Source organism: Myodes glareolus, chromosome 18 (assembly GCF_982192425.1).
Source record: "Myodes glareolus chromosome 18, mMyoGla1.1, whole genome shotgun sequence".
Lineage (NCBI taxonomy): Eukaryota > Metazoa > Chordata > Mammalia > Rodentia > Cricetidae > Myodes > Myodes glareolus.
The window spans coordinates 14895738-14966293 of record NC_142043.1 but is presented as its reverse complement, the minus strand read 5'-3'; the positions used below and the strand labels follow the sequence as shown (position 1 = coordinate 14966293).

At 45.6% G+C, this 70556-nt stretch overlaps 1 protein-coding gene across 4 annotated transcripts; it reads left to right on the top strand.

Annotated features, from left to right (window-relative positions):
• Nucleotides 1–21615: 21615 nt before the first annotated feature.
• On the top strand, nucleotides 21616–70267 carry Adgrf1 (adhesion G protein-coupled receptor F1). 4 transcript variants are annotated; one of them, XM_087897995.1, is made up of 16 exons: nucleotides 21616–21744; nucleotides 21849–22030; nucleotides 35380–35521; nucleotides 37752–37812; nucleotides 39577–39720; nucleotides 41338–41511; nucleotides 43474–43574; nucleotides 45182–45240; nucleotides 49891–50042; nucleotides 52575–52738; nucleotides 54339–54527; nucleotides 56972–58345; nucleotides 60518–60559; nucleotides 62413–62472; nucleotides 67440–67506; nucleotides 69857–70267. In XM_087897995.1, exons 3-16 carry the CDS (start codon nucleotides 35453–35455, stop codon nucleotides 69928–69930), a joined length of 2730 nt encoding a protein of 909 aa, XP_087754121.1. In that variant the 5' UTR covers nucleotides 21616–21744; nucleotides 21849–22030; nucleotides 35380–35452; the 3' UTR covers nucleotides 69931–70267. The 4 variants fall into 4 exon arrangements, with proteins under 4 accessions (XP_087754121.1, XP_087754120.1, XP_087754119.1 ...); XM_087897994.1 differs by adding an exon at nucleotides 33756–33821 and having other exon boundaries at nucleotides 21662–22030; XM_087897993.1 differs by having other exon boundaries at nucleotides 21663–22030.
• The last annotated feature ends 289 nt before the right edge of the window (nucleotides 70268–70556 follow it).

Sequence of the window (70556 nt, the reverse complement as noted above, 5' to 3'; positions counted from 1 at the left end):
CTTAACCAGTGAGTCATCTTGTCAGCCCTACCCTGACTTCTTATCTTTCTCAGTTTCCTCAGAAACCTTGATCCTGTAATCTTAAAGATTAATGACAACCGGTTTCATTTTCCAAACTTCTTCATACTGAACAGAAGGGTAGACCCTACCTGGTCAAGGACTGAGAGTCTCCACCTGTCTGATCTAAGGGGATTCAGTGAACTGTGAGCTCAGTGACCACAGGGTCACCTTTTTATGGGAATTGTCATTACCCTGAAGGTCATGACACAGAAACTATAAAACACACAGCATATTTCCATTTCTGACCCCAAGATGAGCACCCCACACGGAAGGGGGTTTCTCTATCCCTCGCTTTGTCTATGTAAACCACAGTACTAGTAAATCATCAGAACCCAAGGCAGTGCTGGCTGCGGTGGTTCTAGAGGCTTCAGCACAAGATTCTCTCACGCCTAGCCTGGGCTACAGAGTGAGTCTCAGGCTAGCCAGAGATACTGTTCAAAAACCATTCTCAATAAAACCAACCAACCACAGAAACACACTTAAAAATCCAAACAAACAAAGGCAAACTTAAGGGAAATCTGACACAGGTTTCCACTCCACTTTGACAGCGGCATGGCTTCCTCTCTCTACTCTCAGAATGCCGAGGGCTGTATGCTTCTGCGGATTGGCTGAGGTCATCCTCTTCATGCCTGTGTTGAAGAGCAAGACCCTTTAGCTGTAATGACAAAGCACATGCTGATGGTTAAATAGTGCAGCTATGACAGAACACCAGGAAGGAATAGACTAAAAGAGAAATGGGTTACAACCACAGTCACAGAAAGAAATCAAAGAAGACATGAGAAAATGGAAAGATCTCCAATGCTCTTTGATAGGTAAGATCAACATACTAAAAATGGCAATCTTACCAAAATCATCTACAGATTCAATGCAATCCCCATCAAAATCCCATCACAATTATTCACAGACCTCAAAAGAACAATACTCAACTTCATATGGAAAATAAAAAAATCCAGGATAGTCAAAATAATCCTGTACAAGAAAGGAACCTTTGGCGGCATCAGCATCCCTGACTTCAAGCTCTACTATAGAGCTATAGTAATAAAAAAAAGCTTGGTACTTGCATAAAAACAGACGCATGGATCAATGGAATTGAATCAAAGACTCTGACGTTAATCCACACACACCTATGAACACCCGATTTTTGACAAAGAAGTCAAAATTGTACAATGGAATAAAGAGAGCATCTTAAACAAGCGGTGCTGGCATAACTAGAGGTCAACATGTAGGAGAATGCAAATAGATCCAAATCTATCACCATGCACAAAACTCAAGTCCTAATGGATTAAAGATCTCAATATCAATCTGAGCACACTGAACCTGATAGAAGAGAGAGTGGGAAATAGTCTACAACATATGGACACAGGAGACCACTTCCTATGTATAACCCCTGTAGTACAGACAATAAGGGCAACATCGAATAAATGGGACCTCCTAAATCGGAGAAGCTTCTGTAAAGCAAAGGACACTGTCATTAAGACAAAAGGGCAACCTACTGATTGAGAGAAGATCTTCACCAACCCTGCAACAGACAAAGGTCTGATCTCCAAAATATATACAGAACTCAAAAAACTAGACATCAAAATACCAAATAATGTAATTTAAAAATGGGGTGAAGATTTAAACAGAAAAGTCTCAACAGAAGAATCTCAAATGGCTGAAATACACTTAAGGAATTGTTCGATATCCTTAGTCATCAGGGAAATGCAAATCAAAGCAACTCTGAGATACCATCTTACACCTGTCAAAATGACTAAGATTAAAAACATTGGGGACAGCTTATGTGGAGTAAGGGGAACACTCCTGCATTGCTGGTGGGAGTGCAAACTTGTACAGCCACTTTGGAAATCAGTATGGCAGTGTCTCAGAAAATTGGGAATCAACCTACCACAAGACCCAGCAATGCCACTCTTGGGTATATACCCAAAGGATGCTCACTCACACCACAAGGACATTTGTTCAACTATATTTATAGCAGCATTATTCATAATAGCCAGAAATTGGAAACAACCTAGATGTTTCTCAACCAAAGAATGGACAGAAAATGGAGTATTGCTCAGTGGTAAAAAGCAGTGACATCTTGAAATTTGCAGGCAAATGGAGGGAACTAGAAAAAACATCCTGAGTGAGATAACCCAGACCCAGAAAGACAAACATGGTATGTATATGCACTCACTCATCAGTGGATATTAAATGTAAAGAAAAGGATAAGCAGGCTACAATCCAGAACCCTGAGAAGCTAGGGGGACCCTAAGAAGCTTAAGAGGACCCCAAGAAAGACACGCATGGATGCTCCTGGGAAGCATAAGACATATCATAAACAGATAAGATCTCCTGAGTAATTGTGAGTGTGTGGGGTCGGGGAGAAGGGAGGGTGGAAGGAGAGGCAAAGGGGAGAACAGGGGGAGGAGACCATGAGGGAAGGAGATGGTTGAACTTGGGGAGGGAGAGAGAAGGGGAGCAAGAAAAGAGATATCTTAATAGAGGGATCCATTATGTGCTTAGGAAGAAATGCGGTGCTATGGAAATTCCCAGGAATTCACAAGGAAGACCCCAGCTAAGACTCCAAGCAATAGTGGAAAGGGTACCTGAACTGGCCTTCCCCTGTAATCAGGTTGATGACTGCCCTAATTGTCATCATAGAACCTTCATCCAGTAACTGATGGAAGCAGATGCAGAGATCCACAGCTAAGCACTGGAACTAACTCTTGGAGTCCAGTCGAATAGCGGGAGGAGGGATTATATGAACAAAGGGATCAAGGTCATGATGGGGAAACCCAAAAAGACAGCTGACTCAAGCTAGTGCGAGCTCACTGACTCTGGACTAACAGTGGGGGAACCTGCATAGGATCGAACTAGACCCTCAGAATGTGAGTGACAGTTGTGTGGCTTGGGAAGTCTCTGGGTCCTCTGGCAATGGAACCGGGATTTATCCGTAGTGCCTGAAGTGGCCTTTTGGAGCCTATTCCCTAGGGAAGGATATCTTGCTCAGCCTCAAAACAAGGGGAAAGGGCTTGGTCCTGTCTCAACTTGATATGCCATGATGTGGGATTCCCCTCTGCATGCTGTGTACACTGTGAATATCTTTTATTGCCATTGGTTAATAAATAATCTGTTTTGGGCCTATGGCAGAGCAGAATAAAGTCAGGCAAGAAATCTGAACAGAACTATAGAGAAAGTAGGCGGAAAGACGCCATATAGCAGCTGAAGGAGAAAGACACCTACTGTTAGTTCACAGCATTGTGGTGATACATAGATTAATAGAAGTGAGTTAATTTGAGATATAAGAGTTAGCCAGGAATATGTCTAAGTCATTGGCCAAGGAGTGTTGTAATTAATGTAGTTTCAGTGTGATTATTTCGGGTCTGGGTAGCCGGAAAATGGATGAGTGGCTCTCACTACAATGCCAGACTTTGTTGACTCCCCATGGAAAGCCTTACCCTTTCTGAGGAGTAGATGGGGGTTGGTTGGGGGGACAGTGAGGGGGAGGAGAGTGGGAGGTGTGGAGGGAGGGGGAATTGTAGTTGGTATGCAAAATAAATTTTAAAAAAAATGTTGAGATTGTCCAGTATCATCCTTCCAAGTAGCTGGCATGACAAGTCTGAACCACCAGGTTCCAGCTAAAGTTCTTTGTCTTGAGATACTGGGAATTGAAACAATGGCCATGAACAACCCAGGCAAGTACTCTCTACCACTGACCTATATCCCCCCCCTCTGTCCCCCTCCCTCCCTCCCTCCCTCCCTCCCTCTCTCTCTCTCTCTCTCTCTCTCTCTCTCTCTCTCTCTCTCTCTGTGTGTGTGTGTGTGTGTGTGTGTGTGTGTGAGAGAGAGAGAGAGAGAGAGAGAGAGAGAGAGAGAGAGAGACCCTCAGTTATCACGGTTGGTCTTGAACTCAGCCGGTGGCTCAAGCAGCGCTTGCATTTCCAGATGCCCTCCTTCAACCTTCCGAGTTGCTGGGATTACAGACATGCGCCACCAATCTGGTTGCACTATTGGATTCTGAGTTAAGGGGCATATTTGGAGTTATGAGTGACATTATGGTGCCGACTGCAGGAAGCATCTGGAAAGAAAACAAGAGCACTGATCTCCCAGCTTTCAGAACAGTGCCTACGAATCTCTGTAAGCTGGAGATCAGTCACCTCTTCAAACTTCTCAGACAGAGGAGCTTCCCAGAGCTTCTCTGACACATCCTGGGATGACGGGCTGTACTTCTCAAGTCACGTTTTAGAAAGAAGGATGAGTTGTGAATAACTGAGATGTTCTTTTCTGTAGCTCCTTCCCATTGGTGCCTATCCCTTAGGAACGATTAGGGATTAATTAGCCATCTGTGATTTGGATGGAAGTGTCCACCGCAGGCTCATGTCTTTGAACACTGGTCTTCAGCCCTTGGTGTCTTTTTGGAACCTTTCGGAGGCAGAGTTTTGCTGGAGGAAGTGATTCTCTGAGGGTGACCCCTCAGTTCTTCCCACACCAAGGCTTCCCTACGGTACCCCTTGAACTGCAAGCCAAAACAAACCCTCCTAGCTTGAGATGGCTTCTTGTCAGGTATCTGTCGCAGCAACACGAAAAGCAATGTGGTAATGGTTTAGGGGGAAGGAGAAAGAAGGGAAAGAGTAAAGGGGGCAGGAAGGATGAGGGAGGAAGAAAAGGCTGAGCAAAGCAGAAACGAGGAAAGAGAAGGAAGAATAGGAATAAATAGGCCCGAGTGTCAGGCAGTGAGACCGCTGGGAAGCAGGCTGGAGTGATGCTTCCTGTCTACACAGCATGCCCTTCTGCTGCTTCCTGTCTACACAGCATGCCCTTCTGCAGCACAGGCAGAGCACAGGTTAGCTCCATGGAAGATTTGTGAGAAGCAGGAAATATACCTCCTGGGGGAAGACGCTATCCTTGGTGAGGTAGAGACTGGCTCCGTTTCAGACAGAACCCGTGTTCTGTGCACAAGCACCCTACTAACGGTTCCATGGACAGCTGCCTTCGGGCTGGTGTTGGATGCAGGGCTGGATGCATTGGCAGTCGCTCCATCCAGGACCTTCTATAGTGTCTGCATGGGAGTCCGGCTATTGATAGGACTTTGACTGGTTACAGATTGGATTTGGGGCTTTTTGACCAAAATCTCTTTTTCTTCAGCCAAGAGAAGTCTCTGGTTCCTTCTGTCTGTTTCCCAATCTCCCCTGGGATTAGTTAATGGACCCATGCTGAAGGATCTAGAGAAACTGGCGATGTCTGCCCTCACCCTCCCCTGGAACAGGAAGTACAAACGGCAGGGCAATCCAGGCCTTGCTAGCTCGTTCCTTTAAGTCAGTGGCCAGAGGGAGGGGTGGGAGGCGAAGCAGGAAGGAGGATCAACTAATGTTGTTTAAGACTGCTTGGCACAGTGGGTAAAAGCCTCCGGGCCTCTGACTGAAGACAGCACAGAAAGGGACGGACAGACAGAGCCAAGCTTCAATCATTTCTCATCAGTGTTTACATCAGTGCGCCCTGGATACTGCCTGGTTGGCAGCCTGGGTGCTGGTAGCATTTGGCTCACAGCCCAGTTGGAGAGAGGTTCCAGATTTTGGAGGGGGCGGAGGAAAGCAAGAACAACACGTTCTGTTTATGCCAAGGGTATGGAGGCCTCCGTTGTGGCCAAGTGTGCAGGTCACCTGGTTTCAGGGTGATACACCCGCCCACACCAGGCCACAGCGGCCTGTGGGGTTCTGAGCGTGCAGCTGGAAAAGACCTTCCATAGGGATCCGGTGAGCTTTCCACCCAAGTTAGGCAAACACATCCACCCACGTTACAGAAAACTGCCCTCCAAGCCTAGCAGACATTACTATCAACACCAGAGTAGCTGTGATTAATTGCTAACGCCCCTCAAGGCAGGGCCTGGTCAAATTCCATAAAAGCGGATATGGATGTTCATTTGCCCTCGCCTGACCACTGCTTCGTATACTTCCGTCAAAGCTGTGTATAATTCTGTCCGAGTTTCATGGGGTCTCCTGATCTTGTGGTCTTGGGAGGTAATGGGGTGCACAGAACGCGAGGGTATTTGAAAAGGACGGCTTCTGCTTCCGCAGCTGTGAGTCCTCATTCCTGCCTGAGCGGGGCTTCCTGGGGCTGGGACTGCACTGGGGTCACCCACGCTCCTGTGAGTAACCTCTCATGCACACTCGGTAACCAAGTCCACAAACTCATCGGTTTGCTAAGCTGGACTTTGGTGGTGTTGGGTTTTTAATTTGCTTTCGGTACCCTTTTCTGGGGTGGTTAGATGCTTATTCAGAAGTCCCCAGGAAATAGCTCATTTTATAGACCAAACAATCAAGGCCTGGCCTCACCTCGGGTTGTGTCGTTAGAAACTGAGATGCTGGGGAGGGAAGAGGAGGAGATGGAATTACAGCATGGGGTCCTTCGCGGGGCACTCTGGCAGCCGTGTCTACCCAGGCCAGCATGAGCAGCATCATGCTCTTTGCCTCCTCACCCGCTCAGCCCGCAGCACCACCTTCAGGTGTCACTGGAGGCAGTCTAGTAGTCTGGATCCAAAGTCAAAGTCGATGTCCCCAGGAGTGGGAGCAATTAGGGAAAGTTCACAGAGGAAGAAGACTCTTCAGGCTCAAGTCTTTGCAGTTTAATATCTCAGAAGAAATGGACAGAGAGTGTTAGACATTCTAGGAAATAATTTTTTTTGGCTTGTAAATGTTTATTTGTGTGTGTGTGTGTGTGTATGTGTGTGTGTGTGGTGTGTACACCCGTGCACATGTGGATGGAGGCCAGAAGTGGGTGTCATGTCCCTCAGAACTGGGGTGACTGAAAGGCTGGAGATATGGATGCTGGATGCTTCTTATGATTAAGTAGCCATCTTAGCCACTGACCATCGCTCCATTCCCAGAAACGATGATTTATTGTACGCTGGTTGGTGGAAAGCACTGCCCATATCATCTCAATCGTGTGTGTGTGTGTGTGTGTGTGTGTGTGTGTGTGTGTGTGTGTGTGTGATAATGTGCATGCTTGTGAAGGTCAAAACCTGAGGGTGGGTGCCTTCTTGAGTCACTCCCCACCCTATCTTTTTAGGATCTGAGCCTGGAACTCAGCATTTTCACTGCGTTGCCCGCATAGCAAGCCCGCGTGACCATCTGTCTTTCCTTCCCAGCATCGTGACAGACTTCTGACATGGGACCTGGTGATGCCAACTTAGGTCTCCATGCTTGAGCCGTCTCCCTAGCGCTCACCCATCTACTCTTTACAATGACTCAGCTTCATGGGGATGACATGCCATGCTTAGTGGTATGAGCTTGTGGGTGAGATGGCACTCAAACCATTGTCACTGGTCTTAGCCCTGTATGACAAATCTCTACACCTTATCGCAAGTGACGTCATGCTAGAGTCACTGAGGCACCATGCTAACCTGAGAGCCCAGAATGTAGACCTTTGCATCTGCCAAAATAAGAATAATGGCCTAATTCATTGACGTCTATAGATCTTGGAAAGTCCCTAAATGTACTGACCTTGCTTTTTGGCTTCTGGAGTTCTGTTTCTGGTTAACTGTTCATGCTAACTGAGGTGTCAACCCAGGGTCTGGCTTCTGTGCTTAAAGTTCATTATGAGTAAGTAAAGCTTGGGACTGCATATGGGTTACAAAGATCCAGTTTTAGTAACTAGCCAACTCATAAGTGACTTTCTATTGGCTTGAACCCATGTCTGAATGGTCTTCTGCAGTGGATACCTCAAAGCACCTGCCGGGCATTGCTTCTCGTGGTGGCACAGGAGAGAAAAGAGAGCGCTCTGAGAAGAAATGGGGAATGGAATTGGATTGGCTGAATGGGTCTGATTTACGGGACTGTCCTGTGGATAGGTGCTCAGTATTCCTTGGGCATCGGCTGTAGCCATTCCTCACTGTAGAAACTAAAGCTGTAACACTAGACATGGGACCTCCTGATGCAGTTTCATAGGAGATGCTGCCAGAGCACTGTTGGGCTAATGAGATGGCTATACAGCTATGCTTTGCCAGACGTTCCTAAGACGGTAGGAAAGGCTCCTATCCCAGTATGGCTTTCATGCCCATGCCTCTCATGACTCTGTGTGCTCCTGAGACTGGGAATCACCTTTGTTTAGCCTAGCTTAGCTGAAATTTCTCCAGTTCCACCCTCTTCTCCACCAGCTGTCAAGTGAAATGAACTAAATTACATCCAATCTTTTTCCAGCCTTCTGATTTTTAAGAGTGTTATGAAGAACTTAGGCTTAAGAACTCCATTGCCTTCTCAAGGGGTTGAATGCTCTCATTTTAGAAAAAGATATTCATATCTTTTATGAATTTGAATGTTTTGTCTGCATGTATGCATGTGCACCACATATATGCAGTACCTGTGAAGGACAGAAGAGGGCATCAAATCCCATGGAGCTGGTACGGCAGTAGGTTGTGAATTGCCATGTGGGTGCTGAGAATGGAACCCAGGTCCTCTGCAGGAGCAGCAAATACCCTGAACCACTGAGCCATCTCTCCAGCACTCTGAACTCATATTAAGACTCTAAAACAATGGTTTAGATTTGTATCTTGAGATCCCCAACAAAAGTTATGTAGGTGTATTTCTTTAATCAGAACACCCAGAAATACTATTTTTATGGTGTTACATGGCGAACTGTCATCTTTTGAAATATCCTAAGATTTACTGTAACGTTTGCTTTATTCATACTTATGACTTGCAATTTCTAATTTTAAACATACATATTACACCATGATTTGAGGATAAATGAATTCAGGAGGCCAAGTGGACAGATTTTTTTTCTTTTCATTCCTGTTGTGACTGTGGGTGAGCTGGCCAACATTCCAAAGCTTTACTCTCATCATTTGTAACGTGGGAGCAAAATTAGAACCCACCAGAGGTGTTTTCTTGTGAGGTTTAATGAAGACTATACATGCAAAGTTCCTGGCACTGGTGAATGTTCCATGAACATTAAGTTTGGAGGTGAAATAAATATTAGTGGATTGACCTGAGTTATTTCAAAGGCGATGTGTGTTTCTAAGGAAGGAGTGGTTAGCAAAGAGGAATGGGGAGGAAGTGTGGTGTTTGTTGTGGGATAGCAGCTGAAAGACTGCTCAAAAGGTCCCATGAGTCAGACCCTGGGGTGGGGCGGGGTGGGGACATGTGCAGGCATTTTTATACATAGAGGGCACTGAACACGCTTCTTACCACAGAGAAGGGGAACCTCCAGAAATGTCACATTTTCTACAAAGAGCAGTTTTCCTTGGTTTTTTTCCTAAGAATAGAAACCTGTTTTTTAAAATCATTATACTCTTTCTCAAAGATCATTAGAAACACATAAAAAATCAAATGTTTCTATAAAAATCAAACATTTTGTAAAATAAAATGTTTCTATAAAAATAAAGTGTTTTTATAAAAATAAAATGTTTCTATATATGTATATTTAATCCCCTTGAATTTTGGGCTTCTTTTTTTGTGTTTTTGATAGCTTCTTTTTTCTTTTCATTCTTTCTTTACTTCCATTTGTTTATTTTACACACACACACACATACACACACACACACATCATTTGTGCACAGAGAAGGACATTGGGCATTCTGCCCTATCACACTGAAATATTCCCTTAAGACAGGGTTTCTTACTGGACCTGAAGCTCACCATTTTGGCTAGACTAGCCAGCCAGTGACCTCCTAGAACCCACTTGTTTCTGCTCCACAAAGCTGAAGCTACAGGCATGTTAAGGTATACCTTGCTTTTACATGGAAGTTGGGGAACTTAGGTCCTCATAATTGCACACAATTGCTCTTTCTCACTGGGTCCTCTCCCCAGCCCCTTTCCTTTAAGAGACAGGCTCTTGCTGTGCAGATTGCCCTGGACCAGAACTCTCTAAGTAGCCTAGGCTAGCTTTCAAATTCAGTTCTCTTGCTTCCGTCTCTAGACGTCTGGGATTGTAGGCTTGTGCCATCACACCCAATTATACATAATCATTACAGTGTCCCAAGGACAAGAAGATATTAATAACTCTCGGTGTATGCCAGTGGTGGTTCAAAAGAAATGACCTCTAAAGTGAGTGTCACTATTTGGAGGTGTGGTCTTGTTGGAGGAAGTGTGTCACTGTGGAGGCAGACTTTGAGGTCTCACATATGCTCAAGCCACACCCAGTGTCTCAGACCACTTCCTGTTGCCGGTAGCTTAAGATGTAATGATGCTAAGTTCCTTCCCCAGCACCATGTCTGCCTGCACAGTGACATGTCACACTATGGTGACAATGGACTAAACCTCTGAAACTGTGAAGCTACCCCAATTAAATGTTTTCCTTTTTCAGAGTTGCTGTGCTCATGGTGTCTCGTCACAGCAATCAAAACCCTAACTTAGACAATTCCCCATTCTAAGTGGCTAACCTCGAAGGAGACTTTGGAGACCTCGGGAATACCAATTCACAGTAAACAAGTGACGGCATGTGTTGATTGAGCCTGAAGGATCTGGCGATGGTGACTGCTTCAGCTAGCCAGAATTGCTCTAGACAAAAGGACCCAGCATTGGCTTTCCATGTCTTGAGGTAAATCATCTGGCATCTGACAAGGTCATGGGAGACATGGAGTCATGTACAGCTGCCATGGTTAAAGACCGTTGACAAAGAGCAGTTGACTCTTCACCCATTGGTGACCTCTGGGATTTCCTAATTCTTAGCTGACTTTCTTCTATTTCTGGCTGGTTAAACTGATGGGTCTCCACAAATCAGCACAATATCACCATTTTTGACATGCAACTTCACAAGAGATGCATGAACAATCTAGAACCTCAGACTGCATAGCTTTGAGCTGGCAGGTTGGTGGGTACTTAGCTAGGTGAAATGCCTAATTCTGTATACAATGTAACTGTGCCACGAAGTGTCTAGATCTTCAGCCAAATATCATTCAATATATCTTTGGGAAGGACTTTGGAATGACATTTCAGTGATGGATTCAGCATTTGAATTGGGAGATTGAGTAAACTGTACTTTGATTTTGGTGTAGACAGGCCTCATCTAATCAGTAGGCCTTGACAGACCAAAAAGTCCAAGCCTTCTCTCAAAGAAAACCTCTGCCCTCTGATGCTTGAGTGGAGACATCATTCTTTTTCAGCCTGAAGCACTGGCTTTCCTTGCCAACTCTTGGAGTCACAGTGGCATCATTAGCTCCCTTGAGTTCTCAGGCCTTCTTACTTGGACTGGAATGACATATCGTGGGTCTCCAGTGTGCTGGCTATAGGCCATGAAACTTCTTAACTTCATAAGTGCTCAAGCTGACTCCTTATAATAAATATAACCTCCTCCCTGCCCTGCTCTGCTTCCAAGGAGCCCTAATGTGCTTGCAAAATTAGCCATGCTTTTATCTGGCCAAGATAGCATGCCTAAGCATTTGATGGACCACTGCAGTCCTCTTTCCCACAGTTAATTACATGCACCCTCATCCCTGGCCTGCTGCCTAATGGTGAACAGATGTGCAAGGGCACCAAGAGAAAGGATATGGATTCCTGAAAGATACGATTTTGCCTCTACAAAAGACCTCCAACTTTTTATGGCTTTTAGTTTAAAGGTTTGTTAAAGAGCTCAATCCATGACAAACTCCAGCTAGATCTTTAGCTCCCTAGTGCAGATGTGAGAGTATGTGCGGCCAAACCTGGCCAACGAGGGTCTATGAACTATGCAAATAAAGCCCTGAGATTGAGAGTAGCCTATACCAGAGTCTGCTCTGAAGGGTGAGAATTGATGTTGAGTCAAATTAAAGAATGTGCTTTAAGAGAAGTACCTTACATGAGACACTGCTGTGAGCTGAAGGCAATGTATGTCTGGCTAAAGGTGAAAATGGACATGTGACCTGGTCATGCTGCTGTAGCCAGAGCCAAAGGAGAATCCTAAGCAGTCCTGCAGTCTCTGGGAGTGATGTGATCAGGTTGATTGGCTGTCTTGCCACGTCTCATGCCAGCTGTGACCAAGACAAGCCCAGCAAACGTGGCACACAGTAAGGCTTTGGTTAAGCTCCTGTGTTTTTGTGTCTCCTCTGCTCAGTGTGTTCGTTCAGTATAAATAGGCAACAGGCATTAGAAATGTTGGTTGTCATGTCTCTTACTGTTCTCATTTTCATGCATGTTTACTCTGCTAAATGATCAGCTCCTTACATCCTGGGGCCTGGTTAGGTCCTAGGATTTGTGTGTAGGGTTGCTTATTGTGTGTGGTGGCTTGAATGAGAAAAGTACCTCTTCATCTTGTTAGTGTTGTTCGAGGCATCTGGGTGGTGTAGCCTTGCTGGGTGAAGTATATCACTGGGGGCGGACTTTGAGATTCCATATACAGCCTAGCCCTGTTTGTAGACTGCTCTTTCTGCTTCAAGCTTGCAGCGGAAGATTTGATCTCTCAGCTTCCCCCTGTTCCTGCTGCTATGTCTGTCTCTTGCTGATACACCCCCATGAGGGACTCTTGTCCCTCTGGAACCAGAAGTCAAACTTTCTTCTGTAAGTTGATTTTGGTCATGGTGTTTACTACAGCAACAGAAAAGCAACTGATGCAATATATTAGACAATCTGGAATACAGCTGAGGCACTATAAGCATAGTTGGCAACTTTAGTTAACAGGAACCAAAATAGGTGGTGGGTGTTGCAGACCCTGGAGGAATCCAGGCTAGAACCAGGGGGATGTAACCCTGTGCATTTACACAGCTCTGTTTTTCCACATGGCTTATGATCTCCTACAGGCTCAAGCATTTGCTAAGGAACCAAGGGCTTCCTGGATAGCATTCCATTGTGTGTCTCTATCTGAATTTGTTTATTCCTTGGCCTGCTGTCCTGGTTTCATTCTCACTGCTGTGAGAAAACACTCTGACAAAAGAAACTGAAGGAAGAAGGTTTAGTCAGGCTCACAGGGCAAGGGTGCTGTCCACCCTGGTGAAGAAGTCAAGGCAGCAGGAGATTGGAGCAGCTGGTCCCATTGGATCACAACCCCCACAGTCAGGCAGCAGAGAGAGGTGAACACACACTGGCGCTCAGCTCTCTTTCTCACTTAGAGAGCACAGGATCCCAGTCAGAGAATGGTGTCACCCATTTCTCCTGGCGGATCTTCCCACATTAACTCACACAATAAAGATAGCCCCTGCCTCCCAGGTGATTTTAGATTTGACAGCACCAACCATCACTCCCACGGATGGACACTCGTGTTTCTTCTGTATTTTGGCTGCTAACAATCAAGGCATGAATATGGCATATCAATCTTTGTGAATGTATAGTTTTCTTTTTTCTTGGGTAAACATTTTCATAGGATTAGTGAATCACATGACATGTATCTATCTAATGTATTTTTTAAGATTGCCAACTTCCAAATGCTTTTCTAAAGTGGTTGTACTGCTTGACAGTGTTTCCAACACTGTTGTGAGTATTCTAAATGTCGGTGTCAGTGCTTCCCATCAGTTCAGAAACTCGGCTGCATAGTAGATGAGCATGCTGCATGGTTAAGCATTTGTTACATACACATACATATACACACGCGCGCACACACACACACACACATACATGCGAGCACATGCAAGCACATCAGGGGAAAGCTCCTCAGCTTGCAATGTGATTGAATTATACCCATCAAAATTTGTCACTATCAGTAAGTTGGAAATGTATTTAGCACACCTACCAAAGCCCGTAGCTGAGTGTAGTCTATCTCAACATTTTACCAGCCCAGAACTGGCCAACGTCATCCAACGCGAAGCTTATTTTATAGTAAAGAACTGACTTTCTCCTGTAACGTGTTGAATATTGGTGAAATGTCTCTGAGGGCATGCTTTTCTTCCAGCGTAAAGCCACAGAAGCCCTACCTTCATGACCGGATCCATCCCAAGGTCTTAAGCCTACTCTTTAACCTCTTGCTCCCCTCTCCTCCAGGTGATACTTTCATTATAGTACAGTAAGAGGGACCTCAACAGATAGGGGTCTCTCAACTTAAGACTTCCCAGCCTAATAAATATATAATAAATTTATTTATTTATTTATTTATTTATTTATTTATTTATTTGATACTGGCCCTCCTCTGTTCTGGTTCCAAGAACTAATGTCTACGTCTTTTGTTGACCAGATCAGAAAGAAATGTCAAAAGTCAGGTTTTCCTTGTGGCAGCTCATGCTCTGCTTCTGGTCCCATTGTTTCTCATTCGTCTGCTTAAGTTGGGTTACATTATAATAACAATTCATAATGCTAATTGATTAAAACAGGTAAGCAAGTGACAAAGGTTTCCACCTTCCATGTATTACATATTTTAAGGGGGAGCAGCCCACCATGTTTACCAATAGGCTTCTAGGTTGCTAGTCTTCACGTATTATGTATACCTTCTTACACAGATATCATTTTAAAGATATGCAAGTGATCCAGGAGGTGGTGATGCACTCCTTTAATCCCAGCACTTGGGAGGCAGAGACAGGCGGATCTCTGTGAGTTCAAGGCCAGCCTGATCTACAAGAGCTAGTTCCAGTACAGGCTTCAAAGCTACAGAGAAACCCTGTCTTGAAAAAAAAAAGAAAGAAAGAAGAAGAGAAAAGAAAAGAAAAGAAAGGAACAATATTAGCAACTGGGCTAAAGGATAGTCATATGCTAATTCTGCCAAGTATCTGGCTGCCTTCTGCCCAAGTCTTGATAAATTGCATGCAGCAAAATTAAAATGTAATGGACCAGTCTCTCTGGCTAAAGAGATGTCAAGATTACATAATGTTCACTTGACGGCACAGTTATTACTGGTATGTGGGGGCAAACCTACAGTAAAAAGCAAACGGGCAGAAAGAAGTATAAAATGTGCCACTCGGAGAGGGAAAAAGAGCACTAGGAAGCAAAATGTTGTGGCCAAGGCATGTGCTGTTAGAGAGGCTGTAGTTGTTAGGAGGATTGCCCCTTAAGGAAAGGCCTCCAGCCCTCCACCGTGAGAAAGGGAAGGGTATCCCAGGGATCAGACCTCACCCAGCTAAGTTTCCAACCTGGGGAAGAGCCTAAGGTGTTTTCTGCTCTTAGAAAACATCTGGATGAAATCACTGCTGCTGATGTGGTTCAGGGAGGCAGGGTCCATTCCCTGCTGGCAGCATCATCTAGGTAGAACTAGCTGTAGAGGCACGCAAGCTGGAAGAGTGAAGGGGCTGTGGATTCTTCCTCTGGAGTTTCAGAGGGCTGCTAAGGCCGGGCACTCTGTGTCAGGAGATTCCTGCGTGATGGCCCTGTGAAGGCAGAAGGCCCTGCTAGTCCGTTGTGTGAACTTGTGGAAGTGAAGCCTGGATTTCGTTAGACACCCCTAGATGGTAGAGATGCCAGAGCCATGAGGTATCTTCCAAGGAGATCCTCACACAGAGAGTAGATCCACCCTAAGAGACAAGTGTGTGCTGCAGGCGATAAACCTGGTGCAGTCATCTAAACCTATACACAGCCCTGCAGGCTTTGGAGTTTGGCCTTCTGAGTTCTGTATTTCTTCTCTATACCTCCAGTTTTCTCTTTGGGAACGACATCGTATATTCTGGGTCATTATCTGATAGAAGTGTGTAATTTCCTTTTTGATTTTACAGGGGGTTGTATGTCAGAGACTGCCACACGTCTCAGCAGAGACTTTGGACTTTGAAGCAGTGTTCAGACTGTGAGGGATTATGGGGACTTTTGAAACTGTGCTAAATTCATTTTGCATTACGATACGGCTATGGGCCTAGTTGGGGGCAGGGAGCAGTGGAATGTGGAAGTAAGGATGAGAAATGGCCCCCATAGATCAGGCATTTGAACACTTGGTTCTCAATTGGGAGTGCAGTTTGGAGCTGGAGGAATTATGTCACTGGTTTGGGCTTTGGGAGCTTAAGGTCTCGGCCACATCCATTTTGTTCTCTGCCTGTGTTTGTGGCTGAGCACGTGATCTCTCAGTGTCCCACGCTTGCACTCATGCCTGTCACTTGCTACTGTGCCTCCCCTCCATGAGGACTTTATTCCCCTGGAGGCACAAGACCAAATAAACTTCTTCTCTATTTTGGGGGGCGGGGGTTCGAGACAGGGTTTCCCTGTAGCTTGGGAGCCTGTCCTGTAACTCACTCTGTAGACCAGGCTGGCCTCAAACTCACAGAGATCTGCCTGCCTCTGCCTCCCAAGCACTGGTATTAAAGGCGTGTGCCACCCCTGCCTGGCTTTGATCAGCGTGTTTTGTCGCGGGAGCAGCAAAGCAGCCCACACAGCCAGCAGTTACATGACAACTGTGTGCTTTCTTCTGAGACACTCACATTTTACATGCTGCGTTTAAAATTTAGAATCTCAATCAAATTAATTTTGATGTACGTTGTAAGGGGAGGAATTGAGCATTTGCACCATCCCCTCCCGACAAAGAAGACACTTTTGTAGGTTGAGACACGGCAGCCTGTGAAACTGACGTTGCAGTGACAAGCTTTTGTGGTTTCGAGTTTCGTGTCTCACACGAAACATCCCAGGATTCACTGAAACAAGCAAATTATTGGCCGTTATGAAAGAGCCGTAGGAAAAGCATTTCTGCATAGCTTAGTTGAATGTCACCCCGTGGGAATATGGAACTAGAATTATTGGATCGTCCAATTTCCTAAAAGAATGTGAAATCTGGGTTTTCATGTGAAATCCTGTGATGTTTAAGCATAGGCGACTAATTCTAAGTTATAAAAACACGGCGTGGTCCAAACAAAACACATCTGTGGGCCAGATGAGGCCCTCGGGATGCCAGCTTGAGGTCTGTGCTTTAGATTTTTCTTCCTCTTTGCCCTCCAGGGCTCGTTTGTGCGCCTTTCCTATGATCTTCCCGGTGTGAGGAGGTCAGCCCTCATCACTGCCGATTTTAACTGACTGTTGCCGGACCAGTTTTCCGCCATACTGTAGGTACTTGAAGATAGTAATTGCAGCTTCGGTTTGGTTTCTTCAATCCAGGGTCTAGAGTATCACATCTTGTGCCTAGTAACGTTTAACATGAATGTGTGTTGGAGAAATACATGGATGAGTGGACAGACTGTGCTGCCAGCAGACCAGACAGGACAAGTCTGACTCTCGGTTCCCCAGTGACCCGCTGGCTCGCCCTCATCCCTCTGCGCCCTCATTAGGTAATCTGACAGCTGTTCTCCATGACTTTTTAAACAGGTGCTGTCTTCTGCCACAGTGTGAGTGCTCGCCGCTAGATGGCTCCCCTTGCTTAGCTTCAGACATTCTGAAGTCCTGAGGTCACACTGAGGCTTGCTGAAAGAAACCACGTCTTAATCTTCACCGCATTTCCTCCAGATGTCTGTCCTCCTGGGGCAGAGCACACAAGCAAAGCCACAAGGCTAGAGGAAGGTGCCTGCAGGTGTGTCAGGCCTGGTTTGTTCAAGGAGAGTTTTGGGAGAGTCTCTTTTCTTCCCTCTGTTCGTCTCTAACCCAGCAAACTTGTTTATTTTACTTTGCTGTGCCCTGTTGGGGATGGGAGGTTGGGTGGAGGATGTGTCTTACTGAGAAGGGCCCTGGGGCCTCCGGAGTGTTCGTGCTTAAAGTAGGTATCTTGTGAGCTGTAGCAGGATGAAGTTGTCCCCAGGGCAGTTTAAACCTTGTGTGAATTGCTGTCCACAGTGAGGTCACCAGGACTGTGTGCCAACACCTGGGGGTGTGCTTTTGCGTGACCTCTGGAGGATATTCTGAGCTTGGAGAGACTGTCTGTTCAGTGCTGTGTGGTTTCCAATTTAAAGACAGACAGGGGGTCTGAGTAGGTGGCCCAGTTGACAAAGTGCTTGTGGTATAGCGTTGAGGATCCGAGTTCGGATCCCCAATCAGTGCTCTCTGTAATCCCAGTCAGTGCTCAGTGGGCAGACACAGAAGGATTCCCAGAACCCAGGGGCTACCTAGTGATCTATCTAGGCTCAAGGAGAGACCTGATAGAAGCAAACAAGCAAGATAGAGAGCAAATGAGGAATGTGGATGGGGGGCCCAGGCTATGTGGGGCCAGGGCAGCCTGGTCATACATACATGAGGTCCAGGGCAGCCTGGTCATACATACATGGGGCCCAGGGCAGTCTGGCCATACATACATGGGGCCCAGAGCAGCCTGGCCATACATACATGGGGCCCAGGGCAGTCTGGCCATACATACATGGGGCCCAGGGCAGTCTGGCCATACATACATGGGGCTGCACCAAGTTCCAGGAAAAGCCATAAGCTGGCACCTCCCAGGAACAGACCTTCCAAAGGAAATTCCTAACATTCCAGCCATTGTAGATAGGATCACCTGCCAGCACACACACATTGCTTTTTACCAGGGTACCCCTCAACAAATGTCAGCCAATCAGGGATCCTAAACCTTCGAAATCCATCACCCCCACCTTCACTACTCTAAAAACCCAACCCCAACTGAGCTGGAGGCTCTTTAATTACTCCACGTGGGACACACAGAGTCCGAGTTTGCAAACTTGTGTAAGAATAAAAGCTGTTTGCTTTTATATACAGAACATGGTCTTCTAATTGGTTTTGGGGGAACATTGTGATCTGGGTATAACAAGGAGGTCACCCAACATTCATCTCTGACCTTCACATACATGCATACATGTGTATACATACGTGCAAATCACACACACACACAGAGACAGAACGAGGGAGGAAATGATTCATTTGCTCTGCGGTTCCCAGCTCCCTTCCCAGCACTATCTTCAGCACGTGAACACAAACACGGCAATCTGAATGGAGCCATAGATGGACATCTCACCTAGCTCTTTTGAGTTTCCCCGGGAACCCGGATTTGTTGTCTGAAATAGTAAACGGATTCTTTCAGCTATGCAGGGCTCTACAGCATCCCACAGAAGGCTCAGAGTCACAACCCACCCCCTCCTCAGCACCGGTGCTTACCTCTGCCTTTGCTGTCCAGCATCGGCCAGACATTTATTCTTGTGTTCCTCCATTGTCTTTGGGAAACAGCCACTTGCAAGTTAAGAGAGTAGACTTTAAGGTCAGGCGGTGATGGCTTCCTGGTTTATCATTTACTCAACCGCTCTGAGCCTCAATGTCCTCATCTATAAAATGGGAGCAACAGTGGGAACTATTGAGCATGGAAGTTGCTCAGAACAATATTCAGTAAGTTCTCAGTAAGCCACGCTGGTGAGGTGCATGGCACTTGACTCCTCTGTAAGTTGCTCTTCGGGGTCAGCTCGCACTGGTGTGCTTGTCTCTGGTATGGCGGAGCTTCCTTCCCATAGTTTCCTAATCTTGTCCTCTAGGTATAAAAGCTTTTATTTTATGATCCTCTTGCCCCCACCTCCCAAATGCTGGGCTCATAAGCAGGTGTCATCACAGAAGTCCTGGATATCCTTGGACTTGGGTTTGATAGCAGTCCCGTTGTGTGATACCCTGTCCCTCAAAAAGTGTGCTCCATAAGTCACTCTGCTCAAGGCTGAAGGCAGCGGTTCTCACCCTTCCTAGTGCGGCAGCCCTTTAACACAGTTCCCTATGTTGTGGTGACCCCCAACCATGAAATTATTTAGTTGCTACGTCATAACTGTAATTTTGCCTCCTCCAGCACCGCACACACACATATATTTACATGCATGTAGGAAAACACTCATCCACATAAAATCAAAATAAATAATTCGTTAAAACCTACACATGAGGATAATATATATGACAACGTTAGAAAGCTGTGTCAGTTTATCTAGTTATTTACTTTGGGGACAGGATCTCAGGTATCCTAGGCAGGTATCAGATTCACTACAGGAGTGTAGGTGACCTTGAACTCCTGGTCCTCCTGAGTGCTGAGATCACTGGGTGTCTCACCACACCTTACTTAGCCCCAATCTTTTATGGGAGACTAAGCAAAAGCAATTCAGCTGACAAAACAAATCAGCAGATGAAGTCAGTGGGGTTCAAAACTCTTCCTTATCTCAGTCTTGCTTATGAGTCTCCTGAATTTGTGGAATTCAAACCTATGAGGTGTAGGACACGTGAATGCATGTTTACCTTGCTTTTTGAACACAGGTGAACACTTCTGCTCAGGTCGGGTGTGTTACTTTAGAGCTAATGAAGCATTTTAATCAAATTAGAGGGCACAGGTCCTCAGCTCTGCCTCCGTAGGTTAGCCCAGGTCTAGACTCACAATGGCAAGACCCAGGGCAGTCACGGGACCAATCCTACACCACTTCCTTCTGTTCTGTCCTTTGTGACATCTATGGTATGCCCCACAGCCTGACCAGGAAGTCCAGAGGAATCCAGCTTCACGTGTTAACTGGCTTTTATGAGGAAACCAGAAGGAAGAAATAAGTGGTTTATTAGTGAGTCATCAGTTTAAACAAATGCACCTTATTTCTGAAATGACCTGAATGTTAGACACAGCCTGACCCATTTTATTAGATTTGGAATTTATAAAACATCGAGTGTGTTTAGTGGTTCAGATTTGTAACCTCCTGTTTCCAAACCAATAAAGTCATGAGATCCCCTAAAGTTCATTGCTTGTCTCACTTTCTAGAACCCTCTAATGGGCCTGTGGTCTAATAAGAAGTGGTGGCGCTCCCACTGGTGATGAGAGTCACGCGCTTGTCCCTAAGAAGTGGTTAGAATCAACAGAGCGAAGGAGAGTGAGGCACCTTCTCTCTGAGCTTCTAGCCTAGTCATCTTCAGCTTGTCAACTGACCATTCTGTTAGTCCTCCATGGTGTCCCCTCCCCTCTGCCCCTAGTGTTCAACTTCAAGCCACTGTCCTGCCCAAATAACCCGTACGCTGTCAGCCCCATTTTAATGATTTCTGTATGTACATTTTTATTTTAGAGCATCTTCATATTTAACCCTGGCCGGCTTGGAACTCACTATGAAGCTAGCCACAAAGGCATGCAATCCCTCTGCCTCAGCCTCCTGGGTGCTGAGACAACAGTGTGCCTCTCCACACTTGGCTTGTCCCGCCTTAGGAGCATCTTGCCATGAAGATGCCAGTAAAGTGGGTGCTGCTGCAAGCCATTTTAATCTAGACAATAGCAAAAAAAAAATGTCATCTATAATCCCAGACTGCTGGGTATTGGACAAGTGACAAGTTCTCAGCCATTTGTACTGAGTGGAAATTTGGTGCCATCCACAACTGGTTGGTTTGGAAACAGGCAGAACTCTGCAGGAAGAGCACAAGAAGAGATTGAAATGACCTCAATTCATTGAAAACTTTTCTTTCCCCAAGACTGGAGGAGGGAGAAGGGAACAATGCATGGTGCCCTCAAATCACGGGGGTTTTCATTCTCCATTACTTGAACCACAGAGCAATTCATGAGCCAGGATGCTCATCGATGCATGGCAACCGACCCACAACAGACCCACCACAGTTTTTAAAGTGCTTAGAGCTTTAGATAGTAAACCAATCATTAACAAATGTCACTCACCTTCAGCATGTTCCTGCCATCTTGTCTTGCCAGTGCTCGGTACATGCTTTTCCACAAGAAGGTCTGGGAAGGTCTGGGGGTCCTTCATCCAGGAGAGCAGTATGGTGACTCTTTAGCCTTGAGTGAGAAGGTTGGAAGAGGGAACACTTTACCTACCACAGAGCTCACCCGCTTCCCCTCCGTGGACTTCTACAGGGAGGCCTGCATTCCTTCAACCCTGTGGGGTGTGACCCTGAGTGTCCAGAACTGGACAGGAGCGCCCGAGGGAGGGAGTGGCATTTTGTAGGGTACTGATCTGCACACCCAAGAGCATATTTGTCCCCTTTGTAGCTAATGATCTCAGCCTCTCGTCTCTGGTTACTGGCAGAAGCAGTAAGTCTTTGATCTCTGAGCTGTTCGTTTTGCCAGCTCGGAGCCACCAGAGGCTCCAAGAGGAGGGAGAGGGAGTGGAAAGTGTCTTTGCTTTCCTTCTGCAGGGGATGTGCCCTGGGGTTTGCTGGCAGAGGCAGTAACCTGGCCGGAGCTGCTGAGACATCAGTGGACCTGCGACTGCCGGGACTGCCCTGGTCCCATCAGCGCTCGCTGCCATCCGCCAGCAGAGCCAGTCTTTGGGAGCTCTGGAGAAAGGCTCAGCCACGCTTTGAGACAGGAGGCTCAGGTAAGCTAATCGCTCTGTTTGACTCTTTGGGGCTTGAGCTCTGTTAGTTAAGCTGTGTCTTACTCTGTGAGGAATATTCCGATTTCAACATCTCATTTCCTGAAAAGATAAACAAGGAAGAGTGTTTTTGAAGCAATTATCAGAAACAATAGAGCCCTGTCCCTTCCTCACTCTATAATTTGAGTTAGTTTTTCTGTCTTAAATGTGGTTTTCCAGCTGAAAGCCAAGAGTTCTACTCAGGGCAGGGCAGGCTCACCCCCGTCTGCCTGGAAAGTTCAGCTGACTAACGTATGTCAGCTTCATACAGGGAACCTGCTAAAAGTGTCGTTTGTTTGGCTGTATCTAACTAGCAACGGGGCAGACACTCTTAAAATTCAATCATGCTTGAGACGATGAAGTTGGATTTTATTTATTGGGTTTGTTTGTTCAAGACAGGATCTCATGTAGTCCTGGCTGGCCCCAAGCTCACTATGTAGCCCAGGCTGGTTTTGAACTCCTTATCCTCCTGCCTCCTTCCAAGTACTGGGATCAAAAGTGTGTGCCGCTACCATAACTGACTGAAACAATTAGTTTATTTCCACTGTAGGGTGAATCTATTGAAACCTTGTCCACACCAGTATAAACCTGAAAGCTATCACCCAGTTGAACTCCCTGAGTGACCTTCAGAAAAGCAACCAACCTTTAAATTTGTTTTCCCTTGTTCCTCAAGTAAATATAAATTTGACATACCACACTTTACCCCACAGATCTTAAAAAAATCTTGATTTTTATTTTCCATAAAAATTTCACTTATAGCTCAGCATGGTCTCACAAACCTGTAACCCCAGTCCCTGGGAGTCAGCGGCAGAAAGTTCAGAAGTTCAAGGTCGTTCGTAGCTTTACAGAGAGTGTAAAGCCAGCCTGAGTCACCTCTCCGAATCATAGGAAGGGATCCACTTACATGCACATGATACCTTGTATCTTCACTCAGGGCAGTGACAAAAAGGTAGACCGGTTCTGAAGGAAGAATGCACCCTAGGTGCAGGGCTGGGCACATGGCTCAGCAGATAAACCGGGTGGCTCAGATGTATGGTGTGAGCTGGATTTCTGCAGATCAAACAAAGGTAGGAGAAAACCAAAGTTACAAAGTTGACCTCTGACCTCCACACATTCGCATGGCACTCACATGCCCTCTTGCATCATACATTCTTGCTCATGTGTGCACATACACACATGCACGCATGTACACGCACAAAAACAACAACAACAATAATAACAGTAATAATGAACAGAAGGTCAGGTGGGAGGGGATGTGGAGAAGGAGCAGCCTTGTCTTTTCATGGCAATTTTCACTAAAATAAACTTGACACTCTCTCTCTCTCTCTCTCTCTCTCTCTCTCTCTCTCTCTCTCTCTCTCTCTCTCACACACACACACACACACACACACACACACTCATGCGCTAGAGATTATAAAAAACAGCAAAAATACAAAAAAGGTATATTCTACAATCAGTCATGATACTAACACAAGTCTTTTGTTACATTCTTTCTAATTTCATTATTAAAAACTATTCACCCAACCAGAATTGAAATTAAAATCCATCTCTCTGATAAGGATGGCTGGGCAAGTGATGAAGCCTTGAGTAAGTTGTTTGGCTCTTCTTGTAAGAAGCTGGAGGCTTGTTTTATAATACAGTACGGATGTGGATAAAAATGGAAGCTGGGAAGATGTGTGCTGAACCTGTAGATTCCAGCTATGAAGGCTCACATGGCTCACAAGTTGATGTGGCATTTTGCTGGAAGCCATACATGTCTTACTTCTTCCAAAAGTCAAAAGATATCATAACAGCGTCAGCATCACCATTCTAGAACTTTTTTCTTTCTAGGTTGAAGAATGGTGTGTGTGTGTGTGTGTGTGTGTGTGTGTGTGTGTGCATGTGTGCATATTATTATCTGTTTTCTGCTGCCCTTTCCACCTCAGTTCAAAGACTAAAAATACACTCCCAGACAAGAGAAATAAGTGCACACATTCATTTAAACCAGGACATGAGCAAATGGTTTTTATTTACTTACTTACTTATTGCTTATTTTTGACACAGAGTCTGTCTATGCAGCCCAAGCTAGTCTTACAATCAATATCCTCCTTGCCTCTTCCTCCTGAATGTTGAAATTATGTGGGTGGTACTGTGCCTGCCAAGGAGTGAGTTCAGCCTTTTGGTTCAGAGCAAGAAGAAGTAGAATGATCATAAGGGCACAGAATACCTGGGGTCAAGGCAGTGGAAGGTATGTGTGTCACGAGGTAAGGAGTTCAGAAAGTAGAGGGGTGGCACCTGCAGGACAAATGTCACCCAATTCACACTTCCGCTTAAGGTCACACCCAGTGTGTTAGCAGCGTTCAAAATAGCTTACATAGTTGTCTTCTTAACTTCCTTTCACAGGGCCTTACCTAGGGCTGCAAAGGGAAGACCGTGTCCCAAATGTCTTTGGATTTCGCCTGAACTGTCACACTAGAGAAAGAATCATCCCATGATGTCAGGGTGGCCCAGTTCTCTATTGGGTAGATGTATCATCTTTATGGCTGTGAAATTTATCTTGGGACACTGCAGGTTAGAGTGAAGGGTTCACACTATTGTGGCCTCTTGGCCACGCCCAGCCTTACAGAGACTCCGGACTAGCACATTCCCAGTCATACCCTCCCTGGCCAGTCACATAATATGCCCGAGGCGCCTGTTACTTATTTCGTTATTTTATCTTATGTGCATGCCCAGCCCATGGTGGGTGGTTCTGAGTTCCTCAAGAAGGCGGGGTTGGTAAGTCAGGGGGCTTCAAGCCAGTAAGCAGCTCCCTTCCATGGCCTCTGCATTAGTTCCTGCCTCCAGGATCCTGCACTGTTTGAGTTCCTGTCCTGACTTCCTTCAGTGATGAACAGCAATGCTGAAGTGTAAAACAAGCAAACCCTTTCTGGCTGGGCAGTGGAAGTGAGTGTTTTTTAATCCCAGCACTCCAGAGGCAGAGGCAGAGGCAGAGGCAGGCGAATCTCTGTAAATTTGAGGCCATCCTGGTCTACAAGGGCTAGTTGCCAACAGGCTCCAAAGCTACAGAGAAACTCTGTCTTGAAAAAAAACAAACCGACCCTTGCTTTTTGGTCATGGTGTTTGGTCGCAGCAATAGAAGCTCTAACTAAGACAAGCGGCATCTCTACCGACATTCAAAGCAGTGAACCTTCTGGAACAGAGCCTTCCCCCTAACCTGGAAAAGTCCTGGCTGGCCTGGGATTTGTATATGTGAGAAAATGCACTATAGGAGCCCTTAGGGAAGGTCGTGAGGTTGCTCTTGGTTCTGCACACAGCATGGAGTCCGGAAGGCTTCTGGGTGTAGCTGCAGACTGTTAGCATCTTCAGGCTCGCTGGAGCACCCAGCAGTGGTTATTTCTGGAATGACCACTTGGAGGACCTGGCTGAAAAACTTAGTTTTGCTCTGAAGAAAATCATGACGCAGACACTCTATATTTGTACCACGCAAGAGGTAGGGTAAGAGGTCAGAGGTCACCTCGTTTTACCCTTATTTTAAATCGATCTCTCTAACTGGGTTGTGTTGACATAGTGGCCCACACCAATAATCCCAGCAGAGATAGGGGGACTGTGAATTAGAGACCTCGTGTCAAAGTAAAGAAAGTATCTCAGTCGGGAGGAATTTGCAGCAGCTTAATTCTGTTCACAGGCAAAGACCCAGTGCCATACTCTCTCTAGCTCCTTCCCAGAAGGCCCAGCTTTCTGTCTTTGTCCTTGTGAACCAAAGTCTCTTCCCACTCAAGGTACTGAAATCACTCACAGTTCCTAGGATGATTACTGAGAAACATGTATGCTTCCTTTTCCCAAACAAGGGGACTCGTTTGTAATGTATACAGATGGGGATCGCAATTCAGTCTTGAATTATTAAAATCACGCTCCAAGAAATAAAACCTGACTGACTCATCGACTGAAAAAGATAATTTAAGGAAAGAGTGACGCAGTGGAGTAGAATTCAGGTCTATCCTCTTTATTTTCCATGGATGCAAATCAAAATAATTCTTTGTAATTTGCGAGGCTACCAAAAAAATTAATATATATAGAAGCATTTTGCAAATTAGAGCTTCTCTTGGTGCATGCGTGTGTGTGTGAGTGTGTGCGTGCATGCGTGTTTGTGTGTGAGAGTATAGGTGTGCATATATCGGCCTTAACACAGGTGTGAGAGTTGAGAACAACCTCAGTTGCTGGTCCTGCCCCTCTGTTCTGTTTGAGACAGGGCCCCTTGTTGTCTGCTAGCTGTGCTGTGAGCAGCCTGGAGCTCCTCCTGCCTTTGGTCTATCTCCCCATAGAGATCCCAGGATCACAGACCCTGTGCTAGGCATTCAGTTTTTATCTAGGGGTGTGGGGATTTGAACTCCAGTCCTCATACTTGTGCAGCAAGTACTTTGCCCCCTGAGACTTCTCCCCAGTCCAACGACAGAGTTCCATTATGCTGAGTTTTCTTTAAAGCAAAGAGTTAGAAGAGGCCGTTTGTTGGTTCCTGGCTGCTTAGCCCTGAAATAATCACACAAAACTTTATTATTTAAATCACTGCTTGGCCCATTAGCTCTAGCTTCTTATTGGCTAAGTCTTATATCTTAATTTAACTCATTTTTAGTAATCTGTGTATCAGCACTAAGCTGTGGCTTACCAGGCAAAGTTCCAGAGTCCGTGTCTGGTGGGGCTCCATGGCTTCTCTCCTACTCCGCTTCCTTTCTTTCAGCATTCAGTTTAGTTTTCCCGCCTACCTCTATTCCTTGTGCATGCCCAAGACAATTTCTTTATTCACCAGTGATATTCACAGCATACAGCAAAGTGTGAGACGCCCCCCCTTGTCCAAGCAAGGTCCAGGGAACCAAGGCTCTGATATGCAAAACACAAGCCCCAGGCGCTCTATCCTGCACGGCAGCATCAAAGGATCTGTATACCTCCAAGCTGTAGGAGGTCAGCACCATTTAACAATGGCAATGTTCTGACGGCTCCTTACAGCAAAGCAGTATGGAGGAGGCTCAGATTCTCCAGGGTTTGCCTATGACATTGGTTTAGCCACCAATGTCACATGATGGAAATGAGACCTAGGCTGAGACTTGTGTGGAAGAACAAACTTGGTTACAAGATTATTAATCTCCCTGTATGTGCTTGGGAGAACTCACACTGTACAAATCACTAGAGGAAAGTCTTCAGGCACAAGTGACTGACAGAGCTCCAAGTTAGCTACCAGGCTTGCAGACAAACCTTTTACGGTTTTACATAACTGAACTGGACGTGTTTTCTCTGGGACATAAAACCTAGTAGGAGTCCAGGTGAAACTCTGAGTGGTGAGCTAAGAACAAAGAAGCATCCTCAATGACGCTCTTGTAAGACAAAGCACAGACAGGTGGCTAGAACAGCCACCCTTGCTGGGAAGGGACAGCTGGTGTATTGAGTGAAACTGCCAGCAACAGGAGAAATGCTTTCTAGCTGAAGTCTAATGCAGGGCAAAGAACATGCATAAAACTAGCTTTGTACCAGCTTAGTTAGGAACAGAAAGGACTCAGCCTTAGTAGACCCGCACACTGGCCTCCGAAAATGCAGCCGTTCAGTCCAACACAGCGAAGCATGATCAGCAAGGGTCCCGGAATGCAGAGACTTTCTATCCCCGCCTCCCAGGTGTTTGCAAAAGTGAGTTTCACCATAACTTCTTGGGGTTTTACTTTTTCTCTGTCCCCCCGCCCTGTGTATGTTGCATGTATGTGCATATGGGTTTTGTGGGTACACATGCCCTGTGCACATGTATGGAGGCCGAAAGTTGACTTCCAATATTTTCCTCTACTGATTTGCATCTTAAGGCTTTTTTAAAAATAGGTATCTCACTACTAGAGCTCAGTGATTGGCTAGATTGGCCAATGAACTCCAGGGACCCTCCTGTCTCTGCCCATCGTCCAGCGGTTATGAACACCTGTAGCCTTGCCTGAATTTTAGTATAGGGGCTAGCAATCCTCAGTCGGGTCTCTACACTAACAAACACAGCAAGCACTTCACCCACTGAGACATCTTCTCAGCCTCCCAGTATCTCTGTCTCTCTTAATGCATGTAGCTATAACCACGGCAGTCCACACTGTTATACTGCTATTAGCTAATGCATTTCACCACGCAGTCTTCTTTCTCCAGTGGTTGAAAATAAGTCAATTTGTCTGATTTCAAAATGAATCCATGAAGGAGAGGTGACTGAGCTAAATAATTCTTTGGCCCCTTTACGACTAAGAATTAGTAAAAATCCCATCTCTGTTCCTAACCAAGACCTTCGCTCTCAGTTCATCTCAAAGATGCTCAGAGCTGAATGACCAGTGTGAGGAGAAAACAAGCCCGTTGAACAGCGTCAAGACTTTCAGGCATGTGTTTGGTGACGGGCGTGAATGAACGGAAGAATAACTGGACGAGTGCTCTGCAGGGGAAATAAACAGAACACACACAGATGCTGACTCTGAGCGCCTGTGAGGGGACCTGGTGTTAGCCCTCACAGGAGAGGTGGGCACTGACTCCTGAGAGAGATCGCGACATATCACAAAACCTTGTATTTAAGCAGCACACCTTAGACTGGATTGACTCATCCAGGCCTCTCCTACCACATTCTACACACAGTTAGGTTAGAGTATAAAGTATTCATTTAAAATTTTACTCTGTGGGCCTGCAGGGCTGCGGGGCTGGGGGCTGGAGATGCAGCTCAGCTGGTAGGGTGAGGTTCGGGGTTCATTCCTGAGACCTCATTTAAATGGGCAGGTGCTGCATGTCTGCAATCACAGCATGTGGATGGTAGGGGCAGGATTTCAAGCCTTGGCTGCATAGTGAATGGGAGAGACTAGCCTAGGCTACAGGGGATCCTGTCTCAAAACAGTAGCTACAAACAAACAAACAAACAAAACTCTTGTTGGCCATGTCTATACATAAATGGAAACCCACTGAAATTGTAAATAATTTTAATTTTTTTCCTCAGAGAAAATTTAGCTCTTAAATTTGATCTGCTCACCAAAGATTTTTTTTGCCTTCTCCGTGCACCCCACCCCCACACTATTCTCTCTACAAACCTATCTGAAAGGCAAACAGCGGCGGGGGTTCCTATGCAAAGACACCTCCCACAAAAGTGTTGCCCCAAGCCCATAGAATGAGAAGTAAAACAAAACTGAGTTTGCTCACATCCTCTGACTAACCCCGGTTGAGCCATGATTCTTTGTTGCTGTTTTCAAGACAGGGTTTCTATCCTTTGGAGCCTGTGCCGGAACTAGCTCTTGTAGACCAGGCGGGCCTCAAACTCATAGAGAGATCCTCCTGCCTCTGCCTCTTGAGTGCTGAGGTTAAAGGCATGTACCTCTACCACCTAAGGAGTCCTCTGTGGAGCCCTGCTCTGTCCTCCCCATGTGTGTGCACCCATGTGCTTGTAATTTTAAGGCAGAGAGGAGAGAGGTCATGCTAATAATAATAATAATAATAATAATATTAATAAATAGAGGGAATGCTTCTATTTATAGAAGAAAAGGCATCATTCCATAAACCCTGACGGCCAAAAAGCTCAGCGTTCGGTGGTGCCTAAGATTAGATTGCTGCTCAAAATGCTGGAGAGTGTCAGTCCATGTGAGCAGTTTCAGGTCTACATCAGGAGGATAAGGAGGCTGCTGTTGACGTAAACAAACGACACTCAGTGTCCACAAACACACACTGAAAGAACGTGGAGACAATGTGCCGCCGTCCCCAGAGGCACACCAGCAAGTTTTAATGATTGTTTGTGGTTACATAAAGGACAGGGATTATCAGAAATGAATTCACTCGAATGAATTCAAGGAAGTGTGTGTGCGTGGAGGGGGGGCATCTCCCCACCACAGTTAAGTTTTTCCACAGATGGTAATGCCAACACAGCTGTCAACCAGGCGTTAGCTGCCCCCAGAGTGAAATGTGGTGTAAATACCCACGCTCTGGTGACAAGGACAACTTACCTGTGGAATTACACAAAGATCTTGGACTCGGTCGCTCTGGCTTGGAAGGAAATGGATTAAAATGCCATGAGGTTTATGCCTAAGAATGCAAAGTTAAGCAGGATGTATATATAGAGTTACTACACACACGCGTCATACACACACGCACGCACACACACACACATGCGCACACACACTTTGCTTTCTTTATGTTGAGGGTCCTCCTTTGAGTGAGGTCATTTAGCTCCTGGAAGAAATGCGCTCCGGTTGTTACCTGAAGACCTAGAGGCCACAATGTCTGTGGTGTGGGTCGTCACACCGACGGCATCACTTGGATCAAGTTAATTGGACTCAGAATTGAAGCACAGTCCTGACGTACTCCAGCAAGGAGCTTCACAAATGGGAATAAGGTGGACAGAATAACGTGTTGCTGACCTGCGTGGGTGACAGTGGACAGTGGTCACTGTTTGGGCCACTTTACACACAGTAACTCATTAGACTCTCCCAGGAACTTGCGAATTAGATCCTGATTCCCTTATCTTTCTCTTTGGTTTTCAAGACAGGGTTTCTCTGTGTAGCCTTGACTGTCCTGACACTCACTTTGTAGACCAGGCTGGCCTCGAACTCACAGAGATCTGCCTGCCCCTGCCTCCTGAGTGTTGGGATTAAAAGTGTGTGCCACCACCTCCTGGCCTGACTCTCTTATTTTAAAGGTAAATAAACAAAGACACAGAAAGCCTAGAGCACATAGACCTCCAGTTGAGAAGGTCAACACCGGAGGGAAGGCAGGCTAGCACTAGAGGCTGTCTTGATCTGTGTACCTTGAGATGATATTTCTCTCCCTTTGACTTGTCCAATACAGGATGCCCAGCTAAATTTGAATGTCAGATAAATTCATCTTATCTGACAATGGAGAATGTTCCAAGTACCACACAGAGCAAAATTATCCTAAAATGTTAATCATTGCTTCTTTGAAGTTCAGATATACCTACCTTGGGGTTTCTTGTTCTTATTTAATGTATTGTCCAACCCTGTAGCATAGGAAACTCTACACATTAAGGAACCAGAGAGGAAAACCATTAGTTCAAGCCTTAGCGCAGTGGTGGTTGATATTGATGTGAACCTGTCTATGAGGGACTTTCTAAATGAGGTTAAATGAGGTGGGAAGATCCTTAAATGTGGTGACCCTATTCCACAGACTGACATCTGAGACTGGATAAAACAGAGACACGGGGCTACCCACCAGCGTGAGCTCTCTCTGCCTGCTAACTGTCACTGCAATGTGATCAGAAAACTCAGCCCCTGATACCATGCCCTGGCTTAGAGGACGGTACCTTCAAGTCATGAGCCCAAACGAGTCACCCATTATGCTAGTTGCTTTTGCCTGATGTTTTGTCACAGTATAACATAGACCAATACAGGAGGTACCAAAACCTGGACCAGGACACCTATTGCAGAACCAGGTTAAGTATATAGATCTTTTACCTAGCCTAGAGATCGTCCGGAAGTACATCCACTTGGATATGAGAATTGCTGAATACCTTTAATAACAGCCATAGCTAGGCTGAACTTGTTCAAAATTTAGCAGGCTTTAGGGAAAATATGTATGTCTCTGTTTTCTAAAGAGTGCCAAAATGTTCTCTTCTATTCTCAATCCTTCCTGTTTCTCCTCTGCTGCTTCTTTATTTTCTCTTCTTTCTTTTTTAGAAGCATTTTTTAAAAAATGATATATTTATTTGTTTTTGTTTCGTATGCATTGGTGTTTTGCCTCCAAGTGAGGGTGTCAGATCCCCTGGAACTGGAGTTGCAGACAGTTGTGAGCTGCCATGTGGGTCCTAGGACTTGAACCTGGGTCCTCTAGAAGAACAGTCAGTGCTCTTAACCACTGAGCCATCTCTCCAGCCCTTCCCTTCTTTCTTCATGGTGTATCTATTCACGATCAGCCTACAGATCAATGCAAACCTCGACTGTACATCACTGATTAACATTCTGGAAAAGTCCCAAGAGGCGGTCCAGAAAAAGAGTCAGAGAAATAATAAGGTGGAGAGGAGACTTCCTTAGGATGACCGGAGCTGTCACTCAGGCTTCCTGAGCTGGGTTTGCGGCCTGAGGCTGCACATGGGAGGAAACGTTCTTAGCAGGAGAGTACAGAGAGTTGTGGGAATCACATGACACCAGGCCTTTCATTTCAGAATAGTCCTTGTCACACAGAGAGGGCACAGGTGGGGTACAGAGACTGTTATCCTATCTGTCAGCTCCAGGGTTACAAGCCACAAGCAAAAGAATACCTGGCAATTTAAATTAGAAGAGTCTTCCTGGAAATGAAGAAAAAGAGGGAAGCGGGTAGCTCCACCTCCCCTAGCTATGCGGCTGTACTACATCGAAGTATTAGCTTAGTCACGCTTGACAACAATAATAAAACTGAAATAAAATAAAACAAAGGCAAATATCCAAGGTTTGGTTATAACCAGTGGTGTGGATACGCATACCCATAATCTCAGAAATTCAGTAGTAGAGGCAGGAGGATGAGGTGTTCTGAATTGGATTGGCCAGTAGGGAGTGTGCTGAAGATTGTCTTGACCGTTTGGTGCGGGGGTGGAACTCATCATAAATGTAGGCTTTCTTTCTCCATGGCTTTGTCAGGTCGTTTTATCATAGTAGTGGAAGAGAAACTAGAATACACACATGCACATGTGCACACATACACACACATGGACAGTCACACAGACACACGCAGAGACACACACATGCAGACACACACACACACACACACACACACACAGAGAAAGAGAGAGAGAGAGAGAGAAAGAGAGAGAGAGAATATCCAAAGTACAACACAGAAAAGAATCCAGTTACTCTGTGTGTACATGTACAAATATTCACATGATGTACACATAATGAGTAAAATAAAATACTCATTAACCTGATCATTGTGGCTGATACTGTGTGTCTGCCCTGAATACATGCAGTCATTTTCTCCTCGTTATTTCCTAAGCGATACAACATAACATCTGTTTCCATAGCACTGGCATCGCACTGTGTTCAGGTCTGTGGGAAGATGTGTCTCAGTCACTGCCGGATACTCTACCCCTCCTAATGCTGTGACCCTTTAACACAGTTTCTCATGTTGTGGTGACCTCCCAACCATAAAATTATTTCCATTGCTACTTTGTAACTGTAAATTTGCTACTAGTGTGAATTATAGTTTATAAATATCTGATATGGAGGATATCTGCTATGCAACCTTGACCCGCAAAGGCGGCATGACCTACAGGTTGAGAACCGTGGCTCCACCAGTCTATATGAGAGATCTGTGCAGATGTTGATATGTTCAGCAGCCCTGGACCAATCCCCAAATGCTGACACAGAAAGATAAGTGTGTGCATATTGTATTGTGTTACTGCAGGCTAGAAAAAAAATTCGAAATGTTCTTCACTTACAAATACCCATTAGCTTTGGAGAACAGTGAACGCAGGCAGTAGCAGACGGACTTTAGAGCAGTTAGGCCAAGACCTAAAATAATGATTGAGGCATAGGCTTCCATCTGCAGACTCACCCAGCCCAAGATCTAAGAGGAGTCTTTGGCAAGCAGGAAGAAGGGCGGGATGTGAGAGGACCATTCCTTCACCCTAGAGGGCAAGGGATACAGATACCATATGTGCACCACGCTCCCTTAGCAGGCCCCAGAAGGCCCTAGAAAACCGGCCATGGGTATGGTAGTCCTCCCCCATCCCTGATGCTTTTCTCTTCAGGTCAGAGAGCAGCATCCGGCAGGGATGACAGTGTGCACATGAAGGTTAAGTTCATCAAGAAGCAAGGTAAGTGGCAGAGAGAGCCCACTCTGTACCGATCTGTACACTTACACTAAAGGGGGATTATTGAGTTTGGGAACTATTTTTAAAATGATTTCCTATTGAGCTGTAAAAGAAATGCTGATAGGCCAGGGAAATAATCCTCTATATTCTGTCACTGTTGTCCAGTTAAGCTTTCCAAAATGATGGAAGTATTCTGTAGCATGCTACTTAACATGATAGCCGCTAGCCACTTGTGACTTGTAAACCTTAGACTATATCCGGTTGCTGGAGATGCATCTCAGTTGATGGAATGCTTGTGCAGTATGTGTGAAGCACTGGTTCATCCGCAGGACCACACACACTGACCTTGGCCGCACACGTTCGTAGTCCGAGCATTTGGGACGCACAGCTGAGAGAATCGGAAGTTTAGCTTTATCCTTAGCTGGTAGCGAGTTTGAGGACAACCTGGGCTACATGATATCTTATCTCCAAAACACAAGGACAAGTGGGGCAGTGGTGATGCTTGCCTTTAATCCCAGCACTCAGGAGGCAGAGAAAGGTGGATCTCTGTGGGTTCGAGACCAGCATGGTCTACGGAGTGAGTTTCAAGACAGGCCCCAGAACTACAGAGAAATTTTGCCTCAAAAAACAAACAAACAAACAAACTAAACTAAAAACAAAACAAAAATACAAGGACAAAAAATGTGTTTCTCAGTTAATGCAACTGATAAACTGATTGTGTGTATGTGTGTGTGTGTGTGTGTTGTGTTACTGCAGATTGAACTCATGCGTGCTAAAGCCTTCGTCTGAGAAACTGAATTTTAAATACAATTTTAATTAAAATTAAAAAATGTAGAGGCCTCATGTGCCTAGTGGCTAAGTATTAGACAGAACAATTGTAAGCTAGCATGACTTTTCTTCAATATCAGACAGCCTGGATATATAAAAGGTTAATTTTGTGACCACGTCTGTATTAGTTGTTTTTCTGTTGCTGTGATAAAGAACCATAAAAGGTTCAAAGGCAGCGAAAGGAAGACAGAGTGTATGTTACTTTACTGTCCAGAGGGAAAGTCTATAATGGTGAGGGAGACGTGGCAGTGGGAGCAGGACGTTGAGAGATCATATATTCAACCACAAACATAAAATAGTGTTTTGTGGAAGCGTGAGCCTGTAAACGCCCAAACCTGACCCCATGGTGTGCTTTCTCCAGCCAGCCTTTACCTCCTAAAACCTCCCCAAACAGCGCCACCCACTGCAAACCAAATGTTCAAACACCAGAGCCTATGAGGGCCAGTTTTCTTTGAAACCATCACAATGTTTGTGTGTTGAATTCTGTCCAAATTATTTAATATAAATAGAAACTTAAGAACAGTTTGTTACTAACTCCATCAGTTATTCAGAAGGAAACTTGCTAGACTGCCTGGTTGTTAATTTTAAGTTTAAGCATTCCAAATCTATCTTTCACATTTGTGCTTTGTAGGGCCCTTGGATATTTTAAGGGAACAAAGAAAATTCCAGTAAAACTTGAGGGACTGATGCTGAATGTATCGTTTACAGCCTTGACTCATAATCTTTGCTTTAGCGCACAGCCTCCTGAGAGACCAGACACAGGGTGTCTATGTTCGGCCCAGAGAGGGGAGAAGACGCTACTGGAAATGACAGTTGGACTGCTGTGGCTCATTGCTCTTTACCCTGTGACTGAGGGCACCAAAGGCTTCCTGCAGGTGAGTCGGTACATGTCTGGTTTCTCTAGGCAGCCATCCCTTCTCTCCACCTTCCTGCTACCTCGGAATCTGTCACTCTCCAGGCAACTGAGCTACAGAGCCTGGTGGACTTCGTATCAGAAGTCCCATGTTCTTGCCTCAGTATTTACCAGCATTCCCTGTGAGGTCTTCAGTAAGTTAATCTCTGAAGTGCAGGTGCCTGGATTGCAGACAAGGCTTCTCCCATGGAAATTTAATCATCTTGGAGAGCTTGCCTATCTCAGCACATTCTCTGCCATGGTCTCTTGGGAACAGAAAACCACGTGGGTAGACACTAATAGCCCATGGGCCTGCTCTTTCTTTTCCACTCCCCCTCTTTCTTTTGGCATAGGTGCTTAGTAAAGGGTCTCATGCCACTCAGGCTGGTCTCAAACACTCTATGTAGCTGAGGCTGACTTTGAACCACTAATCTTCCTGCCTCTGCCTCCTGCATTTGAGGATTAGAGATGTGCACCATCATCCTTCCCTTGCTTTATGCTTCTTGAGATAGGCAATTGTGGTTGGCATGAAACGCTCTGTGTAGACCACGTTAGCCACAAACTTGCAAAGATCTTCCTGCCTCTGTCTCTCAATTGCCAGTGTACTTTCTTGCTTTTTTCCCTATTTGTATGTATTTGTTGCAAATTTGTGAGTCTGCATGTTTACATGTGTGGGCAAAATCAAGCCTGAGGTTGATTTTAGAAATTCTTCCCAATTGTTTTTCCACTTTATTTACTAAGGAAGGATCTCTCAGGCCCAGAGGTCGGTGACATGATGACTCTTGGTAGCTAACTTGTCCTGTGTGTCTATCTTCCAGGGCTGGAGCTAGGCCATTTTGCCTACTTAGCACTCACATGGACAGGGTTCTGGGGACCCAAACTCTAGTTGGTCTTTACCCTGGTTCAGCAAGTGCTTTAGTAACTGAGCCATCAATCCAGCTATGGGCTACTCACTTTCTTAATGATTTCATCTAGGATTGTGGCTTAAATGTTTTCAAGTCACTGACGATTCCCAAGTGTATATTTTCGTCCAGATGCTTCGGCCCGAACTCTTCACTCATGTAGCTGCCATCCATTTGGACACTAGGGTTCCTCAGCTTCACATGTCCCAAACTGAACCCTGAATTTTCTTACCAAACCACTCTCTTGCTGTCTGGGTAAAAACTGTGCCGTGCTTGAGTCTTGTAATGCTGCATATGTAAACCAGTTTTAAAATTTACTTTAAAACCTGTCTAGAAGTCAGACTCTTCTAATTTCTTCCACCGCTGCGGTCTCCACCGAGAGCTTTATGATCTCAGTTCTGTAGCCCCTTGGTAACACCAGAAATGCTTGCGTTGTTTCTGTGCTTGGCTGTTCTTAACAGGGCGCCAGGATTAAGGCTTCTGTAAAGCAAATCAGAGTGACTCTTTCTCATGTGTGTCCAAACTCTGCATGACTCACTCGGGGAAAAGCTAAAACCAGGGCTGCAGAGCTGACTCGGAAGAGTTCTTGTTCTGCAAGCATGAAGACTCAATTTTGAGACCCCAGCAAGCACTTAAAGACACCTGAGCGTATGTGTAAGCTCAGTCCAGGAGAGTGGAGATTTGTAAGCTCAGTCCAGGAGAGTGGAGACGGCAGGCACTGAGCCAGGCATTCTAGCCGTAACAACGGCCAGATTCACTGAGAACCTCTGTCTCCAAGGGATAAACTAAAGCCTGTCAGAGGAAGACATTCAATAGCTTCTCCTGGTCTTCTCATGTGCACATGGGTGCACTCACTAATATACCCAACTAATATACACGCAACGCACAAACACACACCCAACAACAACACTTCCCTTCCCACGAAGCATTAAAATCTTTCTCTGGTCTGATGGTCGTACACACCTTGCCTCTGCCTACATGACCCGCCTCTGTGGACTCTGGGCCCCGCCTCTTACTCATCTCCCTTCACCCACTTCTTCATGCTCTCCAGTCCCTTGCTTTACCGTCACAGTGGGCACATTCATAGCACTGACCCGCACTCATGCTGTTCCTGCCCATTTGCAAGACCATTACCTTCTCTTCCCCCGGACACCATCACTTCCTCCAGGTCTTCGCTCAAAACAGGCCTTGGTACGGCCTTTCATGGCCATCTGTTATCACGCTCGACTGTGGCTCACCTGGGAAACTCAACAGACCTTATGATGGGCAGATCACAAAGCTTCACTGTAGCCATCTTCTTTCCTTTTGTAGCAAAAAAACCATGACAACCAAGCAAAAGGAGATGTCGGTCTGGTTGAGAAAAGGCATCCAGGTAAGATCCTATTAGATGTCTTGGTACTTTGGACCCTGATGCCACGAAAACAGGGTTCTGACCTCAGCAGTTGCCAGGGGATCTTAGGCACATTATGAGATTACCCGAATCTGTAAAGGGAGAATAACAGTAATTCTTACGAGCAAAGATCAAATAACGACACAGTGTATTAGTTGGCATAATTTTGCTGTGGCCAAACATCTTACCCAAGCACTGCGATGAAGGACTGACACATTTGGGCTCATGATTTAAGAGACCATGCAATCCATTCTGTTAGGAAGGAACGGCAGCTGGATCCCGAGGCAGCTGGTCACACGGTGCCCACATTCAGGAAGCTTAGGGAATGACGCTGGTGTTCAGTGTGCTTTCCTTCCTTTTCCTTCTATTCAGCTCACAAAATGGTGCCGTACACATGTAGGGTGGGCTTTCCCTTCTCAGTTAAACCTCTCTGGAAACTCCTTCAGATACCTTTTCAGAGGCGTGTCTGCTACGTGACTACAGATCCAGGCAAGCTGACAAGGAAGATGGGCATCTTACACCACACCAGACCGGAGCCTCTCCTTTGTTCCTCTTCTCTTGTGCCTCCCTCCTATAATGTAATTAATGGGCAGAGCTCTCAGCTTGGGGATGAGTCCCAGTGTGGACGTTAACATGCAAGTCTGCCGTCTGAAGCACTGAATGTGCTTCCTTATGAAAACATTGATCCCCCAGATGGTTGTAGGTTCCAGAGCAGTGCCCAAAAGGCTTCTGACATGCAATGCATTTAAATGCACATACATGGCAAGCAGTCATGTTCTAGGCATAGCATGAGAATGTCCCCAAAGCAAGGCTACAGTTCTTCAGGGAAATGAAACAAAAAGTTTAACACAGAACGCCACAAACAAGATCTCCCCAAGAGTAACAGTGACAATAAAAATACAGTAAGCGTTTATTCACTGGACTGTCACTATTGCCAGGCTGTGTTTAGCTCTATTATATCATTGCCATCTTTATTTTAAAATGGTAAAACTGGGGTTTAGGGCTAAGGGCTGTAAGACAAGATTTAACCCAACCTATCTGGCTTCAGTATCACTAACTCCTGGGAAAGTGAACAGGTTCACATTTACCCTGTTCCCCATCATTTCGGGGGTACTTCCAAGACCTGTGGGAACAGTAGACAAGATTTTAATCTAATCAACCTTGCTGCAAAGTTAACGCATGCAAAGGCCCAAGGTAAAATTGGCATAGGGAAGCCGAGGACACCAGGGTTCCAAGTACCGAAGGCTCGTCTTTGAGGGGAAAGAAAGGAAAGTTATTAAATAAGCAGCAACTAGAGGTAACAACTGTGCACAGACACAAGCCAGGGTCTAGTTGTGTTTTGTTTTTGTATTTCAAACAAATCCCTAAACCCCCACTCATTCATGGAACATTTAAAAAAATGAGTTCTTTGGAAAGGGTGACATTGGGGGTTTTATGTCGGAGAGATTTCCAGGAAACCAAAGCTAGCCCAGAAGGGTGAGTAGGATATTCCAGCCTGTTTCCCTTGAGTCTGGGTCAGGAAAGAGAGCTTGGGAACTATTGACCTAGCAGAAGTGGGAGGAGAGATCCGTGTGACACATGTGTGAGGCATTTCTGCTTGCTCACGTTAAGGCCATGTCTGGACGTGCGGAATGTAGCGACAAGCATCGGGGACAGTCCAGGAGCTTTAAGCAGTACGTGATGACTGCTAAGACATCTTCCCCCCGCCCCCACAGGTACCTTCTGATAACCCCTCTCTCCCTCCAGCCCAGGAGTACGAGATCCTGCTTCAGATGACATACAGGGATCCTGGGGAGAAGAGAGAACTGAAAAGATTTCTGAAGCATTTGAAATCTCCATCACCATGCTTACGCGGGCCCAGCGAGATCATCAGAGTGAAGGCCACCACATGTAAATTAGCTTCCCAGGGATGGGGAGTGTAACTGGGGAGAGGGGCGGGTCAGTCAGGGTATGTAGGCTGTGGTGTGAAAAATGACCATTCCATACAAACTCTGCGGGGTCAAGAACCAATGTTTCTTCTTAATGGGACATGTCCATTGCATGTTGGCAAGGGGGCTGTGTTTGTGGTCATCCCTCAGGTACCAGCTGATGAGTGAGATCCTACTTCAAATGTATTCATTCTGAGCAACAAAGACATGAAATCCTGGAGACCCTCACACAGACAATGACATTTTTTAGCTGAGAATGGAAGACACGAATTCTGTATTGACCAGAATTTATTCTATGACCCTATCCAGGCTCATCGGGCTGGGATATGAAATTCCAGTATGTATCCATAAGATAGCAAGAAGCATTTAATAATGCAATCCACAGAAGTGGTCCCCAGAGAAGTCTAACAACTTGTCAAAAGCTGTGAGTCCCACAGTGTTCGGGTCACCTCTACTGCCATCAGGAGTAGGGAACTGAATAGGAATGCATGTTCCTTAGTCCATGTCAGACATGAGGGACCAGAGGCTCTGGGGTGAAATGCCCTAGGGACTCCTGAAGCGTCCTAAAGTTTGACAAGCACTCACTACACACTTCTACGTAAGTTTCTCAAGCATATCCTGGATTGACCCCAGCTTACTTCCCTGCTCTCCGCCCCTACCCTTCAGCTCTTTGTTAAGATGGAAGGACTTATAATGGGCGTGTCAAGCCTAATACAAAACGATTGCACAGCTTTGATTGGTAGACGTTTTCACCATCACCCCACCTCCAAATCGTTCTGCCTTTCTAAGCTTTTAAAACACTTGAAATGTTTATGTGTATGAGTGTTTCCCCCTCCAAGACAGGGTTTCTCTGTATAGCCCTGATTGTCCTGGACCTTACTCTGTAGATCAAGCTGGTCTTGAACTCAGAGATCCACCTGCCTCTGCCTCCCAGGTGCTGGGATTATTGGCAGGCAGCGCCATGCTCAGCATGTATGAGTGTTCTGCCTGCATGTATATGTGTCTGTCTGTGTGCGTGTGTGTACTATATGCATGCTTAGTGCCGAAGGAGGCCAGAAGGCTTCAAATCCCTTAGAATTGGAGTTCTGGATGTCTACGAACCACCACGTGGGTGCTAGGAATCAATCCCAGGTCCCCTGCAGAGCTCTTAAACACTGAGTCACATCTTCAGCCCTGCCACGTGGTTTTTAAGTTCTCCCTTGGTGTGCTGATTTGTGGATGGATGGATGGGGACTCAAATGAGATAGGGATCAACTACCCTTTAGACCCTTTCAATGATAACTCTTATGTCGAGACTATGTTTCTGTCTTTCTCTTCCATCACAGTGGATACCTGTGGGATCCATAGCCTTGTTTTGGGTGCTAAGCCAAGCCATTTGTTTTTTCTCTGCTAAGATTTGCCCAGCAACCTCAGAATCTATGGAGTTGGACATTTCTGTGTCTTAAATACATTGTCATCCTCCCAGCTTCTGCGGAGAAATCCTTGGTTCAGATTCCAAGTCAGAGCCAAGGATGGAACAGAAGTTGATGTAGAAAGCAGACACAGTGAGACTGTGGTCTATTTCTTTTTCTGTCTGTAGACTGCAGAAGCTTGAAGGGGTTCCCGGAGTGTGCCTGTGAGGACAGCTATATGTGGTTTCCTCCCTCCTGTCTTGACCCCCAGAACTGCTACCTTAATACAACTGGACCCCTCCCCAGCTGTGACTGCCCTCTTGAAGACCTCAGCCAGAGTGTTAACTTCTGTGAGAGAGCAAGTAAGTACTGTGGGCTGGGGCGCTCTCTTCCCAGGATGCAACAGAGACAGGTGCTGTGGTTCTTTGCCTGGCTGAGGGCAGCTGATGCTGAGGGGCGGTACTGAAGTAGAAGTACCCAGTTAGGTTTGCCTAGACCAGTGAAAACTTCCTCACCGCAGCAGATCCGAAGACACAAGATGATGTTTAGATGTCATTTCAACCTCTAGATGCATGCAGCTAGCTCAATGCTGTGATTGCATTTTACTGAGATTTAGAAAGATGCTCTATAACCCAAGTAGGCAATGGACTAAGTCAGGATATTTCCTTCTCCCTTTTCTCTTCTTTACCAGCATTAATTCTACATATGTGAATGCAGGAGAGACACTTGGTGATTATATTGAAAATTCTGCTCTGGATCCCAACAAATATATTCCAAGTTACACACACACACACACACACACACACACACACACACACACACAAATGTATATAGCCTAAAAGAGTCGAGAAATCGTTGACTTAAGATCTTGTTTAATGAAGAAGGAAGGAGATGACTCTAATGACATGGACTCCAGGCCTTAACAGACTTTAAGAAAATTCCCCCTGAGCATAGGAACTCATACCTGTAATCCCAGCACCCAGGAGACAGAAGCAGGAAGCTTGCCCTGAGTTTGAGGCCAGTTTAGGCTACACAGTGAGTTCTCAAGAGTCTAGGCTATAGTTTGAGACACTGTCTGCAAAGCAGAAGGAGACGAGAAGGAAAAGGAGATGGAAGAAGGGTAGGAGAGTGGGAAGAGGGGGAGGAGCTTCCTGAAAGACTGCCCTGGTCAGCTTGAAGCTCTGGGTTCTAAGTATGAGGGAGGAGCCAGAAATAGTCCTGCTTAGCTGAGCATGCCCAGTTCCCCTTCCCAGGACCACAGCAATTCATCATGTTATGGCATGATGTGTCTGTTAAGGACCATGTTCATGTCCAGTTCCAGAGTAAACCCTTAGAGAGCCCACAAAGCATATGTCTTGCTATTTATGTATTATCAGACTAGTGGGGGAGGCTGGGTTGTAATATCAGAAGGAAAGGAAGGCAATCTTTTTCACCAAATGCCAATGAAAGCTCTCATCTTGGAAGAAGGCCCAATTCTGATCCATCTACAAGAAATAGAAAGAAGACTCAGACAGGTGATGTGCTCATGAAGGGTTTCCCATAGTATGGAGGAGAGAGGTACAGCCAGATGGAGAAAGCCGCGGTGGAATTCAGAGGTAGAAGGATTTTACATGGGGGGGGGGACCAGAGAAGTGTTTCCAGAGCAGCTGATGGTTAGACCCTGAGTACAGACGGAGCAGGGTTTGTCCACAGAGAGACCAGTTCTGTACAGATGAGCACTGGCCCTGAGCTAGTAAGCACGGGGCTTGCAGGAGTTAGCAAACACCTTTAAGCTGTCGGGGCTGGGAAGACAGCTCAGTCAGTAGAGTGCTTGGTGTGCAAGCATGAAGACTTGAGTTTGGATCTTTAGCTGAGCACAGTGCATGCATGGAGTCTCAAAACTGGGGAAGTAGAGACTCCAGGATCCCTGAGCTTTCTGGCCAGCTAATTTACCCAAATTAGTGAGCTCCAAGTTCAGCTCAGGTTCAAAAAATAAGGTAGAAAATAATTGAGAAAGACACCAGACATCTCGTCTCTATGTACACACACATGCACACACACACACAGGGACACACATAGATGCACACACACAGACGCACACACACACATACATACATGAGTGTTGAGTGACTTGTCCTGATCACTAGCACTTTCCCATGACTGTTAGAAACCAAACAACTGAGAATTCTGGTTTTCTTTCTTTTCTTTATTATTTTAGATGAATATAGTCTATGAAAATTAATAGAAATACTTAGCATGGGTTCTGAATTGTACTTTCATAATTTTATGCTACTGAAATTTATTGTGTCTTAATTTAATGTATCTATTTTCCCTCTTTCCACTAGAGATTTGGGGCACTTTTAAAATTAATGCAGCTTTTATCAAAGACCTTTGGAATTCCTCTTCTGCTGTATATGCCTACTACAAAACTGAAATTGAAAATCAAGTAAGCACTATTTATTATGTAAGGATAATCTTTCTAACCACAAGTTCAGATGCTTTTCAATTCATAACATGCTTTTTATCCTCCTGTCTTGACCCCCAGAACTGCATTTTATCCATATTTAATATGTGTGCATATTTATTTAGAGGGGTTACCCGTGTGGGCGCTGTGTGCACATATGGGAGACAGAGAAAAAACAGCCTCAAATGTGTTTTCTTTTCTTTTTTCCTCTCTCTCTTTCTTCTCCCACCCTTTTATTCCCAGTTTTAGACAGGGATTTCTTTGGCCTGGGGCTCATCAATTCAGCTGGGCTGGCTAGTAAGTCTGTGTGATCTGCCTGTCCACCTCCTCGGTGCTGGAATTATAAGCATGTACCATCACATCTGGATTTTTTTTAAAAAAATGTGGTCTGGGGGCTCAAACTCAGGTCTTCATGCAAAACAAGTGCTTTCCTGACTGCGCTATCACCCTAGCCCCTTAGGAGCATATTTTAAAAAGAGGTATTTAATTTTAAATTTGAGTGTGTGTGTATATGTGTGTATCTGTGTGTACATATGTGTGTGTCTGTGTGTAGATATGTGTGTGAAATGGTTGTATGTGTCTGCGGAGTTCAGAAGAGGCCGTCAGACTCCCTGAGTTAGACTTTGGGTGGATGTTGGGAACAGAGGATGTCAGGTCCTCTGCATGCTCCTAGCTAACTGCTGAGCCCACCCTTCTGTCCCTTAGTACATATTTACTTGCTTGTATTTGATGAGTTCTTACAGAACCACTATTTGCTTTGCCCACAGTAGACGTTCCTTGAGCATTTTCCTGAGATGTTATCAGTTATCATGTGTTTGATGTTTCTTACTGATTTGAATACTATAGTATGGATTCTAGACTATTTTATGGTTTTTAATTACACATAATAAATTATAACAACCTAAACTCAACTGTTTAACTTTGTTCCATAAAGGAGCACCTCTTAGAAGCTGAAGGGAGTTACTGAACAAAGGCACATAAGAACTAGACCAATCAGTGTGCCTCTGTCCAGAACCAGAACACAGATCTGGGTACATTTATCGTAATATTTATTGTCCTATTTCCCCTTTTCTGTCCCCATCTCTCTCTGTGTGCCCGTGTGGATGTCAGAGGTAGATGTCACGTGCCTTCTGGTTAAAGCCATCTACACATGATCATTGTTAAGATTTTGAGACAAGATCCCTCACTGGACTCCCCATTTGGCTAGACTGGTTGACTGACAAGCCCCAGGAGCTCTTGTCTCTACTTCCCAGCCGTAGGGTTACCAATGTACGTGGTTCTATACCCCACTTACATGAGTACTAGAGATCCAAACTCAGGTCCTCATGCCTGTGGCAATCACTTCACTGATGGCGCCATGTCACCAGCCTCTGATCTGTCGTTTTTTCTTAGCATCCTCAAAAATAAATTGTGTGTGTTCTCAGTTGTTATTTTAACTGCTTTTGTTATGGCATAACTTCTTCCCATGGTCCCTTTTTCCTTTGCTCATACGCTGTTAGTTTATTTATTGTTTGCATCTATATTTTGCTCAATTTCTTTTGATGTGTGAGGACAAATACTGAAACATTGTCTTTTGTTTTCTCTCTAAGCTTAAAGAAGCATACAGAGGAATCCATGGTTTTGAGTCAGTTCAGGTCACGCAATTTCGGTAAGTTGTATTTGGTCTAAGGGCTGCTCTAGAATTGGCACTGCTCCTGAGAATGCCAGTGGTATTCCTGCTGGTCCTGACAAAACTGTGAAGTCAATGCTAGGGAGATAGTTTAATCAGTAAGTGTATACCTTGCAAGCCTGAGGTCTGAAATCTGTTAATTATTAGATTCCCAGTTACTGGGCTCCTCTGCCACCATGCAATACGCCAAATCAAATCTTATTAATAAATACAGATTTAAAAAACAGGGCAATGCAAAGCAGAGCACCCCCAGGTGACTCTCAGGAAGGCAGGAAAAGAGGACATGAGAGCTCACATGGCAGATCTATGGGCCAGGTCTTAAATAGCCAGTAGGCATGGTCCCAGGCATCTCCAGGGGAGGGCCACCGATGGTGGACCTTCTGGAAAGGGCCTCCACCCACTGGTAATTCCAAACAAAGACTGATTCCAGAACCCACATAATAATGCCTTGCATGGTAGTGCTCACATGCAATCCTAGGGCTGTGGAGGTAGAGACAGGGCACTCCAGGGGCTCTCTGGACAGCTAGACTCATCTAATTAATGAGATCCAGGCCAGTGAGAGATCTTGTCACAAAAGAAGTAGGCAGCATTCCTAGTGATAACTTAGGTTTTCCTCTGGTCCCCACAAGCAAATACACACATGCATGCACATGTACACATGTTGTATACTCATGCATAGAAGAACGCACACACATTAAAAACTGTAAACACTTGGGCATAAGGTAGGAGCTTGAGAGGAAGGGGGACATCACAGTGCCCAGGTTCAGGAAGGGGTGAGGGCTGGCATGGGGAGCGTGGGGGTAGAGGGATGAGCATTTTCCTATGACATAGGACATGCAATTGTGTAATTTGGAGTCAAGATGGGAACCTGGGATAAAATATCCTTCTGTGTGGGTATCAAGTATAGGCTGTGATTCAAAATTCAGAAGTCACTGTCTACATCTACAGCAAATAAAGATGTATTTAGCAAATTAGCATTTTGCTTATGATTCAATGCAGAGTTATTTGGAGCTGAGCATGTGTGCATCGGTCGCTAGCTACTTGTAGTTGTCTGCTGGAGGAAGAAGCTTAGAGGTCAAAGAGCTTGACTCATTGTTTTTTCCATGGTTAACTTCAAACCAGTCATGGGAAATTTTCAACAACACTTGCTATAAATACATTCTTAGTCCATAAAGTCATTTAGAAAGTCCCACAGGAATAATTTTTTTCAAAACTCTAACCCAGAGAAGAACACAGAGAAGAAAAGGAAACCCCTTTTCTTATATTGAATCTGTATAATGAATCTCTTTCTTTCTTTCTTTCTTTCTTTCTCTCTCTCTTTCTTTCTTTCTTTCTTTCTTTTTTGCCTTTTCTGTCCATGAACTACTAGATGAAACTGAGATTTAATTCCAGTAATTTTATATTCAAACCCTGAAAACAGCAGCCAGCTGTGGTGCTGCACGACTTCAATCCTAGTACTTGTGAAGCGGAGGCAGGAGGATTGCCATTATTTCATAACTGACCTAGAGTACGAAGTGAGTTCAAGGTTAGCCTGGGTTATGCAGGGAGATCCTGCTTCAAGACAAAAACATATAAACAATAGGTAGGAAAGTAGGTGGCAAGTGTACAGGGTGGGCCGTATCCAGGCAGAAGGGTCAAGAGTTTGTGCTTTGAGGCTTCAGAAGTTCTTGCCAAATCCTAATTTCCTAACCTGGCTTCTCCTTGTGTGTCCCTTCTTTTATCTTTAAAATTTGGATAGCTGGGGGTCCAAAGAGATGGCTCAGCGGTAAAGAATACACACTGGTCTATAGGACCTGAGTTTGGTTCCCAGAGCCCACGTCAGTTGGTTCACAACCACCTGTAACTCCACCTCCAGAGGTGTCTCACGGCCTGCTCTGGCCTCCTTGGCATCTGCATTCATGTGCGCACACACCCCCTCCTCCACAGACACACAATAAAAATAAATAAAATAAATATTTTTAAAATTTGTATTTTAAACCTAATTATAAAAGCGTTTGAAAAATAATTATCTTTTTAAACTCAGAAAATAAAATATTGAAAGAGTGGTAACTGAGCATGGTGGCTTACACCTGTAATCTCAGTGCATAGGAAGCCAAAGCAGGAGGATTGCATCAAGTTTCAAGCCAGCCTGAGTTCCACAGCGAATTCCAGGCCAGCCTGGCCTATAGAGGGAGACCTCGTTTCAAAACACTAAACGAGAGTGAAGGCACCACTGTAGTGACCCCAAGGACTAACCACAGGGCTCATTTCATCATCTCGTGTGCTCTCGCGGGCCATTCGCGGCTTCAGACACTGTCTGTGTACCACAGTTCCCAGCTTTGCCACTGTCTCTCCTCTGAACTTGACATTTCTGCTTGCTCTTCCAGTGGGCGTGTCAAACACATGTCCACCCCGCTCCCCAGCCCACCTAATCCTGTCCGGCCGTCTTCTCACCTGTTCTTCCAATTGCTGGACTCAAACCTTGAGCCATGCTCTGCTCCCGGACGCTTCCTGAGACGTAAGGAACGCACGGGGCACAGATCGTCAATGTACAATTCGTTAGGTCTGACCTGTGGCCCACAGCCTGTCCGGCCCCGACGGATGGTCTCCAGTACTTCCCGCTTCTCCAGTTCCTTTATAGCCAATCTCCATGGTTACTGACACACTCTCCATGAAAAGTAGCCACTAGGTCTGATTTCTACCTCCCTCAGCTAGTTTAACATGCCTCAGAATGTCATATAAGTGGAAGGTCAGGGGTTTTGTTTGTTTTTGTTTTTCAACCTGGCTTCTATCATTCAGCATGAAGTCCTTTCAGTTCATTGCCCGGTAGTATTAGTAAAAACACTAATTTTGTTCCCATTCTGTGAAATTATTCTTTTTTGTACTTACTTATTTTGTTTTTACATCCTGACCAGTCTTCCCTCCCTCCTCTCTTCCCAGTCCCACCCTCCATCTCCCCTCTTCCTTCCCATCCATTCCTTCTCCCTTTCTTTTCAGAAAAGGGCAGGGCTCCCATGGATATCAACCAGCCATGCATATCAAGCTGCAGTGAGACTAGGTACCTCTTCTAGTAAGGCTGGACAAGGCACCCTGGAAGGAGGAAAGGGTCCCCAAAGCAGGCAATTGAATCAGAAACAGCCCCTGTTCCATGTGAGGAGTCACACAAAAAAACCAAGCGACCCAACTGTAACATACATGCAGAGTACCTTACACAACTGTAACGTACATGCAGAGTACCTTACACAACTGTAACGTACATGCAGAGTACCTTACACAACTGTAACACACATGCAGAGTACCTTACACAACTGTAACGTACATGCAGAGTACCTTGGCCAGTCCCGTGCAGGCTCCCTGGGGGTCAGTTCGGTCTCTGTGAGCCTCCGTGAGCCCAGGTTAGTTGGTTCTGTGGATGTTCTTGTGATGCCCTTGACCCCTCTGGCCTGCGAAGTTATTCCTAACTGGTTTCTTTCTTGTACATCCCACATCTGCTTTCCTAGCAGGTCTGCCAAATGTAACCTCAATCTAGATGTTTCCACACAAATGGCTGTCCAACTCGTCCAAGTCAAAGCGCTGCTTTCTAGCTCCTCCTCCTGCTTCCTTTATTGACTTCCTTCAGCTGGTTTTCATACATTGCTTCCCACCTCTCTCTCTCGTATTAGACTGGCCACTCTAGTCTGTAAGTCTGTCAAACTCTGCCCATCCCAGAGCTTTCACAGAGGCTTACATGCTTCTCATCACGTGTCTGCTTGTCACCTGTGCTGACTGGTTTCCTGTCACCTGTGCTGACTGGTTTCCTGTCAACCTGACACCAGCTGGAGACAAATTTAGGAAGAGGGATTTTCAATGGAGAAAACATCTCTGTAAGATTTGCCTGGACACAAGCCTGCGGCGCATTTTCTTGATTACAGATTGATGTAGAAATCAACCCATTGAGGGTGGTGCCTTGCCTGGGCAGGTGGTCCTAGGTGTTATAAAGTGGAGGCTGAGCAAGCCATAGGAAACACGTCAGTAAGCCGCTTTCCTCCATGGCTTCTGCTTCAGTTCCTGCCTCCAGATTCCTGTCCTGTTTCAGTTCCTGCCCTGATTTCCCTCAGTGATAGGCTGTCACCTAGGAGAGTAAGCAAAAGAAACCCTTTTCTCCCAAAGTTGCTTTCGGTCATAGTGTTTTATCACAGCAATAATGACCCGGAGACATCATCTTAAAGGGCTGTTTTGAAAACCAGGGATTTTTTTTTCCACAGAGAAACCATCTCCACTCAGCCTGTATACAGTGTGAGGCATTTACTTCCCCTTCTATGCTTGTCCCTGTCTGCATTATAACATTAAACGTTTCAAAACGACTGTGGGCATTTGTATGCACATGTGTACAAGGATACATACGGGTATGCGTGAGCATGCAGATAAATATAAGTACATGTGCATGTGTGGATAGAAATGCATGTGTGTGTTTGTATGTGTATGCATACAAGCATATGAGGGTGTGTGTGTATGAGGGGGAGCGGTTGCTTCTTTCTCAGCTCCATGGAGGCACATGAAAATCTGCTTGCTTTATTCCTGTGCACTCCACACCATGCAGTCACACGTTTGCCCTGAGAGACTAAACGCAGAGACAGTGACTCTCTTCTTTCTCCTACCTCCTCACCGCAGAGAGGGAAGCATCATTGTGGGCTATGAAGTAACCGGCTCCAGTAGCACAGCTGAGCTCCTGTCTGCCCTGGAGCAGGTGGCAGAAGAGGCACTGGCGGCCCTGAAAAGGCGGTTCCCGGTTGAAGACGGCTCCCTCCGAGTGTTCGGGAAAGGTAAAGCCGGGCTTCTTCTTTGGTTCAGTCTTTTGCTGTCCTGGGACTGCAGATGCCTAGTTCCAAGAGAATCGCTCTAAAACCCACTTCCAGGAGAAACTGGCAGGTTGCCCTCCGCCCCCACACGACTCAACCCCAGCTGACTCTCTGCAGTTACTAATTGGAGATCTGAGCATCTCAGATAAATATCCTGGAACACTGACCTCACTACAGGCTGTGATAGGCGTGACTCAGCACCGCTTTGCCGGTACACACGCTGGAAAAGCCTTGGAGCTAAGAGTGGTTTTAAATCATCATTCAAAGACCCAGGGAAAATGCACATACCCTCCTCTCTCTACGTGTTTAAAAATCCCGTCTTAGTTCATTTCCTCTTACCGAGGTAAAATGCCTTGATGAAAGCAACTTGGGGGAGACAGGGTTTATTTGCCTCATAATTCCAGGTTATAAGTCAACTTTGCGGGGAAGTCGAGGCAGCAGGAACTGAAACAGCTAGTCATGGTCACATCAAAGTCCAAGATCCAGCCCATAAAATGGTGACCCTCACATTCAGAGCGAGACCTCTTACCTCAGCTAAGAAAATCCATTGCAAGCCTACCCCCTCACCATCCCAATCTAGACAAGCCCTCCCTGAGACTTCCCTCCCAGGTAATTCTACATTATATCAAGTTGATGTTGATGATTAAAACAAACCATCACACATTTTCCTCCTTCCTTTCCCTTCCCTTCCCTTCCCTTCCCTTCCCTTCCCTTCCCTTCCCTTCCCTTCCCTTCCCTTCCCTTCCCTTCCCTCCTTCCCTTCCCTTCCCTTCCCTTCCCCCTTCCCTTCCCCTCCCCTCCCCTCCCCTCCCCTCCCCTCCCCTCCCCTCCCCTCCCCTCCTCTCTCCATCCCTCCCCTTTCTTCCACCCTCTTCTATTTCTTGGAAGACAGTCTCTCTCTCTCTCTGTAGCCCAGACTGGCTTCCGATTCTCAAGTCCCCACCCCAGCCTTCTGATTCCCGGGATTATAGGTGTGCACCAGTATGCCGAATATTTTTTTAAAAAAAATTAATTAGACCCAGAACAATCAAGCACATTTATGGGATGATAATGTACTACTTTTGAGAGCTGCTGATATTATGTAATGATGTAATTAGCACGTCTATCACATCAAACATTTATGATTTCCTTGCAATGCAAACAGTCAACAAATGCTTTCCAGCTATTTTGATATGCGGTACACCGCAGCCCCTGAAAAGGAGGATTCTTGTGACTTGTGGCATAATGGATGAATCTAGATAACATTAGGTTAAATGCAATAAACCAGATACAGAAAGATCCGTACTGTATGACCTCACTCCTGTTATGGAGTCCAAAAGAATCTGTTGGTTTCACAGAAGCTGAGAAATGGCATGCGGTCCTCAGAGACTGTAGGGAGTAGGCAAAGTGGGGAGTAATGGAGGGGTGGGTCTACAAGAAATATAAGATGCAGAACAGGAAGTGTGCAGGCAGTGATAAATGTTGGGTATTCATTTTACTTTTGAAATTTAGCCTTAGGAGTCTCCAGCCTCTGTCAGCGTCTGTCAACGCGTTCACCCAGCAAATGCTTACTATCTGATATGTCAGACACAAAACAGAACACTGAAGAAATCAAAATTCCAGGCCTTAAAAACCTGGCTTCCAATAGTGCCATCTCCTGGTGCCAGCCGTAGGAGAACATACTATTAAGGGTCATTGGTGATGGTAGTAAAATCAGCTTTGAAATAGGTAAATGGCAGGAAGAAGCACGTCCTGGCGACAGTCACCCACCTTCCAGTTGCGTTATTACTCTTTGTTCTAGCAAAGATTATCAAGTATTTTCTCCCTCCCACACATGCTTGTGTGAACGACATGTGTATGCATGCAAGTACATTTGCATGTGTATGGGCACAAGTATGTGTGGGTGCATGTGTTGCACGTGGAGGCCCAAGGTTGATGTTGGGGTGTCTTCTTCAGTTGCTTTTCACCTTGTTAACCTGGTGCGGTCTCTTACTGAATGTGGAGCTTGTAGTTTCCAGCTAATGTGGCTGGCCAGACAGATCTGGGAATTCCCTCCTTATGTCTCTTGAATGCTGATAGGACACAGGTGGGTTGCCATGCCCACTTTACTTTCGTGTGAGCTCCGAGGCTCTGAACTCTTGATGCCCATGCTTGCATAGCAGGTGCTCAACACATTGAGCCATCTCCCCTGCCTGCTAGGATTTTTCTCAAGGGATTGCATCCAGCCTTGTTTTCACGTAGCACTAACCGGTCAACAGCCCAATATGGACAACATTTATGGCATTGGTCAGCTACCTGGAAGGAGGAGCCATCCTCGAACAAGAGGCACGAGGAAGAAGGAAGGGGAATGAGGATGGACATCAGCAATGCACCCGTACTTCCTCATTTTCCCGGGTTTCAAATCTGCAAAGATAGCTTCTACATTGCTTAAACCATGCAATTTTTGTCATCGTTGTTGTTGTTGTTGAGTGCTAGAATGTTCTGTAGTCATTTCTTCCCGTGTCTGTTATTTTTCAGTCCAGTGTAACAGCGTCTCCTTTGGATTCGGGTCTGAGGATGACGAATATACTCTACCCTGTAGCAGCGGCTTCCTTGGAAACATCACCGTCAGATGCCGGCACTCTGGGTGGCAGGTCACCAAGGAGTACTGCGTGCTCTCTCAGCTAGCAGAACTGGAGAAGGTGACACCTTTTTAGGAACTTGGCAGTTTGACTTTCACAGTGGGCATCACCCAGAGAGTGTGGCTCGGTAGAGGGTCAAATGTGACTGTTTATATCTTTAGGCAGAGTGCAAAAACATGCAGGTTCTGCCGGGCCTTGGACCAGGGCTCGTGAGCGTGACAGGCAGAGTCAGAAAATGCCTGAGTTGATGGCTTTGTCTTAGTAGGGTGAAGTCCTTCAAGGCTGACAGATATGATAGATGCTAAAACATCAGTTAAGCTAGCTAGACTTGGAAATCCAAGAGGCCTTGGAATTGAAAATTGGGGGGAAGCTTGAGTTAGGGCAATATACTTAATGTAAGAGAGGTTGTACAAATATCTCCTGTTGGAATAGTGAGTAGGTTGGATGGGAGGGTGACCCATACAATAGGCCTTGCATTTAAACATAAACATAAATATAATAAAAATGGAAATGTAAATATTCAGGAAACAAATGACCAAGCAGTCAGTGGTCCATTTGGTTACAATGATAGTGAACTAGAAACAGGGTTGCTTGCTTCCTATTCCAGTGCTGTGGCTTCCATTCTAGCTTTGCATTGAAAACAAAGAAAGAAAAAGAAAAGAAAAGAGAAGGAAGATGGTCAGGAACACAGGAACACAGGGAAAATGTCTTCTAGATTGGCTCAGACATTGCTCTTGTAGCGAACCTCCATTTTGGGTAGCGCTTCCATCCCAGTCAGCAGCCTTTCTCTCAGGATAGAGAACAACAAAGAGGGCTAACTATCAAAGCATCCTGGGGCAGTTGCCAGTCCCTTCCGCACTCTGTGTTCCTCATCTATAAACTGAGCAGTTGGCCACCGAAGTCTACTCTTGCCCTGACCTTCCTTGCCCCAGTTCTGACACGGCAATAGTTAGAACTTATTCGTCCTTGATGTGCGGGCCCACTGAGAGCAGTACAGGCAGCTGAGATGTGCAAGGAGGCTGTGTGGGATCTGGGATTCTGGTCAACTTGTCCTGATGGAAGCAAACAACGCTCCTGCTGGCTACTCTTGCTATCCTGGCACAGCAGAAGTAGATGGGCCTGAAAGGAAGAGGTGACACTCTAAACCCAGCAACGCAGTGGGGATGGACCAAATCCAGTAGTCATATTGGCACATGTGCCCATCTCTCTGCTCACTCTTTACAGGAAGCACAGATTGGGCCCTGGCAGAGCTCGGTACTGGCAGTACCACTTTTAGCTGAGTACTCCTTGCCAAGTCACCAAAATCTCAGTCATTATCCATCTTCCTATAACTGAGATGGTGATGTATTTGAAAATGTTTTTCAAAGAAATTTTTCATGATCCAGCTTCCTTAGCACTAAAATATCAATGACACTACTTCCTCTAAAGAGTATTTAAGAGGCTCAATCACCACATTCCTACTAAGCGTTATTAAGTATTTGGCCCTAGATCTAGAATATAGGAATCCCTGAACCACAGCTATTTTTGTTGCCGCTCCTGTAGAGTTACCTGCCGATACACTGCGCTGTTCTGCAGCCAAGATGTCCCATTTAAGTCTAACGCTGGACAAGCATTTCTGGGTTTCCCTCCTAGAGCATAATCTTTCTTTCTTCTTTTTAAGAATTTCAGTATGATGTCAGGCAATGTCACAGAGGCAGACGTGTCATCTCTGGTGCAAAACCTTTCTGCCATCGTTCAGCAAAGCCCGTCCACCACGGCTGGGAATCTGGCTTCTGTGGTGTCGCTCCTGAGGAGCGTGTCATCCCTGTCGCTGGAGAACTCTTTAACAGTGTCTAATCTGACCCTGCAGGTACGACATTTCTACACTATTTATTTAGCGTACTTTGAGGACAGGTCTTACAATGTAGCTTTGGCTGGCCTGACACGCAATACACAGGCCTCGCTAGCCTTGTACTCCTGAAAAGCATCCTGGTTTCACCTTCCTAGTGCTTGGACTGTAGGCCTATTTTACTACACCCAGGTGGGAGGTCGCATTTCAAATGGTACGTCTTGTAGGAAGCGTATTAAAAGCCTGGATGATGGATGATGGGGAAACTCAAGAACAATAGGGAAGCCATGGAGCAGTCCCCATGTGAGTTTCTTTGGCATTTCCACAGTATACAATGAACTCCGGATCAATAGACTCAATTCAGATCTGCCCATGAACAGGCTGCTTGGGAAGGTTCAGGCTTAGCGGACAGGGTAAACTTCTGCACTGTTGAACATGGGCATTAATATTTCAATTCTTCCCTCCCCAGATCCCATAGTAGGGATTGAACCTAGGGCCCAATGCTTGCTACACCCCCAGTCCTTGATGTATGTAATCTATAGTTTTTCCCTGTGACTGTGAATTCTGACCTTAGCAGTGTATAATTTCAGAACTTCTTTCTCTTGGCTGCTTTAGTTTAGATATTTAAACTATACATGATAATATTTGGTCACCATAAGAATGGCTGTGCAGTTAATTTGTTTTGTTCAATAGAGTCTCACTGGGGATACAAACCACACTTAAGTGTGAGCCCCGTATGCTTACAGGTTCGTGGAGTATATGTTATGGTCTCCCGTTTTGCATTTTTCTGAGATTTCTGTGTGCACGCGCGAATGTGTGTACACCTACGTCCTTATATGTTTCTTATGCTTTTTCTTTGTTTTTTGTTTGTTTTGTCTTAGTCTGAATTATTTGTTTTTATTTGATCTTACTTTATCTTATTGTTATTATTTAGATGCTTGTTTGTTTTCTGATGAGAGAGAGAAAAAAGGGTGTGAATTTGGGTGGAAGTGGAGGTGGGGGAAACTGGGAGGGGAAAGGCAACAGAATGTTTTATAAAAAATTTTCAGTAAAAACAAAATAGAAAAGGAGAAAAGGAGAATAGCAGTGCCTGGTGGCACAGAACTGTAATTCCAGCACTTGAGAGGCTGACGCAGGAGGACTGTGGATTTGAGGCCGAATATGAGTAAGGGCTCTCGGGGTCTGAGTCATCTCCCCAGCCAACAATTCAACACTGAGCTGGTTTTGAAGCTTGCTGTTGATATGCTGAAGCAGTAAACAACACCAAAAACCCATGAATTAAAATCTGAGCATCTATATCGTGAATTTACAAACCTTTCCCATTTTTTCTTTCTTTTTTTTTTTTTTTGATTGAAAATAGATGTTTTCATACACTGTGTCTTGATTGCAGCCCCTTTCCTCCTCTGCTCCAACCAGTTCCTCCCACCTCTTCTCCTGTCTGGATTTTCCCTGTTTTGGTCTCTCATCAGAAAAGAGCAGGGCTCTCACGGATAGTAATAAAATAAAGTAGATGTGATAAAACAAAAGCATATTCTAACGTTAATGAAAGCAGCAAAGTGGGGGAGCTGTTGGAAGTCACGTGCCTGTTTTTGTGCTGTAGCATGTTCACCAGGGCCATCATGTCTCTCCATGTAGCGTGTTCACCAGGGAAGTCATGTCTCCCTAAGTAGCATATTTACCAGGGCAGTCATGTGTCCCCATGTAGCATGTTCACCAGGGCAGGCATCTCTCCCCATGTAGCGTGTTCACCAGGGAAGTCATGTCTCCCTAAGTAGCATATTTACCAGGGCAGGCATCTCTCCCCATGTAGTATGTTCACCAGTGCAAGCATTTTTCCCCATGTAGCATGTTCACCAGGGTGGTCATCTCTCCGCATGTAACACGTTCACCAGGGCGATCGTCTCTCCCCATGAAGTATGTTCACCCTCAGCCATCTCCTCTCCCCATGTAGCATGTTTACCCGTTCTCCCTCCATCTTAGGGATAAAGATAAAGGAACCCACATTGTGTACAATGCCTGTTCCTCCATGCTAAAGAAAAGTCCTACTGTGAGTGCAGAGTACTTGGGTAACCACTCTGGACCCAACTTAAAAAAGTCATTTTATTTGTGGTGTTTGTGGGGCGGGGCATACACCATAGTGTGTGTATGGAGACCAGAGGACTATCTGTGGAAGTTTGTGCTCTCCTTTAATCCTGCGGGTTTGGGAATTGAACACAGGTCACCAGGATTGACAGCCGACAGACCCCCTGCCCACTGAGGTGGTATCTTACCACTTTGACCTGAGTTTCTTTACCCAAGCACTTCTACTGTATTGAGTGATGGAGCTGCAGTAATAAGAATTAAGAGTTTTACTGTGATCCTCAGCTCACCAATTCTACGATTATTTCCCCTTAATAAGAGCAACCGTCCACTCTCAGCTCTCCAGTCTCAGGAGACCTAAACTGACTTAGACTCTCATGTTTCAGAATGTCATCAACATAGCCGATCACATCCTGGATTCGGCCTCCATAGCTAGCTGGACGATTTTATCCCAAGAAGACAGGAGCACCAGCTCCCAGCTGCTGGAGGCTCTGGAAATCACCAGCATTCTGGTACCTCCCAGTGATCTGCCTCTTCATTTTTCTCGACCATTCATCGACTGGAAAGGGATTCCAGTGACCCAGATCCAAAGCACACAAGGTTACAACTATCAGATGGAAATGAGACAGCAAAATGCCCCTCAGCCCATCCAAGGTCACGTGCTTATCAAACCAGACCAATTCCAGAGACCCCATCCAAAGGCTATTATCAGCATGGCCTCCTTGACCCTTGGGAGCATTCTACCCATTACCCACAAAGGAAGTGTACAGATCAACGGGCCCGTGATATCCACTCTGATCCAAAACTATGCCATCAGTGAAATTTTCCTGAACCTTTCCAAGATCAAGGGAAACCTGAGCCAGCCTCACTGTGTGTTTTGGGATTTTAGTCACTTGCAGTGGAGCGACGCCGGCTGCCAGCTCGTTACCGACGCTGTAGACACAGTCCTGTGCCGGTGTACGCACCTGACGGCCTTCTCCATGCTCATGTCGCCCCTTGTGCCCTCCTCGGTGGTCCCCGTGGTGAAATGGATCACGTACATAGGACTGGGCATCTCCATTGCGAGTCTAATCTTATGCCTGCTCATCGAGGTTCTGTTTTGGAAGCAAACCAAGAAAAGCCCAACCTCCTACACACGCCACGTTTGCCTGGTGAACACCGCCCTGTCCCTCTTCATCGCTGATGTCTGGTTTCTCGTTGCTGCCAGCGTGGACCCCGCCGCCAGCGCGTCTGGCATCTGTGTAGCCGCGGTCTTCTTCACCCACCTCTTCTACCTCGCTTTGTTCTTCTGGATGCTTGCGCTCGGCATCCTGCTGGCTTACCGCCTCGTCTTCGTGTTCCATCACCTAGCTATGCCCACCATGATGGCTATAGGGTTCTGCCTGGGCTATGGGTGCCCTCTCCTTATATCCATCATCACCGTTGCAGTCACCCAGCCTAGCAACAGCTACCGAAGGAACAACGTGTGTTGGCTCAACTGGTCGGACGAGAGCAAACCTCTCTTGGCGTTCGTTGTTCCTGCGTTGACTATTGTGGCTGTGAACTTGGCTGTGGTGCTGCTGGTCCTGAGGAAACTCTGGAGGCCAGCGGTTGGAGACAGACTGAGTCGGGACGACAAGGTCATCGCCATCCGCATGGGAAAGAGCCTCCTCGTTCTGACCCCGCTGCTAGGGCTCACCTGGGGCTTCGGGATAGGAACAATGGTGGACAGCCAGAACCTGGCTTGGCACATTCTTTTTGCTTTACTTAATGCTTTCCAGGTAAGAACAATAAGAATGTTGTATTATGCACTCTTGCATAATAGGCTTTCTGTAACCCAATAATAGGGTTCTCTGCTTATGCAGCAAGCCAGATCAAGCCGAATTGAAAAGGAAAAAGAACGGGTTTATTTGAGCAAATCAACTCCTGGGTGAGTTTTCCAGCCCCAGATCTCGAGGCAGGAGAAGTCACACGTGTGAACTAAAGCAGGAAGGTTATACAGGTGCGGGGTGATGGCATGTCCACCACAAGCTAAGTTTGTGCCCAATGACCAAAAGCTGAATGCTTTAGGTGGGGACTTGGGTGGCTTCAGGGGAGAAGCAACTGCCGCCACCAGGAATGGGGGAACTGGGCTTTTGGTGCCTGTTCTTTGTTGGCGATTCAGTGAGAGGGTTTGGAGGAAGAGAGAGAGAGAGATGAGGCTTCTCAGACCATGCAGGTGCAAGCTGGAGGTTCCAATCAAACACTATCATATTCGTAGGGAGATAGAGTTGGTGGATGAAGATGATCTCATCTCCTCGGCTCTAACACAAAGTGCGTGGAAACAGAGAGAAGATAAACCCATCCATTCTCCCCAGCAGCTCATGTCGTACCAAAGCAGAATTCTGAACTTTCCCAGTAACCCATGGCAGAGCTTAAACCTATTAGAGTTCACATAACTCATCTCTGTTGGGGTTGACTCGGTCCTCATCCTCTCATAGAAATCTCTGACAACGCAGAGAAAGAGAATAACTCATAAGTACCTGTTGGCCTTGACTGATACAAGGCAAGTCCTGAGAATTTAATAAACAGAGGCCAACAATCCGACACCAACAGCCAGAGTTTGTAAATGACACTTTCGTGGAACATAACTATGTCCATTAACATACATAGGGCCTATGGCTCTTTTCTCTCAATAGCAGAGGACCTGAAACAGAAGGTATGCATCTTACAAAGCCCCTAAGACTTACAAGATAGTCTTTATCCCCCCACACCCTAAAACAAACTTGCTGATCCTTACTACTAAGGATGGCATTTATATTCCATAGTCAGAGAGTGTTCAGAATCAATGAGAAGAATAATCCTTAGGTTTTGATGCACTTGGAGAAAGTCTCCAGCCGTGGTTTATTGCAGGTAAGGCTGGACCACCTGGGGCAATGACTCAGGGAAATGCGAGTCTTACTTTCAGGTTCTTTTCTCTCGTATATCAACTGTGTGCTTAATCTCCCCATCCCTCAGTTCCCTCAGCTGCCGAGCAAGGACCACGGTTCTGCTTATAGCACAATTCTGAGAATTAGGAGCGTAAATCAGCAGCTGACACAGTGCCGCAGACTCAGTAAATGCTTTGAGAGTCCCCTAGAGGTGATGCACCAGGCAACACAGCAGTCAATGTGCAAGCGGTGATGTAGTCACAGAGAGCATGCTCCGGATGGTGACAGGGCTTGAGAGCCCTAGGAAGCGCAGGCTTGGGAGTGGCGAGCTGTTTGGCAAGCACAGTTGAAAGGTTCTCTGAAGGAGAGGAAGAAAACTTTTGCCAAGACTTGCTAAGAGACATGCTTGAAGAGCAGGTCTCTCTCTCATAGAGACCTTGCTCCTCCTTCTGGGCATAGAGATGCTGGTGCCATCATACGTAGGTGATAAATGCTTACTAAATGCTTGGTCTAAAGAAAGACTAAGATAACAGCAGTCACTGGGGCTTTGAATAACACCATAGTGGAGGATAAAGTTCCACGGGAGTTTACACCTTCATTCATTCAATTCTTTGCACATTAACATACTCATGGCAAAGCATCTGTGAGCACTTTGGGATGTGCCGGGCACCGTAGAGCTCACGCTATTCTTGCCGTCCAGAAGCCTATAGCCCAGCAGGAGGGCAGAGAAGAAAACAAGCTCAAGCTGGGCATATAGTGCATGCCTATAACCCTAGAGCTTACATGCCTGCAACTCGGAGGGGGGGGGGTAGAGGCAGAAGAATCACAACTTAGAGGCCAGCCTGGGCTACATAGTAAGTACCAGTCTAGCCTGGGTTATAGAATTTGGCCTTACCTTCCAAAGGAGAAAAAAAAATGACATTAGAATATAAGTTATCAAACAGGGTGATAAATTTGGGCCTTATAATATATAGATTACTTCTTGTCTGGAAAAGCAAACACAATATAATACCTATGATTTACTCTTTGCTTTGGTTGTTAAAGGGATTTTTCATCTTCTGTTTTGGAATTCTCTTGGATAATAAGGTATGTGGATATTCATTTTTCCCTTCATTCACTATTGCAGGCATATTTAAAAACTCCCCTTCAGTTCCAAGGCCTTTGTCATATACATTATGGGTTCTTAGGTAATAAATTCTATAACTTCACGAAAGGCAGAATCATCCAGGAGACAAGGGACATAAGCCATCCTTGCTGATGAAGCATATAGATTCATTAACAAATACACATCACAGTAGAGTGGGGGGAGGAGAGAGATAGAGAATAAGGGAGGGAGGGAGATGGAGGGAAGAGAGGAAGGGGAGAGAGGGGGAGGGGAGAAAGAGACTAGGGAGGCAGTGGGAAAGAGAGAGGAGGAGGGAGAAGGGGAGAGAGGGGAGAATAAGGGAGAAAGGGGGAGAGAGGGAGGGAGGGAGGTGAGGAAGGGAGAGAGAGAGAGAGAGGCTTTTTACATTTGTTTTTCTAAGCCTGGTGTGGTGAGTACATATCTATAATCCTATTAACTCAGATGTCTGAGGCAGGAGGATTGCCAGTTTCAAGCCAGTTTGTGGCACACAGAGAGTTACAGACCAGCTAGAGCAGTGAGATTCTGCCCCAAAAGCAGGCAGGAAAATCTCTTTCTAACTTAAGTTATGCTCTGGCTATGGATCAAGGGTCAAACTGCTTTCTAAGGGGATTAATTCTCTTTTGTGCCTTGACTTCCTTTGCCCATTTATTTAAAATATGTGGAAAGGATACAGCATCCACATTTCCAGGCTGTTGAATGCTCAGTGGTTTCTCACATTAAACAAAATTCCCAACAAAGGACTATTAGTCTTAGTGAAAGATAAATAGAAACAGATTGTAAAGAACTCTATCTCTCCATTTTTCCTCTTAAGCAGCAAGCAGTTACGTTAAGAGGCAATGGCAGGAATTGATGTTTTAGTGAGAACACAAAAAATTTTATTATTGGGGCTGGAGTTGCTCTTTCAGAGGACCCAGGTGTGGCTCCCAACACTCATATGACGACTTAACAGCCACCTATACCTCCCATTCCAGGGGAACAGATGTTTCTTCTGGCCTCCATAGGCACTGGGCATACACATGGTGTACAGACATACATGCCAAAAAACACTCATACACACAAACGAAGCACGATTAGTAAAAACTCAGGGAGAGAAACTGGGGTTCACCCTGAAGATCTGAAAAGCAAAGCAAACAGCCACTGCTTACCTGAACCTCAGTCCGAAAATGGTGATCCTGCCTCCAGGAATCTCAGAATGAGACTTCGGCTGAGAGCTGTCTCCTCCCATCTCACTAGGGCTGGGATTAAAGACATGCACCATTAGGATTAAAAGCATGCACACTCAGTTTCTATGGTAACTAGTATGGCTACTGGGATTGAAGGTGTGTTACCACTGCCTGGTCTATAAGGTTGTACTCTCTGATCTTCAGTCAAATTCTGTTTATTAAAATACAAATGAAATGCCACTACACCTAAATCAATAAATAACACTAAAAATAGAAAAGATTTTCTTGTAAACCCATTTGCCGTATATTACCACCTGTTTACAGACAGGCAGTTTTCTAAAGATTGTAAAGATTGTCGCATTCCTACCAGATGCATGTCAGGAAACCCTTCCCTCCATGCATAGACTTCACCCCAGCAGCGATTGCCAGATGTTCATGCATTCCTACATTAGATACTGTTGCTTCACGTTCGATTCCTGTCTCGCATCTAAGGAGCAAGGTTGTAAGAGCTGTCTACTGTGTATTTGTGCTAACGGTCTAGAAGTGTTTCTTAGAAGCAATGTTGCTAATTACCAGCTTCAAAGGGTACTGTTTTCCTAGCTCGCTGATGCCTGATCATCTGTCATTTTTCTTGCTTTATGCCCTGACAGCTGCGGCAACTTCTGTCGGACAAGTTGACTCCATTAAGTTCCTGGAAGCAAACATCAAAGGTAATGAATGACCTTCAACTCCGAGGCATGAAGTCCCAGCTTTGTGTTTTCCCCTCTGTTGTTTGTGGCTAGCTCACTTCTGTGCAAGGCCCTTATTTTTCTGGCATTTTTATTTGGTATGGTGCCCAGCCAGGGCTGACGGATAGATAGAGATCTACAAAAGCCAGGAGGGCCTGGGTAAACGCATAGGAAGGCTTGAAACCTGTGAGATTTCTGGTACTGTGTCAGGGCTGCTGGAGATTAGCTCTGTGCTGCCCCCAGCCACTGGTGTGGCCAGAGAGTTCAGAGACGCTGTCAGCTCTGTTTTAAGGTGGTATTCTTCACACAGAATACAGAAAAGACTCATAGGGCGGGGCAGTAAGAAGCAGGGTTGGAATTTATTGAGAAAATGTGCGAAGGCAGATTTAAGCCTGGGCATGAAGAAAGGGGAGGGAGGGCTAGGAGATGAAAGTGGTACACAGGGGAGCAGCTTCTCAAAAAAGCCACACGTAGCATCTTAGCATGTTTGCAGCCTGCTGCCACGCCCCTGACATGATATGACGATAATGGACTAGCCCGTGAAACTGTGAGCAAGCAGCCATTCAATGTTTCCCTTGAGAAAAATCACCTTGGCATTATGAAATGAAAACAAAAGCAAAATAACAGGCTGGGGAGGCAGCTCAGTGGTTAGGAGCCCTTGCTATTCTTTCTGAGTTTGGTCCCTAGCACCCACAGGAGGCGCCTCATAACCATCTGCAGCTCCAGCTCCGAGAGATCTGACACATTCTTCTGGCCTTTGTGCACACCCACGCGCATGTGGCGTATTCACATGCGCACAACCAAAACAGTAGAATAAAGCACAGTTCACTGAGGAAGCCATCATAGGATGAAGTCCTTGGTCTCCATTTTCTGGTAGAAACCGCTGCTATGGATGTAAGGAGCCTAGCCCATCCTGGTCACTGTGCTTTGACTTGGACCCCGGGGGCTATAGGTGTGAGGAAAGTATCATAGTGGCTGAAAGAGGTTCATCCAGTCTGTGATTTCAATAGTATGTGTTGAACTTAAATTGCCGGGACCAGAAGGTGTGAACTAATGTCCTTAAGTAGTCTTAGGAAAAGGAGGAAGTTACAGGAAAGAATACTTACCAGTGAATAAAATGCGGCAGGGCACTCCCTACCCTTCAGAGCAGGAAGCTGGTGTTTTCCTTCTTGAAAACTTAATACAGAAAAACATCCTCAAGTGAAAAGAAAAAAATAGAAGCACAGGCTCAAATGCCTGGCAGCATTTCTCCCTGGCATGCCAGGTGCTCACTAGACAATGATCACCACTGAGCGAGGGCCTGTTTCTTCTGCATCCATGGCCCCTCCTTATTTTGATTCAATCCAGGTGGTTAAAAATTAGATATTTTTGGTTATCTGGTTAAATGAGTGTCCTTCCTCCACTTCTGGTTTCTGTGATAGACTATCAGAGAAAAAACAAGGAAGGGTTTGTTTGGCTCACTCTCCTACGTCATTTGTTACAGTGCAGTCAAGGTGGCAGGAGCCCAAAGCAGCTAGCCTGCAGTCAGGAGCAAGGGAGGGGAGAGGAGGAGGAGGAGGAGGAGGAGAGAGAAAGAGAGAGAGAGAGAGAGAGAGAGAGAGAGAGAGAGAGAGAGAGAGAGAGAGAACAGGAGCGCTCAGCTCACCTTGTCACTCCTGCACAGCTCAGGATGCGTCACTAATATTTTCCCACACCGGCACACCTCTGTGTCAATCTAAGGTAGATAACTATTGAGATTCCCTTTCCAGGTGACCCTGGCTACGTCACGTCAATAATTAAAACTAGCCCACACAGTGGTTGTCTCTTGCTCTGTCTGAGGTAATTCGAATGAAAAATTAAAAACCCCAAGTACCCAGAGTATGGATTATTAGAAAGTGAAGCAGAGATAGGGGCTAGGAAAAAAAAATGGCTCGGTGGTTAAGATCTCATTAAGGTCTTGCAGAGAACCCAGGTTCAGTTCCCAGCCTCCCCGCACAGGTGGTTCACAAAGGGCTCCAGCTCCAGGGAGTTCAGTGACACCTGTCGGCCTCTGTGAGCATTGCACTCTTATTCCCCTACACACAGCCATACTCATGTAGGCAGCATTGGGAGCAATAGCAATAGCGTAAAATCAGGAGCTTGTGAGAGACAGGAATACAAGAAAGCAAGGGGCAAAGTATAAACCCAGAACCAAAAGCAGTGGGCTCGTTAAACTCGTGGGATTTGGAAAGCAACTGAGTGAAGACAATGGGAGCAAGAGGAGACCCAGGGAGACAGATTGACAAGCAAAATAAAGACAGCAAGAGTGGCCTCTTCTTGACTCGAGGACTGCCTGAAAGAGGGGACCTGAGCAGCAGGTCCAGGTGGGGGTAGGATGCTGAGAGTTCACCGAGAGAGGGAGAAGAGGTGATGAGGGAGGGATCTACAGAAGGACATAAGATAAGATAAGAAAGACATGGCAGAAAGGACGGAAGAGGAAGCCAACGATGTTCTCAGCAAGGACCATCTACTCTGTGTTCTGCAGAGGCTGCTTGCAGACGGGTGTTGCTGAACTTGTGTCTCCCTTCTTAGCTTAGCGTCCATGTCCTATGGAATGAAAGCGGGAATGGAAAGGATTTCTTCCTGTATTCCTAATGCTTGGAACAGTGTGCAGCAAGCCAATGCTCTCAGTATGAGAGAATGATGAATAAATATTAACAAATGGGAAAATCTAAACACTATTCTCCTTCCTAAAAGTGCTTGTCTTTGCTCGAATCATTTTGTTTCAGCTTAATGGCTCAGTCTTAATTTTTAAAACATATTCATTTTTATTGTATGCATATGACTGTCTTGACGACATGTATGTAAGTATGTACACTGTGTATATGCTTGATGCTCACCGAGGCCGTGGTCCCCTGGTACTGAAGATACAAATCCTTGGAAGCCATCGTGTGGGCACTAGGAACTGAACCCCGGTTCCTGGAGAGCAAGCAGCAAGTGTTGCCAACTGTTGCACCCTCCTTCCAGACCTGTGATTCGGTCTCTAAATTATCACAGTCTCCAGTGTCTGTCTACCCACGTGCAATGGATTACTCACAGAACTAAATGCTAAGTTGTACAAGAGTAAGGCAGAGCTGTACCCGGTGCGAGGTTTACAACCAAGAGTAGCTTCTTCAGTCCTGGTGGCAAAGGCACAAACAAATGAAGTATATACGTGGCTGGGAGAAGGGTAATATTTCCTTCCAAGCCACTTCCTAGCTGGTTCCTGGAACTGTAAGGGTACAGAAACACAGTTCGTTTGGAAATGAACTCGGTCATTTCCTACACTTTAAAAGGCAGATGGAGGAAGAAATGAGTGACTGTCCCATCTCCTTTAAAATAGAACCATAGCCTATGCAATGGAATTAGAGGTTGTTAGTGACATCAAGGGTCAGGAGACAAAGCATTGGAGACAGGCAGAGTTGATTAAGGAATAATACAAGGCACTCTCGGGCATGATCACGGAGGAGGGCAAGGGAGATCGCTGTGGAGGACCACAGTCTTCTGGGGTGAGAATAGGCAAGAGACAGAGAGACCACTGTGGAAGAAGACACCCTCATAAGGTAAGGATGGACAATGTCCAGAGAGACCATGATGTCGGGCTTACCAGTTTGAGGGCTAAGTTGTGTATAAGAGCCAACGGGACCGCTGTGCCAGCCTGTATGCTTAGGTAGCCTTTATACCCTTCCGTAAAGTCACTGGGACTGATAGCTTCCTGGCTTGGTATTTTCCTATCCAAGGATTGCAACAGGTAAGAAGAGCGAAGTAGTCATACGGTGACGGTGCATGCTTTTAATCCCAGTACTTGGGTGGGGGAGGGGCAGAGGCAGGTGAATCTCTGTGAGTTCGAGGCCAGCCTGGCCTACAAAGCGAGTTCCGGGACAGGCTCCAAAGCGACACAGAGAAACCCCGTTTTGAAATAAATAAATAAATAAATAAAGGATTTATAACCAGGCTTCCTGTTTGGTGGTAACTTTAAGATATTCTGGTTTCCCATGAGGCCATGCTTTCACCCATAGTCAAAGCAGAATTAAGAGTCTACTCTTTGATTGTGTGGAAGTGCATGTCTTTAATCTCACCCCACAACTCAAGAGGCAGAGGCAGTATGCTCTCTATGAGTTTCAGGCTAGTCAGAGCTACAGTGGGACCCTGCCTCAAGAACCAAACCAAACCAAACCAAAATAACACCACCAAACACCAATGTCATGCAGTAGAGCAGATTAAAAGATGTTAAAGAAGCCGGGTGTGGTGGCCATACCTTTCTTCTCAGCACTCAGAGGCAGAGGCAGGTGGATCTCTTTGAGTTCGAGTCCAGCCTGGTCTACAGAGTGAGTTCCAGGGCAGCTAAGACTGTTAAACAGAGAAAATCTGTCCCCTAAAACAAAAACAACCAACCAAACAACTAACCAAACAAAACCCAAAAAACAAAAACAAAAGGGGTTAAATAAAAAATTGAAATAAGTGTATAAAAATGCCTGTGTTTTACCAAGGGGCAGTATCTTCCCTTGATAAGCCAAAATAAAGCTACCTCCACCTTATCCTTAGTTTAGTCTATAGCTGTCTTTAAAATTTTTGTTTTTGTTTCTTTCTTTTTTTTTTTTTTGAGTCAGGGTTTTTCTGTGTAGCAGCTCTGGCTGTCCTGGAACTCACTCTGTAGACCAGGCTGGACTCGAACTCAAAGAGATCCACCTGCCTCTGGCTCCCTGAGTGCTGGGATTAAAGACATGCGCCATCACCCTCGGTTATATTTAAAACGTTAAAGACTAGTGATTGTAATGTTTTTTTTCCCTTCTAAGTGTGATTCCTTAAATTACTGTGCCAGCAGGAATATAGGGCATGGGTTCCCAAACTGCATTATAAAGGCTTATAAAGGAGGAAGCAAACCAGAATGACCTTCAAGTCTTCTGATTTCTGACGAGTTACCCATCATAAACTCCTTTTCTCTTGTGCAGCAAAACTCCTCGGATATAGTTACCAAGTCTAAAGGCTTAAAGCCGTTCAGCGTATTGCAACACAAAGGTGAGTTACAGTACAGCCAAAGACTGTAAAAGGTAAGAAGAGAGACTTTCAGTATGCAGAGAATCTGACAGTAACTATTAAAAGATGACAGCACCACATGGCCATATTTCTGGGTTGTGCTCAGGACTGATAAAGCAATTCTGGGAATTTGAAATTCATAGACATGTACACACAATACAACATACACACACAACACACACATACACACACTAAACATACCACACACACCACACACACATAACATACACACACAACACACACAAAAAACATACATACACAAAACATACTATACTACACACAACATACAGCACACACCACATATAACACACAACACACACAAAACATACACACACAAAACATACCACATACAACATACAGCACACACACTATATATAACACACAACACACACACATAACATACACACACAACACACACAAAAAATATACACACACAAAGCATACCACACACAACATACAGCACACACATACCACATAGAACACACACCACACACCACATAGAACACACACCACACACCACATAGAACACACACACAACATACACACACAAGACACACACAATACACACACGCACACACCTGCAGCTTTGATTATCAAGACCCTAGGGTTGAGGAGTATGCTTAGACCAGCCCCAGCTAACCCCTTGCCTCTGCCAGCTGCTGAGCAGACGGCTTGGGAGGATGGGCTTATGTTTAATGATGGACAACTATTATTTTCTAAACTGACCTGGGGGAGGGAGGCGTGACCCCTCGTGAGGTTGAGAAAGTACTATTTCCACCTGAATTCCTACACTGATGTCTACTGGACATGTAAACATTGAGGGGTCTCTGTGCTCTTGGAAGAAGAAGTAGCAGAGATATATTGTGTTGTAGCCATCTAAGTTGGAGCCATACTTAAAAGCTTCAGTCCCATTTTACAGTGAATTATAACAACATCATTATTAAATACATTTAGAGTCTCATCAAAACTATTTATATTCTAGCTATGGAGTGTTTAGTTCTAACTGGGACATCTGTATTATATCTTCTCCTCTAAAAGCTCAGGGGTCATCGTGGGAGAGGAGGCAGAATGATTGTGAGAACTGATGTAGTGGGTATCTATCCCAAAACAGTGTTTGCTGGACAGGCAGGGTCATTGCACACATAAAACCACAGTGTCTGTGACTGCACGCACATGAGCTACACAGGATCAATGCAGCCAGCTTTCAGCATCCATGGAGAAGGGGTTTATGGGAATCCCTAGCTGAAGAGCCAGCTTTTCTTAAAGGTGTGGTCATTGAAAGTTTGTCTCTATTTGTTACTTTTCTATTTCTGTGACAAAATATCATGACCAAAGAAAAGTACAGAAGAGTTTATTTGGGGCTTGTGGGTCCAGAGGGTTAGAGTCCATGATGGTAGAGAGGAGACAGCGGGTGGCAGGAACTGGATGCTCATGTCTTAAACCACAACCAGGAAGCAGAGAGAGAGAGAGAGAGAGAGTAAATTAGAAAATTAGAAATGACATGAATCCTTAAATTCTCAAAGTTCATCCCACCCAGTGACACACTTCCTCCTATAAGGCCACACCTCCTCATCCTTCCCAAACAGCACCACTGACCGGGGACCAAGTGTTCACATGCCAGGGCCTATGGGGTTACGTTCTCACTCAAATGTCCACACTGCGCATGTCCAGTAGATGGCGCTACAGCTCTGCACATGCAGAGCGTGCATAATGAGCTCAGTGGATTTACAAACAGAGCACTTAACACTGGTAGGGAAAATTGGAGGATGGGGACAAACGGGAGGATGGGATTGGGGAGGATTTGCTCAACATTCATTATTTGCAGGAATGAATTTCTCAAAACAGTAAAATGGTTTTAAAAAACAGAAAAAAAAGTACTTAAATTCCAGACACAGTTCAAGTGTTGGAAAAAGTGCCTACCCCAGCCAGCCCCTTGCTTCCTGTTTTCACTGCCTCCGACCGGACAGACCACTTTGAACTTCATCTCTCCTCGGTGGGAGTGGGGTGGGCGGGGGCAGAGACAGACAGACAACTTCCAGGGCTTTTTCCTGCAGACTGCACACTGTATTGAAGTCTATGCTATCTCATTTTCCAGCAGTAACTGAAAACCGTGGTATTTTCATCTCTTGGGCTAGAGAGCAGGCAAATGCAGGCTCTTATGGTAGCAGTGGAGGGCTGTCCCTCCCAACCAAGCAGGCATCGGATGCAGTTTTCCTAAGTGCATTCCCGGAATCAATCCAGGCTTTCAGACAGGCCGTAGGCTTATTGTCACCTTTATAGTAGAATCAGGAATAGCAGCAATGATGTCCCTTGTCTTCTTTTCCCCCCTCAGGCGCGTATGCCCTTTCTCACACTGGAGATTCGTCCAATGAGATCACATTAACCCAGTTTCTATCAACGGAATAAAGATCAACGGAGTCGTAATCAAGGACGAGATCTTCAGAGCCACCTGGCGGAGAAGACACGCAGGGAATCAGAGGAGATTTTGTGGCTTAGGAGCCTGAGGACAAAAGTGGTCACGCTGGGGCTGGAGAGATGGACCAGTGGTTACGAGTACTTGTTCTTGCAGAGGACCTGGACTCAGTTCCGTCACCCACCTGGGGGACCTCAACCATCTCTTCCAGGGGATCTGCTGCCCTCTTCTGACTTCTGTGAGCACTGCATACATGTGGTGCAGAAACATCCATGCAAGCAAAATATTCATACACGAAATAAATAAACCTTTTTAAAAAACAGCAAAAAACCAAGTGACTCCAGTGGTTCAACCCTGGCTCCTTTATCCCAAATTAAACAGAGATGAGATTAATTACTAAATGGGCTAAGAAGTATCTCACATTGTTGATCCAGAAGACAGGACAGTGACCGAAAAAGCCCCTGACCATTTTCTCCAGCTGTGAGGGAAAATAGAAACACCAGTAATACAACACCATGCATTTACTAGACTACCTGAGCAAACAATCCAAGCCTCACTCCAGGTGCAGTGCATAATTCGACTCATCCTGAACCGTAGGCAAGCAAGATGGTCTGTAGAA

What these genes read in the sequence shown, in the direction of transcription:
- Adgrf1 (XM_087897995.1), top strand. Translation starts at nt 35,453, where the DNA reads ATGACAGTTGGACTGCTGTGGCTCATTGCTCTTTACCCTGTGACTGAG. An exon ending in TAACTTCTGTGAGAGAGCAA is followed by an intron (nt 41,512 to 43,473) that starts GTAAGTACTGTG and finishes TCTTTCCACTAG; the next exon opens with AGATTTGGGGCACTTTTAAA. An exon ending in GAATTCTCTTGGATAATAAG is followed by an intron (nt 60,560 to 62,412) that starts GTATGTGGATAT and finishes ATGCCCTGACAG; the next exon opens with CTGCGGCAACTTCTGTCGGA.